The sequence below is a fragment of the Neomonachus schauinslandi genome, chromosome 5 (assembly GCF_002201575.2).
Source record: "Neomonachus schauinslandi chromosome 5, ASM220157v2, whole genome shotgun sequence".
Taxonomy (NCBI): Eukaryota; Metazoa; Chordata; class Mammalia; order Carnivora; family Phocidae; genus Neomonachus; species Neomonachus schauinslandi.
This window is the reverse complement of record NC_058407.1, coordinates 138878105-138949366: the sequence shown is the minus strand read 5'-3', so window position 1 is coordinate 138949366 and position 71262 is coordinate 138878105. Positions and strand designations below refer to the sequence as shown.

Below are 71262 nucleotides of genomic sequence, written 5' to 3'. Positions count from 1 at the left end.
GAAAACAGCCCTGTGACCTGAAGGAGATGAGATCCCTGGACGGGGCCTTCTGGGATTCTCTGCCGGAGAGCAGGACAAAATCCCTCTCCAACATCTGTCCCACCAGCAGGGCACGTGGCCAGCTCTCCTCAGCTGTCCCACCGAAGCAAATTCCCCGAGGTCCTCAGTGGTTGAGTCACTGTGTATCCCAGGGCCCTGCCTCCTCTCAAGGAGCAATCAGGCTTCAGGAAAAGGCCTCTCCCGTGGGTCCCCAGGTTGCGGGGGAAACAGAGGCATCCTGGCGGGTGGCCGTGAGGTCCCTGCCCCCCCTTTTTGGACAATTTGACATCTCCCAGCAGAGGAGTGACAGGTGCCACGGGAGCTGGCTGGACCAGGCAGATGGCCCACCAATGCCGCACCGCAGTGCTTGCATGCCTTTCGGCCGGCAGAGCACCAGCCTCACAATGCAGGCCGGTGAATGGGTCCGGGCAGCGTTGCCCGGATTTCCTCACATTCACAGGAGGTAGAAGAGTCCCCATCCTCTGTAATCTTTAGCCCCTGCCCTCGCTCACCTCACGGCCCAAGAGAGTATGGGAAGGAACGCACTTTGGAGGAGAAAATTCTGAGGTCGCATAGTGATGCTCTGTGGTTCTCCATGAAATAAAGGGACAGGAGTCAGAAGTTGTTCTGGGTTCGGGTCTAGTTCGGGAAGAATGTGTGGTGGATGCATGGAGAAACAAGGTCTGGGTGTTGGGGCAACCCCGGAAATTCTGGAGGGTTCCATCGCATGGGAAGTCAGTAGAGCCTGTGTGGCCAGGACCCGGAGACGTCTGGGGCCCCCCGCAAACGGCGGGCCATCATGGGAGGCCGGCAGAAGCAGGGAGTTTGCACCAGTATCCGTTTCTACGCTTTGCAGAGTTCAGAGCAAATCAGCCAGGGAGGAGAGCAGAGCTGCCCCCGGGGTCTCAGTCAGGACTCAAAGGAACCTCTGTTTCCCCTGCTCCCTGTTCCCCAGGGTGTGGCTAGTCCCCGGGAAAGACTACCCCTGGGCACAGCATAGGATGGTCTCCCGAGATTTGGCGTGGCTGTCTGCGCAGGTGTGGCCGGAGCACCCGTTCACCACGCAGGCCCTCTTGAGTCTGCGTGGTGGGAAGTCTCCGCCTGGAATCTCAGATTGGCCTTCAGATGCCTCTGTTTCCGGAGGCGTCAAAACCAAGCCCAAGAAGCTCTCTGCCCCAGAGCACCTACAAATTTGGGGGAAATTGCTCGCTCCTCAAGGTCTGCCAAATTTCCTGATTTCCTGGGCCGCCCAGAGTGCCCTTCCTTCCCCCTCTAAGGCCTGGTCCCAGGGCTGCTTCCCTGGAAGGGCTTAGTGGCCATGGATTTATAACAAAAAGCAACTTTTCTTCCTTGAAGTGGCTGGTCCTACCTGATTCAGTGAACCCTCCAGGGCAGCCCTGGACATGCAGTGAACATGTCCAGTTGCATCCTGGTGAAAAGTAAAACAGATGCTTATTGAACCCATGCAATTCAATATTCTGCCGTGAGAAGTAAGAGTTTCTGGATTCTCCAGGCTCAGTGAAAATCATATCATTTTAAATGTTTAACTTCATCTTCTGAAAGTAGTTTTACTAAATTGCTATGGACTACAGATGACCTCACAAGAGAGGGGGCTTCCTTGTGTATCCAGAACATAGAACATTAGCAAGACATCAACCATACCCCAGACAAACGTCTACAATAACCTCCCCCACCAAGTCCTGTTAGTCCTAAGTGAAGGGTTCTGTTTCGCTGGACCTTGGCTCTGAACGCTGTCTGAGCTCAGAAGTCTGTTCCCAACGGTTTCTTCTGTGAAGTGTCAAGGATCTGAAGAGCTTCTAGGCCTTTTCCTGGGGGCTGAGGCTGTGGGAGGCGTGCGGGCCCGGGGCTCAGAGATGGCCCAGTGGTAGAAACGGCCGTCTGTGCCCGCCACGTCTTAGCAGTTCTGGTGACTTTATTACTGAGTTTTCAGATCTGAACAGCCTGATGAGAGCTCATAATCAGAACAAGGTAACTTCCCAGGAAATCTGATTGTCTCCAGGGCACACAAAACAAGGTAATAAAACCATTCCAAAAATTTGTGTAGACAAAATGTCTCTAGGGCTAATGATTAAGCTTATCTTGAGGCACTGAATATTACATCTGATTTATAACTGTGGATAGATATAATTTTTTTTTTAAAGATTTTATTTATTTATTTGACAGAGACAGAGATAGCGAGAGCAGGAACACAAGCCGGGGGAGTGGGAGAGGAGAAGCAGGCTTCCCCCAGAGCAGGGAGCCCGATGTGGGACTCGATCCCAGGACCCTGGGATCATGACCTGAGCCGAAGGCAGACGCTTAACGACTGAGCCACCCAGGCGCCCCTAGACATAATTTTTATAAAGGAAAAAAATCTCAAGATAGAATATATAATTATTCTGAGACATAATCTTTTTTTAAAATTTTATTTATTTTTATTTTTTTTTAACCAATAACATCAAGTAGAGAGATTCGGTAAGTCTGGGGTAGACATCTCTATTCTTATAAAATTTTATGGGTAGCTCTGATGTACATCTCCCATTGAGAATCTCTGGCCTAGAGAATGTTCGAATTAGACAAGTAAGTTTGAGGCCCACTAAACATTCTGAGACTGTGGCTGGTGACTTGATTCCCTTGGCAAACAGAGGCACAGTGCTCCCAGGGTACAAAGAAATACAGGAAGCAGGATGGAGTTATTTCATAAAGGGGTTTGATCAGTATGTTCACCTCTGTTCACAACTATTATGGAAAGCCAGGGCATTAAAGAGGATCCAGGGAAGGGGCACCTGGATGGCTCAGTCCGTGGAGCATCTGACTCCTGGTTTTGGCTCAGGTCATGATCTCAGGGTCATGGGATCGAGCCCCGAGTCGGGCTCTGCACTCAGCGGGGAGTCTGCTTAGGATTCTCTCTTTCCCTTTGCACCCCCCTGCTCCCTCATGCTCTCTCTCTCAAATAAAATATTTATAAAAAAATAAAAAATAAAGAGGATCCAGGGGAGACTCCCAGGTAGCCCAGCATTTCTGAGATACTTCTGTTGATGACAGTTACATCACAGGTCCTGACCTGTGACGGGGGTGGGCTGAGAGCCTCCTCTGACCCCGTTACTCTTTCCTACAAGCACAAACCTGTGTCTAGCACTAATTTTTATAAGGCAAGAGAACAAACCTGTGTGGCTTTTGGAGGGATCTGCTGGGAAAATCATAGAGACGGTGTTTCGTGAAAAAGATATTCTGATGGTTTTATTTCTGCATTTAGGACCCAATTTTAGGAAAGCAAAAATAAAAAAGTTCTCAGCAGAGATTCAGATACTTGATTAAGATAGGATCAGGAGTACCTGGGAACCAATCTTTGGTTACCTATTTAATCAAGGTGGAAATAAAATTTTGAATAATAAACATAGAAGGCAACGTGCTGATAAAGAACCTTAGCTCTTTGATAGATGAAGCACCTTTGGGTTTTGTTTGTCCCCTTAAATAATCAATAAAGATGACTTTGAGCACAGACATTTATTCTGCTAAGACCCAGAATCTCTGCTAGTCAGGCAACGTCAAGAATAATTTTCATGTTTTGAGAGGGGCATTAATCACTAAGCTAAGAAGGAAGCCCAGCAAATTTGAGCAAACCTCGCTAAAATTTTATCACGTTTCATAGCTTCTTTCCAGACCCAAGTATTATGAACCAAAGGCAAATAAAAATCATGTTTCAAGTTTTGTCCTTTATTATGCTCTTTCATATTCTGGAGCAAACTGTCATTTTAGGACAACATTTCTGTCTCAGGGGATCGGAGAGGTCAACACAAATTTCATGATCACACTAAGACATGATGTATGTGAACACATCAATGCTATCTTCGGTTCAATCAATACGTATTTTAGAAATGTCATTTGGCCCGGGCGCCTGGGTGGCTCAGTTGGTTAAGCGACTGCCTTCGGCTCAGGTCATGATCCTGGAGTCCCGGGATCGAGTCCCGCATCGGGCTCCCTGCTCAGCAGGGGGTCTGCTTCTCCCTCTGCCCTCTTCCCTCTCGTGCTCTCTGTCTGTCATTCTCTCTCTCTCAAATAAATAAATAAAATCTTAAAAAAAAAAAAAAAAAGAAATGTCATTTGGCCCAAGAATGTCCTTTATAGCCTTCTTTCCCAGTCCATGGTCTCATATTGCATGGAGTTGTCGTGTCTCTTTGATTCCTTTTAATTTCCAGCAGCTCCTCTGCTTTGTCTGTCTTCTGTGACATTGACATTTTCATGGACTACAGGCCCACCCCCACGAGAAGAAATAGAATGTTTCTCATTGAGGGGTTTCTGATATTTCCTCATGGTTAGGTTCAGTTACTCGCCCCCAGTCGGAATTCCATGTAAGTGGCCTTTACAGGGTGTTACGTGTAGAGGTCCACAACTCCAGCTGCCCCTAGCTGGAGATGTGATTCCAACCACAGGACGGAATTTTTCCCTTGTGACTGATAAGCAATCTGTGGGCAGATGCCACGCAAATATCCTCCTCCTCATGCAGTTACCCTGCTAGATTTGACATCCATTAATGATTCTTGCCTTTACCAACCTCTCTATGGTGGTTGTAGTATGTCATTTTCCAAATCAGCATCCCTCCACCCATACCAGTTGGCACTTGGCATCCTACTGTGAGCAACAACCCTCCTTTCTCCCCCATTTATTTATTTATGCATTTATTTTTGGTGTGGACTCCTGATTTTTTAGAAGTGAGTTCACTACAATTTTTTTTAAGGATTTTATTTATTTATTTGAGAGAGAGAATGAGATAGAGAGAGCATGAGAGGGGGGAGGGTCAGAGGGAGAAGCAGACTCCCTGCTGAGCAGGGAGCCCGATGCGGGACTCGATCCCGGGACTCCAGGATCATGACCTGAGCCGAAGGCAGTCGCTTAACCAACTGAGCCACCCAGGCGCCTGAGTTCACTACAATTTCTTAATTGTCTCTGTGTTCAAATTATCCCAAGCGTGATCAGTGGGAGCCCTGTCAAACTGACTCTTGGGTCCCTTACACCCACCCCCATCATCTTTTTTGGAATACTTCCTTGCTTTCTGGTAGATGGAGGTATTTCAGGCTCATCTTGGCCTTTTCTGCCCCAGTCCTGGAAAAATCAGTCATTTTTCCTGGGAGCCTTGGTTTCTGTTAGTGAGGAAGGATGTTAGGGGCCAAGATCTGGGTGTTGAGTGTGCTCATGCTTGCTGGGGTGTCTTTGCTTTGAGACTCTTTCAGCGGACAGAGCTGGAAAATAAACACGTGTGTGCACACACACACACACACATCCATGTACGCACAGATACATACCAGCACACAAATGCTGGCATTCACACACGAGCCTGTCTTGGAGGCCATGTGTCCATTCTGATATCTCCTCTTCCCACCCGTCCTCCGTGACGTATTTTTACTCTTCTCCCAACACCATCAATACCTTTATTTATTTGCTCAGTCCTATCATAGACCTAAAATAGCTTCAGAACTGCTCCACAATTTCTCCTACAACAAACAACAGGTCTGGTAAAGAATTTGGGACTTGTTTGTAGTTTTCTTGCTGTGCTGCGCACCCCACCCCCCGCCGCCCCTCCCCGGCCAAGATGGGGTGCACAGGTAGTGAAATCCTGTATTCGTGAATGCTTGGGGTTCAGTGGGGCAATGACAGCCATTCACAGGGCAGCTGGGTTACTTTGTTTTCGTTTTGTTTAGTTTTAGGGTTTTAATCTTCCCATCCTCGTTCAAGTGTGCAGAAGGTGCTTCAAAAACTTGAAACTCTCTGAACAGGTGAGAAGTGCCACTGTTGCCCACATCCCTCCCCCCACCCCTGTCCCCCATCCCTTGTAGGTCCCCAACCTCATTGTTTTCTGGTTTATCTCCTTGCATTTCTCTTTGCAAAGAGAAACGGGCACACACATGTTTTCTTATCTCTTCTTCCTCAGGCAAAATGTAGCAGACTATATATGCTCTTTTGTACTTTGCTTTTATCACTTAATAATGTATCTTGGAAACGACCCCATATCTGTTCATAGCGAGCTTCTTCAGTGTTTTTTGCTGCTACAGCTTCGTACTCCATCGTGGAGGCCAACAATAGGTAATTCCACCAATCTCCTACCATCATCAGTAATCGATAACAATTTCATTTGCCCCTTCTCTGCCTTTAAAAAAATGGTGATAACATACACATAATGTAAAAATTACTATTCTGGGGGCGCCTGGGTGGTGCAGTTGGTTAAGCGTCTGACTCTTGGTTTTGGCTCAGGTCACGATCTCAGGGTTGTGGGATCGAGCCCCACATCGGGCTCTGTGCTCAGCGTGGAGCCTGCTTGGGACTCCCTCTCCCTCTCCCACTCCCACTCGTGCTTTCTCTCTAAAATAAATAAGTAAATCTTTAAAAAAAATTTCTATTCTGACCATTTTCAGTGCACAGTCCAGTGGCAGGAAGCACACTCACACTGTTGTGCAGCCGTCCCCACCCTCGGTCCCAGAACTCTTGTCCTCTTCCCCAACTGAAACTCTGCCCTGGGACACAGTAGCTGTCCCCCTGACCCCCAGCCCGGTACCCACCACCTACTTTCTGTCTCTGTGAATTAGAGGATTCTAGGGACCTCATATAAGTGGAATCATACACTATTTGTCCTTTCATGATGAGCTTATTTCCCTGAGCGTCATGTCCTCAAAGTTCATCCATGCTGGAGTGGATGTCAGAATCTCCTTCCTTCCTATGGCTGAATCATATTCCATCTTCTGACCCTTTTTGTTTATTTATTTATTAAAGATTTATTTATTTTAGATAGAGAGTGTGAGTGGGGGGAGGGACAGAGGGAGAGAGAGAATCCTCAAGCAGACTATCTGCTGAGTGCAGAGCCTGACATGGGGCTCGATCCCACAACCCTGAGATCATGACCTGAGCCAAAACCAAGAGTTGACTGCTTAACCGACTGGGCCACCCAGGTGCCCCTTCTGACCCTTTTAAAATGAACTTTTTACCTCTTCAAATTGGGTTGAACAGTAAGAAATGCAACTGGGTAACAACTGCATGAGCTGTGTGGTCTGCCGTCTCCGCCAGGGGTAACTATCCTAATTACGTGGGGACGGGCTCCAGTGTGTACACCCCTTACCCAACCAAATGCTGAAAGAAGAAATACTCATGGATGCGCCCCTCCCGGGAGATGGGGGCAGGTCCCACCCTCACTCCAAAATAAGGAGTCTGGCGCGGGGGCGCCTGGGTGGCCCAGTCTGTTGAGCGTCTGACTCTGTATTTCAGCTCAGGCCGTGATCTCAGGGTCATGAGATTGAGCCTCGCGTCGGGCTCTGTGCTCAGTACGGAGTCTGCTTGAGATTCTCTCCCTCCCTCTCCCTCTGCCCCTCCCCCTGCTCACACACTCTAAATAAATAAATCTTAAAAAAAAAAAAAAGAGTCTGGGGAGGGAAAAACAAACTTTACAGCTGAGAAAACTGGCAGATTCACCTTGACCTGGTGATCAAGGTGAATGAGCGGGATGGACATCAGGAGCCCCTGCTATGATGTGGTAAGAGGGCGCCTCACCTTGATGCGGTTATTCCCCAAAACCCATAACCCCGGTGTGATCACAGGGAAACACGAGACAAACCCAGATTGGGGGACATTCGACACGACACCCAACCAATCCTTCCCTAGACTGTCAGGGTCAAGAAACACAGGGAGGGACTGGAGGCCAGAGGAGGCCAGGGGGCCTGACCACCGAGTGCAGTGTGGTCCCTGGGGGGCTCCAGGGACACAAGGAGGACATTAACAGGAAAGCTGGTGAAATCGAGTCAAGCCTGGAATTTGGTTACTAGTGACAGGCCACTACTGGGCTCTCCGTGGTGACAAAGACACTGCGGTTATGGAAGACGTCTGCGAGGGGGAGGCCGGGGGAGGGGTATTTGGGGCTCACTGTACTATCTTTGCAACTTCTCTGTAAAACTGAACTGATTCCAAAATAGAAAGTTTATTTTGGAAAACTGCTGCGACACCGTCTCTCAGCATATTGAAAATGCAAACATCAGTTAAATAACGGTGAGTAGCAGGAACATTTTGATCAGAAATGTCTAACATAGGAAATATTATCTTAAAAAGTCATTCTCACTGGGCTTTTAGACAAGAGTCAAGTCCTCCATCTACTTGTCATACGTTTCTGACAAAAGCCTCTGCATCTTTTCAGTGAGGAAGTCAAACACCAAAGGGTGTCCAACAAGGGACAAATCCTTCACCCATGTGATGCTGCTGTCGGCTGAGACGTCCTCATCCTTTAGCTCTTGACCTTCTGGCAAGATGGACACGTGACCTCTTTGCTCATGGTAATCATCCAGGTGCGGTACCTGAACGGTAACTTCCTCCGGACATAGGGGTACAAGAGGCAGTCTCAGGGGAAATGAACTCTGAATTTTCCAAGGTACATTCGAGAAGTAACACTATTCCAGGCTAGTGTTCGATTTTCTCCAGGACTGCGCAGTTTGGTGGCGCAACTGCTGGTCATTTAAGGATCTGCATGGTGGACGGGACAGGTCCAGGCATGAGAATGGTTTATGACTCTTCAGGTGGCTGAGGAGGTAGTGGGTGAGGTGGGAGGGACATGGAACAAGGGTTGACTGTACCACACTGGGATCTGCATGCTCCTACCGTGGTATGGGTGCCAGATTTTATTGTATTTTATTTATTTATTTTTTAAAGATTTTATTTATTCATTTGACAGAGAGAGAGAGAGAGACATAGCGAGAGAGGGAACACAAGCCGGGGGAATGGGAGAGGGAGAAGCAGGCTTCCCGCTGAGCAGGGAGCCCGATGCGGGGCTCGATCCCAGGACCCTGGGACCATGACCCGAGCCGAAGGCAGTCGCTTAACCAACTGAGCCACCCAGGCGCCCAAAGATTTTATTTATTTATCTGACAGAGAGAGACACAGCGAGAGAGGGAACACAAGCAGGGGGAGTGGGAGAGGGAGAAGCAGGCTTCCCGCTGAGCAGGGAGCCCGATATGCGGGGCTCGATCCCAGGACCCTGGGACCATGACCCGAGCCGAAGGCAGACGCTTAACGACTGAGCCACCCAGGCGCCCCTGGGCGCCAGATTTTAAAGGCTCTTCAGCCGAAGTTGAATTCTATCCAAGCACGTTTGTTTTGCTAATAATTTCATGCTGAAGTGTTTATTTATTTTGTTTTTGAAAGATTTATTTATTTATTTTAGAGAGAGAGGGAGCAAGTAGGGGGAGGGGCAAAGGGAGAAGCAGACTCCTCCCTGATGAGCGTGGAGCCTGACTCCGGGCTCGATCCCAGGACCCTGAGATCATGACCTGAACTGGAATCTGGAGTCGGACGCTTTACCAACTGTGCCACCCAGGCACCCCTTATGGTGGTTTTTAAACGACACTGGCCTATTCATTGACCAATGAACACTTTTAAACTTCCACAGTGTGGACCCTTCATAGCTGGAGTTCTATATTTAGAGCATCGGAGAGGCAGGTCCTGGAGGAGACGGGACTCCCACCAACCTCAGGGGCTGTCCAGTTGGCAGCGGTCTGGGCAGTCTGGTGTGGCACCCAACCTGCCAGTGGTCAGGGGCGGGGCACCATGCTGTGGGCTTTCCGCGGCACCATCACTCTCCCTGGAGACTGCTGCCTTACCTCTCAATTGTGAGCACTAAACTTGGGCTTCAGAAGAGGGGTGTGTTATGTGACCCGGGTGTGGCCAAGGACAATATCGTGTTTCTCTGCGCACCGTGCTGGGTTCAAGAATGCAGAAACCATGCTGCACCTGTGTCAGATCCTCCTTCCGTTTTAAGGCTGAATGATATTTGGTGTGCTGAACTTCTGTATTGAATTTTACCGACAGGTTCGGAAAGCCAGTCAGATGCTATTGAAACTTTATAAATATTGGACGAAGCACACACCTGTGACCTGGTTCTTAAGTAAGGGATGTTGGGTCCCACCCATAGAAATTCCGGTTTGATCGGTCTGGGGTGTGGCCTGGGCATTAGGTGGTTTCAAATCTCCCAGGTGATTCTAAGTCTGCAGCCAAGGTTGAGAACCACTGCCCTGGGGCCTGCTCCTCAACCTCTGTTCCTGAGATTCCAGGGGGAGGGCAGGAAGCAGGCAGGCAGGGAAGGCTTCCTGGAGGAGGGGCCGTAAGCCTTGCAAGCAGAGAGGAGGGCCTGAGGAAAGAGGGCAGCACTGAGGGTGGGAAAGAACCAGCTGATGTCCCTGGATGTCGTAGTTGGGATCCTTTGGGTACAAGCGAGAGAAAATGCAGGTATGTGTACATTTCAACGCAAAGGGGGTTTCCTGCTGTCAGCACTGGCCTCAGTGGGGAGCTTGTGGGGAGTGCAGGACCTCAGCCTTCCCCCGGGGTGTCCTGAATCAGAGCCTTCCTGCTAACTAGACCCCTGGGGGAACTTGTCTGCACATTAAGGTTTCAGAAGCGTGGCTTTAGAAGGCGGAAAGTGAGAACCGAAATTTAACAGGATGGAATATTCCGGCTAGCCAGGGGTTTCCTGCCAGCTGGCAAAATAATTGTATCTGCAGATCTCGTCTCCTTGATTTTCGAGTCTGTGTGTGCAAGTCCAAGGAGCGTTACTTTACTGACCCACGCAAGGGGCATGCAGACCAGGCTGGTGCCCTGGGTCTCCCCAGCCTTATCCCTCCACGGGATCAATATCTTCCTCCTCTCGGCATGTGGTGCTGCATAAGCGTTTGACTCCTGGGAGGAGCTGGGCTAATCAGTACAAAAAGAAAATAAACTTTTAATAGATCATTAGGAATTGCTTATGTCCATCCTTGGCTCTGATACTGCCCTCTGTGCTCATTTCCTACACGATAAGAAGTGTAATGAACTACGCATCCTGTGTACGTTAAAAGACGCAGCCCATTCTCCTTACTCCCGTTGCTGAGCCGAGGAAGTCACCTTGAACCCTGAATTAGCAAACACTGAAGCGTCTCTCCCGGGGATACACAGGCTTAGATTCCCGTGAGCCCCTGATCACCGTATTTTCATCAGCTGATCAATATGTAACCTGTTTTCTGAGAGCCTCTGCTTAGAGACACATGATTTAATGCAGACAGTGGTTGCATGCACACTGAACTCACAGCCTGAGCAGCTGACGTAACAAGGTGCTTTCTCCAGAGCCCATCATACCTCCCTGCATGCAGGAGACGACCCAGCACTCCTGCGCGGGAATGCCATTTCATTTTTTTTTAAAAGATTTTATTTATTCATTTGAGACAGAAAAATACAGAGAGAGAGCATGAGCAGGGGGAGAGGCAGAGGGAGAGGGAGAAACAGACTCCCCGCAGAGCAGGGAGCCTGATGTGGGGCTTGATCCCAGGACCCTGAGATCATGACCTGAGCCAAAGGCAGATGCTTAACTGACTGAGCCACCCAGGTGCCCCTGGGACTGCCATTTCAAATGGCAGAATCATCCACAAATACACACAAACGAGAGAAAAGGTGGCACTCAACACACCTCTTTGCTGGGGGGAGGACAGAGACAAGAAGGCGGAGCCTCCACATGTTTGCCGCTCTGCACGCGCATCTGAGAATGCCTGTGAAAGTGTCTGGTACTCTTTTGGGGTTACGGATCAATTTTATCAAGCAGGCGATTTCACAAATACAGAATCTGGGAATGATGAGAACTGACTGACTGTACCTGGGAAAAGAAGCATTTTTATTGAGAGTGAGTCTGGAATTCGAATGCTAAATAATTTTAGAAGGTTGATTCTTTTTTTAAAAAAAAAAAACTGGATGATTAGGGAAAGTAAGTGTGGCAAATTGGGAACGGTGCCAGGCAAGCCCTGTTTTTGCTCTGTTGCTGTCGTTGCTCCCTAACCAGAAGCGAGGACTTCGGCTCGGCCGGCGCCCCCCTCCCACGCTGTCCAGAGTCCCTTGAAGATCAGGACAGGGCCCGCAGGTGGGAAGGCTCCCAAAGCATGTGACACATGAGTGAGTTTATGAATGTGTGCAGGTAACCTGTCTGCACGGGTGTCAGTTTTCCTGCTAATGGAAAATACTCCGACAAAAGAGTTTTCTCAAAGACAGGGGGAAAGGGAGGAGGGAAAAATCTGCCGGCCACTTGGCTTGTCGTCAGAACCCTTAGAGTAGAATGGAGTGCATTGAGTTTCCCGAGCCATTTCTCTGAAATCCAGTGTCTGAGGGAGCGGAAGGTCGATTATCCTAAAATGTGATAAGAGTCTAGTGTTCAGAACGGCCCAGTTTTGTGCACAGCCTCAAAGGGAGACACAGGCCAGGTACTCCCAAGACGTGCCGGGGTTGTTTTGTGATCGAGGGGAGACGCTAATGTTTTTGAAGAGTGATGGCATGAAGCAGCTGAAGAGGCTCTGTCATTCAGATGTTTATTCATGATCACTCCCAGGCTCAGCCATCCCCTTCCTCCTCCAAAGCCATCGGCATCAAGACCGCGGATAAATGCAGACTCTTAATCGGGCTCTTTCGGAACCCAGGACACATGCGGGGATGCTGCAGGCGGACCGAGGGTGGCCGTGGCGCTGCAGTGAGTGAGCGGGGTGAGCTCTCCACACGCGGGGCCATTGGCGTGAGCAGCCTCCAAGGCTGTGTGGAGCTTGTCCTCAGGAAGTCAGCTCCAGCCACCTGCGACAGAAAACTGAATTTATGTTTCAGAAAGACGCAGCAAGATCTCTTTCTAGCAAAGACCTATAAAATCTGGGTCATTAAAAAGGGTCTTCGTAGGTCAACTATACTTCAATAATAAAAAAAACAGCAATAATGCTGATACAAAATAATTTAATGAACAAAGGGAAGCTATTATTTTTAAAAAGACTCTACAGCAGATGTTTTTATTACCAGTGATGAAGTCAAACGGCACGAGAGATTCCTAGGTAGCAGCATCTAGGAGAAAAACATTCCTTAGACGACAGACCATCAAAACTCCCATGATACCTGTCTACCAGGTGTTACTAAGTGGGCGAACTACCCATTTTGAAGGTGGAAGTTCTCAGAGGGTCTGGGGTGTGTGCAGGTGTGTGCACGTGCAGGTGTTTGTGCAAGTGCGTGTGAGTGCACGTGTGAGTGTGTACAGGTGTGTGAGTGCATGTGTGTACATATGGCAATGCATGTGTGCATATACAGGTATTTATGTGAGTGCATGCGTGGCGTGTACAGGTGTTTGTGTGTGTGCATGCGTGTGCATGTGTGTGTACAGGTGTGCGAGTGCATGCGTTTATGTGTGCGCATGTGTGTGCATACAGGTGTTTATGGGAATGCATATGTGTACAGGTGTTTGTGTGCATGTGTTTGTGTGCATGCGTGTGCATGCAAATGTGGGGCATTTTTTCTGGAGTCAGCACCATTCTCCGTTCTTCTCATTCTGGCCCCTTTGCATCTCTTCTGTAGATCCTGGTAAGGAGCAGGATGCTGGATCTATGAGAGAGGGTACATGAGGGAAAAAAAGAGCTATTTAAAGGAAATAATAGGTAGTATTTATAAAAGTCTGAGACCAAATTCAGTCTGTGCAGCTTATGCAAATTATATATAAATTGTGTGCCACTACACTTTGCCATCTCCAGCCTTTTACATCTGTAGATTGCCCTTGGGAATTTCGGATTCAAAGCCCACTGGGCAGCTCTGATTTGGCAGATCACCGGCCGTTCTTCCTCACTGTGCAGCCTGGCCCGGTGGTGTATGCACACACGGTGCTTTGACCTTCACACAACAAAGGTAAATTCTCTCGCAACGAAGCCGTCTCAGACAGAACCTATGTTACTCTACAGAGATTTCAATGTGGGTGATGGAAGAAAGTTTTTTTTTTTTTTTAAAGCTAAGAAGGCAGCTGAAATTTCAGCCTTCAGCAAACAGGAGGCTCCCAGGAATAGCCTGCTTAGGTCTCTCCTACGGTGGATTCATGTTGGAAAGTTCTGGGTGTCTTGGAAAATATGATTAGAACATAATTTAATTTTAAGAATGCAATAGAGGGGCGCCCGGGTGGCTCAGTCAGTTAAGCATCTGCCTTTGGCTCAGGTCATGATCCCGGGGTCCTGGGATCGAGCCCCAATGCAGGGAGCCTACTTCTCTCTCTGCCCCTCCCCCCTGCTCATGTGCTCTCTCTCTAAAATTAAAATTAAAAAAAAAAAAGAATGCAATAGAACCTAATACATCTCACAAATGGTTAACACAATCCAGGGGCCTGTAGACAAAGCATGGCCCCCACTTGATTGGACCAGAATTAGAAGGAATAAGTCCTGTACCTCCGAGGCAGGGACACTTTCAGAGATCTGAACTCTGGGGAAGGCCACCACACAGGGCGTGCCAGGGTCCTGGGGTCCTTCCCTCGACCTTGGGCCCAGCTCTGCCAGGGTCCTGGCAGCACTGCCACGAGCTTAGGGCAGCTGGACTGCTCCAGAGTATGGACGGGCATGCGATCCCCATGGCGGCAATACCAAAGTGTTGGCACCTGAATCTGAGCCTTCCTTCATCCTTTGCTAGAGGACTGGGAGGAAATGACAGCCTCCCGAGCCTCTGGATCCTTGCTGTAAATGAAGAGCTAACACTTGCGGTGTCTGTCCCGAGGTCCTTCTGCGGCTCCAATGAGGACTGTCGTTGGAAGGCTTTGTTTTAATGATCTGGGGAGAAGCATCTGCTGGCGAATTAGGTTAAAAGCTCTAATGAAAATACCAGTGTACGGGGTTGCATGCGTCCCACCACAAAATTCATGTCCAACAAGCCCCTCAAAATGTGACCTTATGTGGGAATGGGGGCTTTGCCGGTGTAATTTACACGAGGTCGCACTGGATTAGGGTGGGCTGTCAGCCCAGTGGCTGGTGTCCTTACCAGAAGGCCACGTGAAGATGCAGTCACACGCAGAGGGAGAGCGCCACGTGACCGTGGGAACACACTGGAAGGACGCGGTGGCCACCCAAGGAATGTCACGGATGGCCAGTAGCACCCCAAAGCTGGCAGAAGCGAGAGGACTCTGCCCTAGAGCCTCTGGAGGGAATGTGGTTTGCAGACAACCTGACTGAGGACTCCCGGCCTCCGCAACTCTGGAGAATAAATTTCTGCTGTTTGTGGCCTCCCAGTTTGGGGTGCTTTGTGACCGTGGCCCCAGGACACGGACTAGGTGCCCAAAGGGGCTAGAGGAGCTCCACCAAGCAGGTGATAGAGACCCCACGTCCCTGGGGACTCACCTTTGTCCCTGCCTGCTGCACAAGCCAACGCTTCGAGTGACAGCAGATGGAACCAGGGCCAAGCACAGACCTTCAGGCCCATTTTCACAAGAAGCAGGGACTTTATCGATGGCACCTGCAACAGTGCCTGGCACACAGTCAGAACTGTGTGTTTCTTGAATGAACACATGAAAGACTGAGTATGGAGAACAAGATAAATCAGTGTTGCTGCTATCCAGATGGGGGGCAACAGGCTAAATGAATAATACATAAATAAAAGAAATAAAAAGTCAACAAACACAATGATGACGAATGGAACGAATGCTATGAAGGCCTCTTTAAGGTGAGACTCATTGGTGAGGATGAGAAGGAGCCAGGCATAGGGAGAAGGAGGGTTCCAGGAACATAGCAGGTCCAGTGCAAAGGCCCTGGGGCAGGAAAGAGCTTAAATTGTTCCCAGCACTAGAACCACACCCCTCCTGGTGTTGAGGGCTTGGGGAGTTGGAGACAAAGTGGGAAGAAGCTAGGGGTGAAAGGGGTGCAGGGCCGGGTCACCCCAAGCCTTGTCGATAAAATACAGGACACAGAAGTTTTTAGTATAAGTATGCCACATGCGATATTTGGGACACATAAAAAAAATGATTCATTGTTTATCTGAAATTTAACAGACGTCCAGTATTTTTATTTGCTAAATCCGGCAACTCTAGCTCTGAGAACTAAAAGAATTATGGTGTCTTCCCACCAAATGACTCCAAGTTTAAAATAATCTAAATGGTATTTTATGTGTAGGGAAATGTTCCCCCCTCTGCCCCCCCCACCATGACGTCCACTCAGAAGACTTTTAATCTCAAATTCTTGCATGCCCACTTCCCCTCTCTTCTCCTGAGCTCCTGTCTAGCAGGTGTGTGCAGACTGCCCATTTGTTGGGGGGAGATGTAGGGGGTTTGGATTTGCTTCGGGAAGCCTCTGGAGGATTTGATGCAGGAAAGATACATGTCCCAGGTTATTTTTTTTCCAGCAAGGATTTCTCTTTATTTTTTTTTTTTTTTTTTTTAAATATTTTTATTTATTTATTTGAGACAGAGAGAATGAGAGAGAGAGAGCACATGAGAGGGGGGAGGGTCAGAGGGAGAAGCAGGCTCCCTGCTGAGCAGGGAGCCCGATGTGGGACTCGATCCCGGGACTCCAGGATCATGACCTGAGCCGAAGGCAGTCGCTTAACCAACTGAGCCACCCAGGCGCCCAGGATTTCTCTTTATTGATGTGGAATTCATGTAGCGTGCAAGTAACCATTTTAATGTGAATGACACAGTGACATTCAGTGTTAGGCCGTGAGGAAACCAGTCAGCAGAGATCATTCCCCTCCCCTGTCCCCACGGGTCCCCAGCTGGTCCTCTAAAGATCTCCCACGGGTCCCCCTGCAGTCCCTCCCTGCTGCCCAGGCCCTACCTCACGCTGTCCCCATTCCCCTCCCTGGAGCTGGTCTGTTTGCTTTCACACCCACATGGAACACTAATAAAAGTATTCATGAGCCACTAATGAGAACTGATCGCAGCGTTAGATGCTGGGAACTCGCTTGTTTGCTCTTCAGAAGCACTCTGTGACTAGGTTCTGTTTTTAATCCCCTTTTTATAGTGGAGCAAACTAAGGCACAGAGAAGTTAAGCAACTTGCCCAAGGGCACACAGCCATCTTATATCTCCTGGACCCTCCATGCAAATAAAATCAAGGCCAAATTCTTAAACTAAAATCACTTTGGTTTGAGAGATTATTGAGGTTGAAACGGGGGTGGGGGGGGGAGCTGACCTTCGATTACCAGGGTTCTGGATTAGTAAATTATCCATTATTTTCTTTGTTAAATGTGTGCTTGGATCTTTAGAAAGGCGTTCTAATACCTCAGTAAGGAACACAGTTACGAATCCTAAACCAGAAGCCAGCAGAATCACTCATCACCCTCACTCACTCATTGCGCTCCCAGCCCTGTTGCTGCTGGCGGCAAAAAAAAAAAAACCCAAAACAAAAAAACCCAACCAACACCTTGACAGAATCTTGCTCTTGCTTTTCTTGTCACTGGTCTGACCGGGGAAAATGAACTTGCTCACGGGTGCTCTCATTTCACTTCTCGCTCTCCTCCTATCTGAGGTATAAATATTATATGATTTCCTCAGGAGTAACAGCACATGGTACAAATACAACTTCATATTTTGTGCCTTGCAGTGTGGTTCTGATCCACCTGGTAGGTTAAGATTTTCCCCGGGAAACTTTCTTAAATAATTGTAATGGATTTTTTTTTTTAAAGATCTTCTTTATTTGACAGAGAGAAACACAGCGAAAGAGGGAACACAAGCAGAGGGAGTGGGAGAGGGAGAAGCAGGCTTCCCGCTGAGCAGGGAACCCGATGCGGGGCTCAATCCCAGGACCCTGGGATCATGACCTGAGCTGAAGGCAGATGCTTAACTGACTGAGCCACCCAGGCGCCCCCCCCCTTTTTTTAAGAAGCAGAATAACAAGGGGATAAAATTCTTGTCTACACTGCATACATTATGGGTAAAAGCAATATGAGCGCCCATAGGAAATGGTGTTAATCTTGAACAAATTACTTTGTGAATTATGAGATGCTACTGGGACTCCCCCTCCCCCCCAGTTTGTGTTATCAGCAAAATTTGAATTGATTCTTCCCAGGAACATTAACCACAGTGAAATGTGCTGGACAGGGGTATTAGTAAAATCTCTTTATTAATTAAAAAAGGAAAAAGGCAATTTATAGTCTCTGTCAGGTCCCTTAAATCATTTTCTACCTGCGAATTCTTGAAGCTGCTTGAGACTTGCTCAGATCTTTAAGTGAGCTGGGTGAGGAGAAACAAGCATGAGCTCTTAGAACGCACCTAAGTGTGTCCTCCTGGGAGACAGAATTGCCAGCCTCCCGTCAAGACTCAGTGTGCTTAGTTGGCTGGAGGAAACGTGCAGGTCATCTTTGGGGGGGGAGGTGTGTGTGCCAGATTTAGCAAATAAAACTACAGGTCACCTGGTTAAATTTGAATCTCAGGTAAGCAACGAATAATTTTTTAGTATAAGTATGACCCAAATGTTACATGGGCCATACTGGGCATCCTGTATTTTCTCTGGCAGCGCTGAGGGGAAAGGTCGTGGCTTGGGGGAAATTGGACGCTAAACTGAGCCCCCTGATGAAGCCAGAGCAGGCGCTGATTGGGGAACAACGAGAGGATTAGGGGCAAGCTCCAGAAGAGACTTGAGTTCCACCCGGCTCTGAGTTCCCGAGCGAACACCAAATGCAGTGACACGTTTGTGAAGGAAATGCACGAGCTGGAAGGTGTGTTTCCCTTTTTCGATAGTTGGGAAAGATAATCTAGCTTTATGACATTATGAAAAACACTACTACTAAAATATTTACTTCTTTTTCTATACTTTTTAGCTAATTTGTACACAGAAGTGAATTGGCTTTACTAATTTTTATTCTTCAGGTCTAGACTACTTTAAAAAAGATGACAGTTATTGGAAAGTAGCTTTGAGTGTCATTTTTCCTTTTAAAAATAAAAATCCATGGGCGCCTGGGTGGCTCAGTTGGTTAAGCGACTGCCTTCGGCTCAGGTCATGATCCTGGAGTCCCGGGATCGAGTCCCGCATCGGGCTCCCTGCTCAGCAGGGAGTCTGCTTCTCCCTCTGACCCTCCTCCCTCTCATGCTCTCTGTCTCTCATTCTCTGTCTCTCAAATAAATAAATAAAATCTTAAATAAATAAATAAATAAAATAAAAATCCATGCTTATGGTACAAGAAAAATAAAGCCGTATACAGTAAGGGGCGCCTGGGGGGCTCAGTCAGTTGAGCATCTGACTCTTGATTTCAGCTCAGGTTGTGATCTCAGGGTCCTGAGATTGAGTCCCACATGGGTTCCATACTCGGGGGAGGAGGGCAGCTGCTGGAGATTCTCTCTTTCCTTCTCCCCCCACTGTGCACATGCCCTCTCTCTTTCTCTCTCAGATAGATAGATAGATCTTAAAAAAAAAAAAAAGAAGAAGAGTATACAATAAAACCTGAAAGACTGAGTTTTCACTGTCTCCAGTCCCCAAGTCTTACTTCTGGAGGCGATCACTAGCAACAATTCCTAACAAATTATTCTGTGTTCTATCAGAAATTTTCTATAGGTAATCAAGCAAGTAAATACGCATGTCCTCGCATAGGGCACAGCTTCTGAGATGGCTCCCATCACTGCTGGCTTCAGGGGTCCATGCCCTGTCTCCTCTAGAGTACAGGGGAGACTAGCGGGAGGGGCGTCGCTTCCAGGACTGGATTGTGGACAGGCCTGTGTCTTGCTAGCCGACCCCATTCTCTCTCAGCTTGCCAGCTCTGATGAAGCAAGCTGCCAGGATGGGGAGTCCCATGGCCCGCAGCTGAGGCCCTCAATCTAACGGACCCCAAATGATCAAGTTCTGCCGGCAGCCACACAAGCCTAGAAGGACATTCTTTTCAGCTGAGCCTTCCGATGAGACCCCAGCCCGAGACAGCCTGTGGGAGACCCCGCACAGAGGACTCAGCGGAGCCATGCCCACATTCCTGACCCACAGAAATGGTGATGATTAATGGGCATGTTCTAGGCTAGGTCTTGTGGTGGTTTGTTACATAGCAATAGGGAACTCAGATGCCTTCCCTTTTCACAAACAGGGTCGACTCTTACACCGTTGTGTGTGTTCTAAGAAATCAGATGCCAGAGTTGATCAAGAAGGAGAAACACCGGGAAAAGGACTAAGGAGTAACCTGCATGGTTTCTCAATGGCGAAGCAGGACAGCCCGCCGTGGTACTGTGGATGGGGCACACGGCAGTGCGTCTGTTTCATGAAAACAATCTAAAGGTGTGAGAGGTGAAGTAGGCATCAAGTCATGCCCAATGTTTAAGAAAACATGCAGAAAGGCAATTAAAATCAGAGAAGAGCCCAGCTCAAGAGCTTTCAGCACGGAGTCAGAGACCTGGGAATGATAGTGTTGTGAGCCTCACGCTTTGTGGGTCCCTCGGAATTTAACAGGTAAATCTGTGCCTTTCTCAAATATTAACCTGTCCCACCAACCAGCTATGTGTCTCTAAAATGCACTTGCTGCCCACGGATCCCCTCAAGGGCAGTTCACCTTCACTTCATATAACGGATGCACTGCAGTCGCGTCGACCATAAGGCAATTCCTACACAGACACCACTGATGTCTAGGATCCAACCATAAAAGTAATCTCAGGAAAAGATTCCCTGGCAGGGCAAATTGTACTCTTTTTTTTTTTTAAAGATTTTATTTATTTATTTGAGAGAGAGAATGAGATAGAGAGAGCATGAGAGCGGGGAGGGTCAGGGGGAGAAGCAGACTCCCTGCTGAGCAGGGAGCCCGATGTGGGACTCGATCCCAGGACTCCAGGATCATGACCTGAGCAGAAGGCAGTCGCTTAACCAACTGAGCCACCCAGGCGCCCAAATTGTACTCTTTGATGGCCGATTTTTGCTCACTGAGCTACACCGGTGTTTTTAACACTCACGTCTAAGTAAGATTTTCACATGACACAAGCCACCTTGCTCAACCCCACCTCCCACAAGAATCTCTTTATGTCTAGAGAGTATTGAGAAGAGAGGTCAACACATTTTTTTCTATAAAAAGCCAGAGAGTAAATATTTGAGGTTTAGTGGGGCATGTGATCTCTGTTGAAAACATCTGACTCTGCCATTGCTGCATAAAAGCAGTTCTAGATTCTGGGAGCGCCAGTGGGTGTGGTGGGCACCCCATTAAAGCTTTATGGACACTTAAATTCGAATTTCATGTCATTCCCACATGTCGTGAAATATTCTTCTTTCGATTTCTTCAACCATTAAAAAAAAATGTAAAAACCATCGTATGGCTCGCCACTCATACAACAGGTGGCAGCCAGATTTAGTCTACAAGCCCTTGTTTGCTAAACCCCGATCGAGAGAGTACATTTCATTCTCCAGCTCCAAAAACTCTTCCTTCCGGGTCTGGATATTTTCAATGCCTGTCAGAGTTGAATTGCACAATTCCATATTTGCAGAAGGTGCAAATATCTAACGATCACATTTATCTGTTCGTTTATGTGGCCTGAAAAAATGCCACCTGCCAATCTTTGTGGTTTTTTTTTTTTTTTTAAAAAGGTGAATTTGGGCGCACCTTGGCTCAGTCCTTAAGCGTCTGCCTTCGGCTCAGGTCATGATCCCAGGGTCCTGGGATTGAGCCCCATGTTGGGTTCTCTGCTCCGCGGGAGGCCTGCTTCTCCCTCTCCCACTCCCCCTGCTTGTGTTCCTTCTCGCTGTCTCTCTCTCTGTCAAATAAATAAATAAAATCTTTAACAAAAAAAAAGGTGAATTTGGTCCGTTTGCAATAATTGTCATTATTGACATGCTTGGACCTGTTCCTACTATCATTTCAGTTTATCCCATTTTTTCTGTTTCCTTTTAATCATTTTCTTATTTGAAAAAAATTGATATGTATATTTCCCCTATAATGACATAAGAATTTAACATCCTCTCATCTCCTGGTCCTCCCATTCCATTATGTTGGTAACTTTTAGTTCTGTCTTACTATGGATATATTTTCTCTTATCTGGTCTTAAAAATTTCTTAAGGACAATAATTATGTTTTTCAAGGAATTTTAGCACCTTTACTTCCTATATCTCTTGTAGCTTCTCCTCATATTTAAATACTTCATCTCAAACAGTTTTGCATGGGTCTTGTGTCTCGAAGTTTCTTTCTTTTTTTTTTTTTTTAAAGATTTTATTTATTTATTTGACAGAGAGATAGACAGAAGAGCACAAGCAGAGGGAGTGGCAGAGGGAGAGGGAGAAGCAGGCTCTGCACTGAGCAGGGAACCCGATGCGGGACTCGATCCCAGGACCCTGAGATCATGACCTGAGCCGAAGGCAGACGCTTAACCATCTGAGCCACCCAGGCGCCCTCGAAGTTTCTTTCTTAAAAATATTTTTTTATCATGCTCTCATATTTGAAAGCAGTTTGACTGGATATAAAATTCTGCGTTTGAAATTGTTTTCCTTTAATATTTTGAATATATTATTCAATTGTCTTCTTTTTTTTCTTCTTAGCTTGTAGTTTCACTATTGAGATGTTTGTTAACACGGTCCTGCAGTTGGTTTTTTAAAATTATTATTCTTGAGATACAATTCATATACTATATAAAATTCACTCTTTTAAGGTGTACGTATAGTTCAGTTTCTAGAATATTCACAAAGTTGCGCAACCATCTCCACACCCTAACTAGAGAGCATTTCTATTGTGCAAAAAATAATCCCTGTGCGTATTAGCAGCCACTCCCTGTTTCCTCCCACCTCCAGCTGCTGGCAACCTATGATCTAATTTCTGCCTCTACAGATTTGCCCATGCTGGCCATTCCGTGTCAATGGAGAAAACCAAGCTTAACTCTTCACCCCATTCCACAACCCTTCCCATCAGGTCTTTACCATCGCCTCCTCTTATGGGTTGTATTGTGTCTCCAAAATATATGTCTCAGTCCTAACACCCAGGACCTCAGAATGTGACCTTTACGGGGTTAAGATGAGGTCATTGGGGTAGCCCCTCATCCAATATGACTGGTGTTCTTATACAAAGGGGAAATTTGGACATAGGCAAGTAGTTGATGTTAAGCTACAGGGATAGGATACAAGAAGTCTACAAGCCCAGAAATACCAAAGATTGTCAGCAAACACAAAAAGCTGGGAGGAGTAAGACGGATCCTCCCTAGAGCCTGCAGAGGGCTCCATGCCCCGCCTCCCTCCCTGCACGCCAGCACCCTGGCCATTCCTCAGTTCCTTGAACACAGACAGGACATCTTGGACCATGAGGATGGGGCCACACTCGAGGGGTTGGCAGAGCAGTGAGCTGGAAAAAGCCTGGGTCTCTGATAGTTTTGCCAAGTAATCTTGGAATGCCTGCCTTTGGACTTATGCATGAGAAAGAAACAAACTTCTCTCTTATTTATGTTTCTGTTATTTGTTGTCTGTTATTTGCAGTCAGGGTCAGCTTCATGGGTGTGCATCTTGTGTGGTGGGCCAGAGTGCCCCACTTAGAAGGGCCCCACACTTGGTTTACTATCTGCTGTCACCACCTTGAAATTCTTTTTTTTTTTTTGAGATTTTATTTATTAATTTGACAGAGAGAGACACAGTGAGAGAGGGGGAGTGGGAGAGGGAGAAGCAGGCTTTCCGCTGAGCAGGGAGCTCGATGTGGGACTCCATCCCAGGACCCTGAGATCATGACCTGAGCCAAAGGCAAATGCTTAATGACTGAGCCACCCAGGCGCCCTGCCACCTTAAAATTCTTACTAATATTTGAACAAGGAGCTCTGTGTTTTCACTGTGAACTGGGCCCCCAGAATCATGGTTCTGTTTGCAGCTGGATCTAATCCCAAATGATACACTGTGTGACTCTGATGCTCGCATTCTTCCTACTTCCTGGACAGCCATTCTCTGAGTGATCTACTTCCAAGATCAACCTTTTGTGCCTGAAGTGTAAGGGACATGGGTTATTTTTGCCTCCTGGTGTCCATTGGCCTTTCTGTTAGAAGGACAGCAAATTTCCGTTAAATTCAGGAGTTTGGTCGGGGGTGCGGGGTGACCCCACCCCAGCTCCAGGGTTGGGCATTTGAAATAGGCCCAAGATAATCAATGCTTTCCATCCCCTGGTCATAGGGATTGATTCAGGATGGGGACAGTGACCCACTTCCAGCCAATGACACTCAGACCCAGAATTTGTATTTCGTCTGTAGGGAAAATGAGCTCCACGGGGATGCAGAGAAACTAGGACTTGAAGGCATGGTTTCAGCCTCTGGACTACCCTGACTTTTCAGTTACTAGAGCCAATAAAATCCACCACCAGCACCACCATCTTTTTCTTTAAAGCTGGTTGAATTGTATTTTCTGTCCCTTGCAATGGCAAAAGCCCTAATTAATCCATACAATTTTCTCAAACAAAGGGATACCTTCACAGGGTTATCTTAATGAAACTATTCAGGACCATTTTCTTTGCAGGGTTTTGATGTTTGGTTGTTGCTTTTGCTGTTTGGGAACCACTTTAACACAGCAAATCATATTTGGTGAACTGACCAAGATGCCGGGGCAGCTTCTATAACGCAGGGTCAGAAAGAATCTGTTTAGCTATAGTACGCTTGTAGGTCTGGAAGAAGTACACTCAGAGATACACAGGGTGAGAGATAAATGCAGTGAACAGCATAAACAGTCTTCATCAAGACTTTAGTAAGCAACCATCTGCCATCCTTGAAAGTGTAGGAAACTGGAAAACACTATGATTTTGGCTTCTCTAAAATGTGTAACCTCAAGTTGGTGTAATTCGTAGGGCTGGTACGATTCAATCTTTTTTGGGGGGGGGGTCTGTGGTTAAAGACACATAGTATCATATTTACCATTTTAAGCACTTTTCAGTGTACAATTCAGCGACATTAAATACACTCACCGTGACCTCTTTCCAGGACTTTTTCATCATCCCAAACAGAATTCAATCTTTTATACTCTAATATTTAAAAATTACAACAGGGGTGCCTGGGTGGCTGTTAGTTAAGCATCTGACTCTTAATTTCGGCTCAGGTCATGTTCTCAGGGTCGTGAGATTGAGCCCTGCACCAGGCTCCACGCTCAGTGTAGAGTCTACTTAAGATTCTCTCTCCCTCTGCCCCTCCCTCCTCCACTTGAGTGCACGCACTCTTTCTCAATTAATTAATAAATCATAACAAAGAACACTGACACAAAGATAAATTTGATCCAGTTGGGAAACTTTTCATCTTCGGAGGCCGATTCCTTCCCTATCCCTGTAATGGCAAATATACACTCATGCCAGGACTCTGGAAGCATTGAAAGAGGTAGGGAAAGGATTTTCAGATGTTGATCACCTAGGATGCATCTGGGAACTAGAATTCACATCTGTCATTCCTTATTTCTAACTCCCCGTAACACTTTACTATTTTAAAGCTCAATGGATTCTAAATTAAAAATTGGATCAAAACTTATAAAGGCAAGTTACCTGAATTGACATCTTCTCCCATAAATTAATTATTTAAAAGTGGATCTATATAGAATCGTTGTTGTAAACTTGAACATATTTTCTCTATAGTTATAGTTCAAAGAACATCATTTTTTTTCCAAAATGTTTTCAAGGTTTCCACTTACATATATAGAGACTGATATAATAAATACATCCTACTTATTTGAGAGCCTAGCAAAATATAAATGAAAAGGTGTGATATGCAAAGTCTTTTTTTTTTCTCTATTGATTCGTGGCGGAAAGCCTTTGAAATAATTTGATCAGTGGTTGGTATTGTGTGAAATGGTGACCCCCAAACAGTCTGTCAGTTCCCTGGCATGCCGTTTTTCAACAGCATGGTGTAATTAGAATGGACTCTATTGACATAATAAATATGGGAGCACAGGTGGTATCCATTTCCAGTTGTTTAATTGGAGAAACGAAAGATCTTGTAATATGGAGTTGACATGGAGAATTTGTCCAGCCACAATAAAATTTTGAAATAGCTGTGATCTTGGGATCATAAAATGACTGATCAAGAGGAAAAAATTTTTATGATATAGAAGTGATTATATTGACTTATTTTATTCTTGGCTATAGTGTCAACAGAGAGAATGAACTGCTTCCCACTGCTTCTGTTCTAAACCCAAGTGGAAAAATTGATACAAGTATTGTCTGAAATCATAAGCTACCATTAAATAATAAAACATAGTCAACTGTTATTTTTAAGAATACGGACCTAGGGGTGCCTGGGTGGCTCAGTTGGTTAAGTATCAGACTCTTGGTTTCAGCTCAGGTCCTGATCTCAGGGTTGTGAGATGGAGCCTCACCTTAGATTCTATGCTCAGTACAGTGTCTGATTGAGATTCTCTCTCCCTCCCTGTCTGCCCCACGCTCTTCCTGGCTCTCTCTCTCTTTCTCTCTCTCTCTTTTTGTAAAGATTTTATTTATGTATTTGACAGAGCGAGAGACATAGCGAGAGAGGGAACACAAGCAGGGGGAGTGAGAGAGGGAGAAGCAGGCTTCACACTGAGCAGGGAGCCCGATGTGGGGCTCAATCCCAGGACCCTTGGATCATGACCTGAGCCGAAGGCAGACGCTTAAGGACTGAGCCACCCAGGCGCCCCAGTCTCTCTCTCTTTCTCAAAATAAATAAATAAAATCTTAAAAAAAAAAAAAAAGAATACTAGCCAAAAAAACAGTGAAGGGTCCTGGAATTCAACCATATAGATTTTTGAAGCTAAAGTCAACATGTGTACACATTAAAACGTGAGGAAAAAACGTTGGTAATTTTGTTCAGAGCAGTAAATGAGGCCACATGACATATCCTCTTCTCTTGTACAACTCGAATAACACTTCATTTAGGGGTCAAACAACACGAATCCCAGTTACTGTACCATGCCGCCCGTTTTCCTGCCTCATCTCCCCCTCCCTCACCTCCCGGGGATGACTACCCCAACTAGGACCCTTAAGGGGTGTGAAAACCAGGCAGGGGAGGGTCATATTCACTTATGTTTTAAACAGAGCCAAGTAACTCTTCTAAGGTCATAGAGCAAATTCAGTCTCAGGCTAGACCCAGAAGCAGCCCTGTAATTGCAAACCTGCTGGTCTCCCTGTCCTCGCTCACCGAAGCCTGCCTGCAGCCCAATAACCAGAGGGCCATCTCCTTTTTGCCGCTTTGCCACAGACCAGAGGCTGATACTAATCACAACTATCAAGGATCTAGGGTCTCACTCAAGCACGCACCAGCTAAGTGCAAGGCCCGGCATGAACAGTGGGGGCATCCTGAGATGAACAAGATTTCGGGAAGCTTTGGTGCGAGATATACACAGATAACTCCCCTGCATTTCCCTCCCAGGGTTTGTACCTTCTTGCTCATCTCCGTCCTACCGGACCTGTCCAAACCTTTTATCTTACAGATAAGGAAAACAAAGCTCAGAAAGTCTTGACCGACACAGCTAACTAGTGGCAAAGCTCAAATTTGACCGGACAGCTTGACTTTTAGTGTCCATGATTCATGCTAGCCGCCCCCCCAACTCCATGTGTTTTCTCATCTTAGACAAGCGTGCGATAAATCTGCTCAGAAAGAGAGCACTGATGAATGCGTATTGAAACTCAGCACGTTGAGAAATGGTCCTTTTCTCAGAGTGATAATTTTTTTTTTTTTAATAAGGGAAGCTTTTTTTTTTTTTTAAAGATTTTATTTATTTATTTGACAGAGACAGAGATAGCGAGAGCAGGAACACAAGCAGGGGGAGTGGGAGAGGGAGAAGCAGGCTTCCCGCCGAGCAGGGAGCCCGATGTGGGACTCGATCCCAGGACCCTGGGACCATGACCTGAGCCGAAGGCAGACGCTTAACGACTGAGCCACCCAGGCACCCCAGAGTGATAATTTTAAAATGTAAGATGTCTTCCGTCATCGGGGTTTTCTGTTGCTTCCTTTAGTGTGTGCCAAAATGGTGAACACTACAGATAAACTTTTGTGCTCTGAGCAAATTACTGGACGTGTAAACAAACCCAACAAAGAACACAGCCTGGGGTCCGGACCTGGAGGGAAGGCGGCTTGGCGCCACACACAGGCATCTCTGCCTTTCTCAGAGCCTGTGTTCTACCTTGGAGTCGTTGTGGACGCTAAGCTAAGCAAATTGAGTAGCCGCTGTCATTCAAAGTGGTATAGTGGTTTCCGTCGAGGAAGCCCTTGCAAACGTTTTCTAGGAGTAATAATGGAAGTGATGAGTGTCATGGATAATGAAATGGAGGAGATGGAAATAAACACATTGCTGTCACAGGGTCACCAGCTGTTACAGATCTTTAAAAACATTTGTACACTTTAGAAATCTAAACATAGATGAATGACTTACATAAAAGTCTTGGGGAAGTGGGCATTTTTTAAGAGACATGGTGGGAAGGAGGGCGAGAGTTTTAAATTGAGTCCAAATTCCATAAAGTGATGAATGCCAAAGTAAGGAATTGTGACTTTAATCCAGGGGTCTGTGAACGATGGCCCACTGCCTGTTTTGTAAATAAAGTTTTATTGGGACACAGACATGCCCATTTGTTCAGGTATTGTCTGTGTGTGTTTTTTTTCACTTGAAGGGTAGAGTTGAGTCATTTCAACAGAGACCCTATGGCCCACAGAGCCCTTTAAACGTATACTCCCTTACAGAAAAATGTGGGTGCACTCTATGATAGGCAGTATTGAAGGTTCCAGACCAGGGGAACGCTGTGATGGAAGCCATGAGAATCTCAATCTGGCAGGAGGGTGCAGGATGGGCTGGAGCGCGGAGAGGTAAACATCATCAGATATAATGCCACCAGAGCTCAAATGAAGGTGGTCTCAATAAATACGGGGAGACAGAGACAAGTTCAAGAGATATGCCAAAGAAAAACAGAACCTGAAACCTGGTTAGATAAAAGTAGAACAGAAATGTGGATTCAAGCCTCCCTTTGAGGTTCTGTGCTCAGGTTACAAGCTGCGTGGTTATGACAACTGGGAGATGAGCAGCCAGCCTTGGGTGAGCGGCTGACTTTAGTTTTACATATACCTGCTCCCTCAAGTGCGTGAATTGCCTGCAGATGGTTGGTGATGTGCAGCCGGAACTCAAGAGGTCACTGGTAAAGGTATGTTGAATAATCTAGGAAGGTTTGAACACGTTCTATACGTCTAATATAAATTGTGATGAAAAGTGGCCCATGACAGCCCTCCAAAGAGGCAGGCCCTTCCTAATGTCACATGAGTAACTTTCTGGTGGGGTCGGCTGGGAGGAAGCCAGTCGGCTCCAAGGACCACAGGTGTCTTATGTGACCTTCTCCTCTGCTGTCCCCTCCCTCAGCACAATCTCTTCAGCGCAGTGGACTCCAGGCATGTGGAGCAGACGTGTCCCTGTTCATGGACTACAGATGCTACGGGGTTCCAAGCCCACTCATTGCTCACTTTGGCTTACCATAGATCATCGCCTACCTCGGGTTCTTGTAGACTCTCCAGTTTCACTTGGAATTCCAGCCTCAATTCCCAACCAACTGAGCCACCCAGGCACCCCCAGCCTCAATTCCCACCGCTTCCGGCTGGTGCCAATATTTCTGTTCCTCCTCTCTTTGCTGGTGCAACAAGTCAAGTTCTTTCTAGCTTGGGCCACCCAGACTTGAGAAGGGACCTGTTTTTCCCACAGCCCCCTGGATTCTGACTCAGCAGTTTGCATGGATTCTCCCCAGAACTTTCCAGAACATTCCTGGGCTCCTGGTGCTCAGGACACTCCACAGTTGCAACTGCTTTGTTTTTTTCATGAACTCTCTCCTTTCTGATGCTTCTTCAAACTTTCCCGAATCCAGCTCCCCCCAAATGTGCTTTCACTCTCTTCTGTCTCCCCCTCTTGTTTGCCCTGATAGTCCCTAATCACTTTGTATCACCCCTGAACCCCATCTAGTTCTTCCTGCCCCACTCATGGGTTACCTCACTCCTCTCCTCCAGAAAAACTGGTGCAAAAATGTACACAAATAATCTGTAAATGGTAGCACATCTACAATCTATTTAAATGTTGGCTGGTCCCCTGGGCGGAGGGAGTGGGGAGTGACACTAGTAATTGATCAATCAGTATTTCCACTCCTGGGAGCGAGACTGTAATCACATGATTGACTTCAGAAAAGTTGTTTTGTTGTTAAATAAATAAGAGGTGGTCTTGTATTTCTTTAAAATAATTGTCAATCTTTTCCTCCCGATTAGTAAGTGTAAAGTTGATTACTATATATTTTTCCTGTCACTCCTTTGTGACATGCTCTTAGATGGCTTGACAGCTGGCATGCTCTGAGGAGGTGACAGGCACAGCCTCATACCATTTCTTTAGCCAGACATGCAAGCTATTTTACCTCTGACCTTTGTTCACTCACCCTTGCCTTCTTCATCTAGTGGCAAGCCTAGGCTTTCCTGCCCTTGCTTCTGTTCACATCCATCCAAAATGTACTGACAAGTCAATTCTATTGTTAAGAACAAACCAAGTTCACAGAATTGCTATAAAAAATGGAAGAAATGAATTATTTTCGCAACAAGAGGGTCCCAATCTCGTTGACATCAAGCAATCCCACTCTTTCAGGCTTGCGTTTCCAAGCTGCGTCTTAGGAAAAGCCTTTTGTGTCTTAGGCTGACTGTGCTTGCTTAATCTTCCATAGCTTTCAGCGAAAATTAATTTACTAAAGTATGAAAAAATACAAACAAAAATTTAAAATATTACTCCCCTACAGAGGCGCAAATGAAAAATGCATGCAAACTATTTTTATACCTTCCCCCCCCCCTTTAAAATTGACTTAAAATGTCAGCTCATTCCTTTGGAAAGATCAAGATATGTTCTTTTAAAGACAAAGACTGGAAAGGAATACAGAAAATTTTATTTTATTTTATTTTTAAAGATTTTTATTTATTTATTTGACAGAGGGAAACAGCGAGAGAGGGAACACAAGCAGGGGGAGTGGGAAAGGGAGAAGCAGGCTTCCTGCAGAGCAGAGCGGGGAGATCCCAGGACCCTGTGATCATGACCTGAGCAGAAGGCAGACGCTTAACGACTGAGTCACCCAGGTGCCCCAGGACTACGGAAAATTTTAAAAAGCTTTCTCTATTAAATTTGAAGTGGTGGGAATGCAGGTGGTTTATTTGGCTTTCGATTATTATTTGGGAATAAAAAAACTAACAGAAGAGGAAAAGTAAGAACTTTGTTGGGACGAGAACATAAAACTTGCCTCTGATGTACTTTTCTTTTTTAATATATGGCTGTATACTAAATACCAAAGTTGTTTCTCCTTCTAAAGGGAGAAGCTCACTAACTTAATGCTACATGTGGACAGCAGTTGGGGACAAATGTAATGGATTTAGTTGCTGGATCTTGATTCATCTGCCCCTGATTAGACTCTAGTAACACAAATTAGTTTCTAAGTCCTTAGACTAAAAGGATTTCCCAGTGGCGGTAATGAGACACACGAAGAGTCGGCACAGGTCACTGTCTCCGTCCGCACCGGGAACCACGGGGACAGCGCCCGGACGCTTCGGCGGCCGGCCGCGCCACGGGCCAGCGGGGTCTGCGGCACTCCCTCTCGGGGGGCCTCGCTCCCCGAGCCGCAGGCAGTCACAGGACCGCGCCCCGCGCCAGACCCTGTAGACCCGGCCCACGCGCCCCGCCGCGCACCTCGCAGACCCCGGCCCAGCTCGCTGCCCCGGACCGCCGAGGGTCTGGGCCGCAGGCTCGGGCCCGCGAGAAAGGGAAGAGCCGGGGACCACTCGCGCTTGGGCCTCCCCAAGTCTCGCCGCTCAGGAGCGGGACCACAGAGATACCTCGGGGGCGGAGCCAGAGGGAGGGGAGGGGTGACGGGCGGGAGAGGGCGGAGTCAGAGAGGGGCTGGGCAAGGCGAGAGCAAGGCCGGAGTGTGGGGCGGGTCGAAAAGTGGGGCGAGGACTTAGCCGGGGTGAAGGGCGGGGCGAGGGTGGGGGCCAAGGGTGGGGCTACTAGGGCGGAGTCGGAGTGTAAGGCGGGGCTGTGGGCGGGGCTTGCGCTAACGGTCGCGCGGCGCGCTGCGGGCGGAACGCACTGTGGAGAGGCTGTGGAGCGCCGGGCCTGGCGGGCGCGAGGAGCGGCGGCTGAGGTGAAGGCCTGGCCCGGGCGGCGCGTTCTGTGAGGCGCGGGCGCGCGAGGGGGCCTGCGGCGCTGCGCGGTGTGGACCGAGTTGGGGCGCCAGTCACGCGGCTGTCCTTTCCTTTGCTGCCGTTTCGGGGCGCGGCGTCCCGAAGTGGGGTTCGTCCCCGGGACGCGGGGGCGCCCGGTTCCGTGAGGGCGGACCACGAAGGGCGTGGCTGGCGGGGCCCGGTGTGCGGCCGCCGGCTGGGATCGCCCTGGTGCGAGCGGACCGAGGCGGCGTGGCTGCCGGCTCCCGTCAGAGCGGGGACGCCCGGCGGGTCCTCTCCTCGGGAAGCAGCGGAGGGAGGCTGGGCGCGCTGCTGGTGCAGAGCAGCCCGCGCGAGGGGAGACCCGCGGGAGGGGCCGGCGGGGGCGGTGTCCGTGCCGAGAGCGCGCTCGGCCGTGTGGCGGAGACGCGCAGGCGGCGCGGCGCCCGGGAACACAGTCGGCGGACGTGGCGGCGGACGCCATTGCGGACCCGCGCTCGGCCTCCGTCCGCTCGCTCATTCGGCCGGCTGAGAACTGGAGCCCTGGTTTGCACTGCGGGTCCGGCTGACTGCGCTCCTCGGCAGTGTCAGAGCCAGCCCCGACGAGCGTGCCTGCCTCCCCCGGCTCCAAGGCCCCAGCGCCAGGTCTCCGCCCCCTCGGGGCCCTCCAGCCGGGCCGCGGAAGGCAGGCCCTGGGCCACACTCGAAGCTGCCCTTTATTATGATGATTTTTAATGATTTTATTTTTAGAAATCATCATTCTTTCATCGACAGAGTTTGCTTTAAAAAAAAAATTTTTTTTAAGTAATCTCTACACCCAGTGTGGAGTTGGAACTCACAACCCGGAGACCGAGAGTCGTGTGTTCTACCCACGGAGCCAGCCAGACGCCCCAGGGGGTTGCCCTTCAAAAGTGGGAGGAGGGCTCCGAGCCCAGGAAGGGGGATTCCGAGATCCGGACCCGAGGTGAGGGGCTGTCCGAGATGGTCATGATGTACCCAGTGTCTGTAGTGTGGCGCCAGCCCAGAGCTGCGACGGTGCCACCACTTGACCTTAAACTGGACTGGGTATCTGCACCATTGCCAAGGGTCTGGAGCAGTGAGGCCTTGAGGCACTACACAGCTGCTCCTACCTCCCACGCTCTGTTTGCCTTGCTCCTCTCTGCGGTTCCTGGGTGAGGCACCAACTCCCAGCCCTACCCCTGTCCTGATTCAGGGCCTGGCACAAATCAGACACTCAACCGACACGTGCTGCATGAATAACCGAAATTGAGTAAATCTACTGGTTTGGTGTAGCTGACCAATGTTATTACATTGAAGCCCTTTACAGTGATGATATTGAGGACCAGCCACCATTTTATATTTTAATATCACTCATTTGATACTGAGTGCTTTTTATGCACGAGATAGCGTTGAGATACACTCATGAAATCTCTTAAGGCCCCACCTCTGCTCTCATCTAGATATGAGGTTAAAATCCTACCATCCCCACACACAGTGTAACCAGGTTAGAGGTATTTGCAATAGAGTTTTGCTGTATTTTTTTTAGATTTTATTTATTTATTATTTATTATTGACAGGGAGCACAAGCAGGGGGAACAGCACCCAGAGGGAAAGGAGAAGCGGGCTCCCCACTGAGTAGGGAGCCGGATGCAGGCCCCATCCCAGGACGCCGGGATCATGACCTGAGCCAAAGGCAGACGCTTAACCATCTGAGCTGCCCAGGCACCCCTGTATTTCTTTTCTTTTTTCTCCCCCCCTTTTTTTTTTTAAAGATTTATTTATTTATTTATTTGACAGAGATAGCAAGAGCAGGAACACAAGCAGTGGGAGTGGGAGAGAGAGAAGCAGGCTTCCCCAGGAGGAGGGAGCCCGATGTGGGACTTGATCCCAGGACTCTGGGATCATGACCTGAGCTGAAGGCAGACGCTTAACAACTGAGCCACCAGGCGCCCCTCTTTTTTCTTTTCAATTTATTCACCCATTTGAGAGAGAGACAGAGTACACATGTGCTCCAGCAGGGGGAGGGAAAGAGAGAACCCCAAGCGGACGCCCCCTGAGCACAGACCCCCTCTGCCCCAGGCTCTATGCCACAACACTCAACCAAGCCACCCCGGGCCCTGAATTTTGCTGTATTTCTAAAAGTAGGCTCTATGCTAATAAATATTTAAATCTGCAAATGTCCCATTGAATCATCTTTCATCTGAAACTAAATTTACAGGGTGCACAAAAATTGCTAAATTAGTGAGGCGCCTGGGTGGCGCGGTCCGTTAAGTGTCCAACTCTTGGTTTCTGGCTCTGGTCATGATCTCAGGGTCATGAGATGGCTCCATGCTGGTGGTGGAGCCTGCTTAAGATTCTACCTCTTCCTCTACCCCTCCCTCCCAATAAATAAATCTTTTAAAAAAACTCATGTTCTCTGGTTTACTGAAACTAACATGCCATCACACATAAGATGCCTCTTACATTCAGAAATACTAAAATGTAAAAAGAATTGCTAAATTATACATTCTTATCAGTTTAAATTATACATTCTTTGGAAAGTGAAAGTTAAAAATTGAAACCTAACTATATCATTCAAAACTGTAAAAGGACATTTTGAAACATGTTTTTTGCAGATTTGATCTGTACTTACATTTCACTGTTATAATAAAAAACTTTTCCCAAAGAGCGAGTAATATATTCAATGCTTTCCTAGATAATTTTTTTTTTTTTTTATTTGAGACAGAATGAGAGACAGAGAGCATGAGAGGGAGGAGGGTCAGAGGGAGAAGCAGACTCCCTGCCGAGCAGGGAGCCCGATGCGGGACTCGATCCCGGGACTCCAGGATCATGACCTGAGCCGAAGGCAGTCGCTTAACCAACTGAGCCACCCAGGCGCCCCCTAGATGATTTTTTAAAGATTTTATTTTTTACTTATTTGAGAGAGAGTGCGTGCATGCGTGCACGGGGGGAGGGGCAGAGGGAGAGGGAGAAAGAGTCACAAGCAGACTCTGCACTCTGCGAGAAACCCCTACAGGGCTTGACCTCACAGCCCTGAGATCATGACCTCGGCCAAAACCAAGAGTCAACCGACTGTGCCACTCAGGCACCCCCCAGATGACTTTTTTTAATCTTGGAATTTTTCATGGGTTATTTCAGTTATTTAATTTTCATCAACTTATATTTTCTAAAATATAGATAAAAGAATGGCAAATTCCTTTGCATCAAAGACCTTCACCGCACTTTCAGATCTGCATCCAAATTTGGCTAATCTGGTAGGTTTTAATGATATAGTGGTTTGGTTGTTCTCTAATGAAACTTTAGGTGGTAATATTATATTATAGCAACATTATTGGTTCATTTGACACATGCTTATATAATTGACAAGTATATAGCTACTCATTCCATCAGTACAATTGTTGATATTATAGATACCCCTAAGCTTCTTTGATTTTATGCCAGCTAAATGAAAATTAGTTTCTCTTTTGTCTAGAGTAGGACATTGTAGATATGGCTAGCAATGTTCAAAATGATCAAAAGTTTAATTGTATTACTTTCATTAAATATTTAATAACAGCTCAAATTTAGCATTGTAAAATTAGAACATTTTTGTTTGGCAATATCTATTCTCTAATCAAACTGTACTTAAGGTATAGACTTAAATACTTGGCACTATGCTCCTTTTATGACATAAAAGAATACAAAAGCTGTATTTGTGAAATATGTAAAAATCCATTTTTTACTGAAGGGTTGTTGGGGAATTCAATCATTTCAAATATGCCAAGACTGTTTTTAGTCAAAACAAAATCTAGGTGGAATCATCTTATGAGGTGAAGAACTGCCCTGAGCAGTCCGTTGTTTACATTTGGCATTTACAAATCAGATTTCTTAAAATGGGATACATTTATATGTACCCGTAATGTGCAGTTAAAGTTTATTAATGTTAAAAATAGGGGGCCCAAGTCCTTCTGAATGGAGGACCAGAAAAAGAAAGAAAGAAAGAAAGGTAAGTGATTTGTTAATTTCCTCTTCAGTTAGAAAGCTTTGCCAATATTTCCATTAGTTATATTTTTCCAACACAATTTGGTGAGATCAACATGCATATGGAATTTAAGAAATAACAGCAGTGTGTCTAAATGTAGTAAGATTAGTTAATAGCTCAGCTAGGATGTGGTAGTCTTAACAGCTTGAACATATTTTAAATGTAACAGATTATTGCAAGGTTAAAATCAGTTGCTAGAATTAGTGTAAGTTTAGGTTTATCCTTTCAGGAAAAGGTAGTTATTTTTGTTTCCTTTTTTTTTTTTTTAAGATTTTATTTATTTACTTGAGAGAGAGAGATACAGCAAGAGAGGGAACACAGGCAGGGGGAGTGGGAGAGGGAGAGGGAGAGGGAGAAGCAGGCTTCTCGCTGAGCAGAGAGCCCAGTGTAGGGCTCGATCCCAGGACCTTGGGATCATGACCTGAGCTGAAGGCAGACACTTAACAACTGAGCCACCCAGGTGCCCTTTATATTTGTTTCTTAAAGTACTTTTTAAATATTCAGTTTTTATCTGGTAGTCGCCAAAGAGACATTAAAATGCTTAAGGAGATGTTAATATCTTTAAGGTTTAAGATCTAGGACTTTAGAGCTTAGATTTATTAGCAGCAATGTATAAGTTTTGTTACAGTCTAACTTATATTACTGTTTAGGATGTTTGGATTAAGAAGCTAGGCAATTTTATGTGGATTGTTAGAAAATCCTATATTAGGGCGCCTGGGTGGCTCAGTCGGTTAAGCGGCTGCCTTCGGCTCAGGTCATGATCCCAGGGTTCTGGGATCGAGCCCCATGTCAGGCTCCCTGCTTGGTGGGAGCCTGCTTCTCCCTTTCCTCCCTGCTCGCGCTTTCTCTCGCTATCTCTGTCACTATCTGTCTCTCTCTCTCAAATAAATAAAATCTTTTAAAAAATCCTATATTAAAGAAAGCTTTGAAGACCGTGGCAAATTAAATTGTGTATACATGTGCTTTGAATGAATTCAGTGAGAACTGATAGCACAGGGCAGCTACTGTGCTCCAACTAGTGACTAAAAATAAAGTAGAAACATGCTAAGTATTAAGTGATTATATTTGTAATAGCAGTTAACTGTCCTGTTACTTTGTACTATTCCTTGTGGAATTGAACATTTATGAAGTTCTTTAGATGTTTTTCTGGAGTAAATATATTTAAATGGCTCCTAGTCAAAAATGTTTGTTAGAGCCAGTAAAATATAACAAGTCCATGAAATTAAATTTACCATCTACGTCTGTGTTTAATATTTGTCTTCTATAACCCTTTTGTTTTTCAGAAAATAATTGGTATAGTTATTGGGAAAACAGATGTCAGAGGCTTTCCAGACAGAAAAAGCTGAGTTCTATTTAACTTTTTACTTCATTTTTCATCAAGTGTGGCTTTTGACTACAACAAAGTGTATTTAAGTGATTACATTTCTCATGCCTGTTTAACTCCTTAAGAGCAGTGGCCATTGTATGGTAAAGTACTCAATTTAAGGCCATATGTGTGAGGACATTAAAACCATTTTTAATGACATGTAATGCTGTGTGGCTCCATGTTAGTGATCACTTTCAGCCTAAGAGATACAAATACACAGGAAAATCTAAGACAGAAAATGTTAAGGAACAGGATTTTCGAGCAGAGATGTGTCTTGATAGAGGACCATGGAGGGAGAGAAGTATGGCAGCAGTATTAACCAGACAATCCAGTGAATAAAATTAATCTTTCACATGTGGAAAATACAGTTAACTCTGGCTGTAGTGGCTCTTATTGAGTTGCTTGAACTGTATAAAAGTTTTAGGACTATGGAAACAATCCAAGACTAAAATTAGATTTTTTATTTTTATTTTTAAAAAAGATTTTATTTATTTATTTGACAGAGACATAGTGAGAGAGGGAACACAAGCAGGGGGAGTGGGAGAGGGAGAATCAGGCTTCCCGCCGAGCAGGGAGCCCGATGCGGGGCTCGATCCCAGGACCCTGGGATCATGACCTGAGCTGAAGGCAGACACTTAACAACTGAGCCACCCAGGCACTCCTAAAATTAGATTTTTTAAATCAAGTTTAAAATCAAGTTTTCAAACTTCTGTAGTTGACACTCAATGATAAGATATAAAATGCCAGGGGCGCCTGGGTGGCTCAGTCGTTAAGCGTCTGCCTTCGGCTCAGGTCATGATCCCAGGGTCCTGGGATCGAGCCCCGCATCGAGCCCCGCATCGGGCTCCCTGCTCCGCGGGAAGCCTGCTTCTCCCTCTCCCACTCCCTCTGCTTGTATTCCCTCTCTCGTTGTGTCTCTCTCTGTCAAATAAATAAATAAAATCTTTTTAAAAAAAAGATATAAAATGCCAAAACTAGCACGGTTTATGTCAGCACTGCTTATGAAAGGTTACAGTATAAACACTTCTGTGTGGCTTAAGGGTGTCAGCTCTAGTCAGCCAGGCAGTGATTTTGGCAGAAGACATTAATTTTGTTTGAATCACCTGAATAACTGTGGCTGTTTTTTGGCTCATGGTGTAGTGACGGTTCCTTTATTTTAATTTCATGTTATATTCTATTATCATGTTTGATGTAAATATTTGCTTATGTCTTCACTTCATCATGATTAGATCAGAATTACCATTTGAATTGTATGAGAAAGTCTATGTATCTGTTTTCTAAGCTCTAAAAGGAATAACTTAAAACATGTGAATTAGGAAAATGTCAGTATTTAAAGTATTTGCTGAAATCACAACAATGAAATACAATTTTCACCTCACAGACTGTGCAGGTAGTGATTCCCGTAGTGTTGGAGTACTTTATGATTATATGTACAGAACTCCTTTTTTGGAGAAGACATGTTTACTGACTTAAAAAAAAAACATTACACACATGTTACATATCTATTTTCACAAAACATTTAAGCACTACAGAAGGTCATGGAATAGAAAAATGAAATTCTTAATTCAACCCCCAGCTCTTTCCAGCCTAGTCTCCTCCCCAAAGGTAAATGCTAATAACAGTTTAGTAGATATCTATAATTTATGTATATATGTTAGGTTGTGTTACTTTTTTAATTAGCAAAAAACAGCAGGGCCATTTTATTTGGGAAAAAATGTACCTGCTGACCCCTAGTGGCACCATTTACTAGCACACATTTATTTGTTTTGAAATAATTTAGATCGGGGCGCCTGGGTGGCTCAGTCGTTAAGCGTCTGCCTTTGGCTCAGGTCATGATCCCAGGGTCCTGGGATCGAGCCCCGCATCGGGCTCCCTGCTCGGCGGGAAGCCTGCTTCTCCCTCTCCCACTCCCCCTGCTTGTGTTCCCTCTCTCACTATGTCTCTGTCAAATAAATAAATAAAATCGTTAAAAAAAAAAAAGAAATAATTTGGATCTGAATCATGACTTAGGTTGGAACTATAACAGTAAGAGGGAAATGGAGAATCTAAGCTAAAATCTGTATGGTTCCAGCTGACGTATCATTTCCCTCCAAGTACACAGATAACTGGGGAAAGGGAACAGAGAGATCAATAGTGAGGTGAGTTATCTACTCTGACAGCTTTGAGATTCGTTAAAGCCTAACTTATCTTAGAATTGATATCTGCAATATTATTTTTACCATGTGTTTGAGTATGCTTATTATCATAATAATTATATTTGTTCAAACGTAAGATAAAAGTTTTCATTTAAAACATGAAAGCCTTGGTTTCCCTTAGATATTGGATCAGAGAGGTACACTTTCAGTTTTACCATTCGGGACTCACCAACCCATTTTGTAAATGCAACGTCCTGGGGCAGCGAAGGTTACATCAGGTCGCTTTCTGACAGCTTTAGGGTTGGCGAGTGCGGTAAGTTGGCATTGGTTCTGGGACTGTTTCTATTATAGTATTATTCCTGTGATATATTTGTGGGAACTACACTGAGGGAGTCAAAGTAAGACACAATTTATAATTCTTTTTTTTTTTATTAAAAGATTTTATTTATTTATTTGAGAGAGAGAATGAGAGAGAGCACATGAGAGGGGGGAGGGTCAGAGGGAGAAGCAGACTCCCCGCCGAGCAGGGAGCCTGATGCGGGACTCGATCCAGGGACTCCAGGATCATGACCTGAGCCGAAGGCAGTCACTTAACCAACTGAGCCACCCAGGCGCCCGACACAATTTATAATTCTTAAGAAAGTTATCAGAAAAAAGTCAGGCATTGAGAGAATAACACAAACATTCAGCATTTTATTGCTTGAAACATATAAATGTGATTGTTACATATTTTTACTAGGTAGCTTTACGATCTTTGGTTTTTTTCGTATTTCAGTTTGCATCAATTCTTGTTGCTATCACCATTTATCTTTCAGTAAACATAATAAGGCTGCTAAATAGCTTTTGATAAAAGAAAATATTTGAATTTTTAGTAGGAGTTTAAGAAGCTTTACTTTCAAAATACCAAATCTTTGGCATCCTTTACCCATCCCAGGATCCTTCTGATGGTACAGTGTCGTATAAAAAAACCAGGGCTTTGAAAACGGATAGAACAGATTCAGATCCTACTTCCAATATTTGTTTACATCATGGCTTTGAGAAAAGTGCTTAACCTTGTTGAGCCTCAACTATGAATGAGTACCCTATAGATTTTGTGGGTGTCAAAGGAGGTAGTATGCCTGGTATGAAGTGTAGAAAGTTTTCATTCCGTGGATGGCAGTACTAGCCTCATACTGGAAACAAGAAAGCACGATACCAGCTCTCTTTCGTGGTAGAAAAAAGAAGGGCAAGAGTAATGCACATAATTAAACCACTCTCCAAAACTGCACAATTAGGCAGGTTATTACCTGTCCCTGTCACTTAGCACCTACTCATACATTTAATGCCTCATATTATGAACTTGCAGGGTTGTGTGTTGTTTCTCTCTAACTGAATAATAAGGTACTTGAACATATGGACTGTGAAGGCAGAAAACTTTGTAAACTTCACAGGGCCCAGTACTACTAGAAACATTCTTTGGATGAATGCCAGTGTGATAGTTATATGGAGCTAAAGATATATTTTGGTATTAAACTATAGGTTGATGGTTGTGAGGATGAATGAGGTAAGGGATCTTAAAAGCACAAAGTTGGCAATAATTTTAAATCTAAATAGGATCTTAGTGTGGAGGTGTGTAAAGATTACAGATTTTTGATTCAGAACAACTATAAGTCTAGCCCTACTAGTTTCTAGATACAAGACCTCCAGCAAGTTATTTAACCTCTGTGAACTTCAATTTCTTCATTTGTAAAAAGGGGTAATCATGGAATAGTTATGTGAGGAATCAGCAAAACAGACATAAAAAGGTCTAACAAGACCATAAGGAAACAGAACCCTTAAAATGTTTAGCCATAAGCCGATAAGTTGTGGAGCTGGAATCTGGAGCCAGATTGTGCATGGCTCTTTCTGCCCCATGGCTGTTGTTTCCAAAGGCAACCGTGAATTGGGTGAAGTTCATTTAAAGTATATGTTTTATGGAAGGGCAGGTCGTAACCAGATCACATGTTCAGTGTAACTAATCAATTAAACAATATTAATGCAGGTCATATGTTGGGATTTAAACACAAACATTTAACACAAACATTTAAACACAAAACATAAGAAATGTCATCTGGGATCAAATTGATGGTCAGACCCAAGGATTCTGAGGATTCCGTGTCTCAGTGACACAAGGAGAGGACTGGGAAGGATATGCTACGCTGACTCAGAAATTAGAAATAACATTGTAATGTTCGTCGTGATGTATAGTTGTTTTTACGTATCTAGTTACTTTTTGTAATAGCATCATACTTTTCCTTCTGTTGCAGTGATAATTGAAAATCCCCTGATTCAAAGAAAGGAATTAGAAAGAGAAGAAAAATTCAGCCCTGCAACTCCTGGGTAAATAATCCAGCACAGAGCCAACAGCCTTTGTTGTGTCTGTGTGTCAGATTAGCGGAGAATTTACTGAGGGTATATGCTTCAATTTGAAAAATAGGAGTTTAATTCTTCCTCACAGTATTTACCTTTGATTATGAAATAATTTATGTTGATATAGGATTACGTGAAAACATGGCTGTTTTTAGTACTTTTATTCTCAGATTTAGAAAAAAAAAATTTTTTTTAAAGATTTTATTTATTTGAGAGAGAGGATGAGAGGAGAGAGAGAGCACATGAGAGAGGGGAGGGTCAGAGGGAGAAGCAGACTCCCTGCTGAGCAGGGAGCCCGATGCGGGACTCGATCCAGGGACTCCAGGATCATGACCTGAGCCGAAGGCAGTCACTTAACCAACTGAGCCACCCAGGCGCCCTAGAAAAATTTGCCTCTAGTCACATTAAAGTTGAGCAATGAGAAAGATAAATCTTGGAAGTCCTATAGATGTATCATGTCAAAGTAAAACTCTGCCTACATGCCTTCCTGTCTTAGTTCAGGTTCACTGGAGGCAGAGCTGAGAGGAGGATTTTTGTGTAAGTGGTTTGTTGAGGGAGAGCTCTCTGGAACAGCCTGTAAGGATAAGATCAGGGGACAGCAGAGAGGCAGGTTCAGCGGGAGCCCAGCTCAGCCCGCCTGGCCCCAGGGCGAGCTCTGGAGCATGAGTGGCACCATGCCACTGAAGGTGAGGGGACTGGGCTTTTGTGGCCTGGATTCACAAGTTATTGGCTACGTCCACTCCCCACCACTGGCATTTCTGCCTGAGGGCAACTCTCCAGAGCAAGGTGACACTGGTAAAGGGCTCTGAGTGGGGCACAGCAGTCTCCCATTTCGACCCCTTCCCACCTACTGTTCTGACCTCATAGCAGACCCCAAGTTTCATTTCTGTGCTGCCACACAGATTCCTCTCTATCCTGTGAACACCCTGGGCTCATTCTGCACTGTCGGCTTTTGCACACTCACTTCCCTCTGCACAGAACAGTCTTCTCCCATCTGCTTTGTTTGCTCCTTCTCCTCATTGATGTGTCACTTTGTATGAAACCTCCTCAGGCCTTCTCCATTTACTCTGTGTGTAGTGGCCCTTCCAGTCCGTCACTAGGACTTTGCCCTGTGCTGTTATCGTCATAACCCACTGTCTGAGATTATTTGATTAATTGTTGTCTGTTTCCCTCTCACACATGTGAACTCCATGACAGCAAAGGTCTTGTCCGTCTTCTTCACCACTGTATTCCCTGTGCCTAGACTAGGTTCTGGCACATACTAGCTCTTGGTAGATATTGATGGAATGAATGGATAAATGGATGGAGAGAGGGAGGAAGGGTGGGGGCGAAGAGCGTTCTTGGCAGAGGGAACAAATATGAAACCTCCTGGCCTTTTCCAGAACAGTTAACAGTAGGTTGAACCATGTGAAACTGTTGACATTTGACTATTTTTGGTCTAAAACTGTCAGTTTCATAGTCTAGTAGTCTGATCTGGCTGGGCTTTAGGGCAAGGGCAGGGGAGCAGTGGAAGGAAAAGCTTGAGAGAGAAGCAGAGACGCTTCCCAGACAGCTTTGCCTGGCATACCAACTTCATTCTTTGCCGGTGGCTAGCCCAGAAGGTCTTTGAGCTGGGAAATAGTATGTCCATATTTGTGGTTTAGGACAATCATTTCAGCAACCTGAGTGGGGAGGGAAGCTTAGGAGACAAGATAGTAGTTCAGGTGAGAAGTGATGAGGGGGAAACACCTAACGAAGTAGCAGGGGGAGGCGCGGGAGGAAGGCCTGGGTTAGAGGGCTGGAAAGAGGCTCCATGAGGGGACTTGGGAGTTGATTGGCTGGAGGGGGAAGAACACCTTGATTGGAGTTCAGTGTGTAGATATTGGGCATCTACTGCACAGAGAGCATCACAGGAGGAAGTCAAGCACTGTCCTGATGCAGGCAGGGCAGTCAGTGTCACAGGGGCAGAAATGACGGGATACCCCCACTGACATATTAGAGGGCTTTTATTTATTTAATTATTTATTTTTAAGACTTTATTTATTTATTTGACAGAGAGAGACACAGCGAGAGAGGGAACACAAGCAGGGGGAGCGGGAGAGGGAGAAGCAGGCTTCCCGCTGAGCAGGGAGCCCGATGCGGGGCTCCATCCCAGGACCCTGGGATCATGACCTGAGTCGAAGGCAGACGCTTAACGACTGAGCCACCCAGGCACCCCTAGAGGGCTTTTATACTCCTGTTTTACAGAGAAGAAAACTGAAGCTCAGAGTTCAGGGCATGGTCAGAAACTAGTAAGCTTAGAACTCAGGCACAAATTGGTCCTCAAAACATTTTCTTAATGAAAATACATTTTTTTTTTACTTATTTATTTTTTAAAGATTTTATTTATTTATTTGACAGAGAGACAGCGAGAGAGGGAACACAAGCAGGGGGAGTGGGAGAGGGAGAACTGGGGGAGTGGGAGAGGGAGAAGCAGGCTTCCCACTGAGCAGGAGCCCGATGTGGGGCTCGATCCCAGGACCCTGGGATCATGACCTGAGCCGAAGGCAGACGCTTAACTGACTGAGCCACCCAGGTGCCCTGAAAATACATTTTATTATTTTATTATTTTTATTTTATTTTATTTTTCTTTTTAGATTTTATTTATTTATTTGACAAAGAGAGAGAGAGAGCAAAAGTGGGGGGGCAGAGGGAGAAGCAGGCTCCCCACTGAGCAGGGAGCCCGATGCGATGCGGGGCTCAATGGACCATAGGGTCATGACCTGAGATCATGACCTGATCATGACCTGAGCTGAAGGCAGCCGCTTAACCGACTGAGCCACCCAGGCACCCCTGAAAATACATTTTAGACCAAAAAAAAGTATTTCACAACAGTTTTCAATGTTTCTCAGAGTAAAAAATATAAATTTTCTTAATATAGTCTAAATCACAACCAAAAAGATAATTTAATGTGAATCTGGAAGTATTTTTCTATTAGAAAGTCACTTGATATTAATTGTTTTTGTATGTTTTTGCAATTTAGCAACTATAAACTATTGCTCAGTGAGAATCACTCCACGGTAAAAATTTGTTCCAGTTACCAAGTGGACACCAAGCTCCTTGCTTTGATATACTTACCTGTTAAAGAGTCTCGTGATTTTTATTCATTGGGTGACATTGTTGCAAATGGATGCAGTCTGGATGGGAGGATTATTAACGTGCTTGCGGCGGTGAGGTCGGTAAGTTAAAGCCTCAACAAAGCCACCCTCTGTTTGGTGGGCAGTCCTATCACTTCCCTTCTGTTTGGAAAGTCATAACCAGCTGGAGTCAATTTTCTTGATCCATAGTAACTTGAATTAAGAAAATGGTGGCACTTCTCATCAATGTCAAAGGAGCAGTTTATCTGGGAATGAATAGCAAAATAAAATTGAATTTGAATGTTAAATGCAGCACACTCCTAAATGATCTACTAACTGTGAGAGCTTTGCATACTTCGGTGAAACAAAGACACAAGTGGAAAGGGTAAATTCATGGACTTGAAGATTTGCATGGAGTTTCTCGAGGGGATGTAAGTTGGAGGACTCATGGAGTCCACTCATGTGTGTGCTCAGAGGTGTCCTGAGATGGGGGTGGGCATACCCATCGTGTGGCTGGCGTGACCTCGTGCAGGCATCATGGGGCCCTGGGGAGCCTCTCAACAACCCGTACACCATCACCTCCCTCTTACGCAGTTGCTGCAGTGAGTTTCAAACTTTGTTGGACAGACTGGTCACTTGGTAGACATTCAGAGGTAGATCTCAAAAGTACAGTTTCACAGACACAAAAAAGTACATGGAGAAAATTAAAGGGGCAGGACCAATTCCTCAACGTGGGGAGTGAGGATAGTCAGAGACCACATACAAAAGCGTGAAATGTTGTAAGTAATTGCTCATTGCTTTTCTGTATTAAATGACAGTGTCGACTCTCCCTGTTGACAGGCCTATGACGGTGGAGGCCACGACTGCTTTATTGTCCACCCTAGCCCCAGCCTAGCCCAGTGCCCAGCACAGTGAGCATTCAATGTAATTCAGGACGGAGGAATGAATTCCCTCTGTGACAGTCTTGAACAATACGAGAAATCACTTTCTAGGCAATTTAGCTTCAATCTTACATAAAAGCAGGATATTATCTCGATTTCCCTGCAGTTCTATACAATACCATTATATTACAATGTAGTTAGAATTTTCTCAAACTCAGTATAAGCAAAAGCCTGCGACAGCATTTTCCACTTCCCCGGCCATGAGTCTGGCACGCTCTTTTGTAGGAGGACATGACTTCTTGTGTGTATGTCTTTCTTCTACCATTTTGCTTCCATCCCTCTTACATTTCCTTTTCTTCACATTTTTGTTTAGCCCTTTCTCTCTTCCTTCTCACCTTCTCTCTCTCTTCACGTTAGAATCCTTTTCATAGAATTCTCTTGTGTGCTGGGATATGTCAGACCTCTGTCATACTCTGGCTGTCCTTTCCTCTGACTTTCTTTCTAGATCCTGCTTTTGTGCAGGCAGCTGCAAGTCTTCCTTCAGCTCCTTCCCCTGGAGCTCAGCTGTGAAGGAATGCAGTGGTGACAGCAGTGTAAGGGGGCAGCCAGCTGACCAGGCTTGGGCCACTGTTACGCAGCTGGCAGAGGGGCCTGCTCTTCCCTTTGAGAACTCGCTGTGGGGACAGAAGGACCTCTGAGTTTACTCCACTTCCATGATCCTCTTACCCCCATGTGGGTCAAGCCAGACGGTGTGTCAAGGTGGCCTCCCATACGTCCCTCATTTGGTCTTCACCACCTTATTCCCATGGAGGCAGCAAAGAAGGCATTGGATCCTACCTGTGCCAGCAAGCTGAGGATGCTGAGGTGTAGGAAGACTGAGTTCTTCCAGTCACATATACTCCATGCCAGGCTCTGCGCTAAGCCATGGGCATCACAGATGTTGAAAATATATTTTCCATCCTTAGTGAGTCCACCTAGATGCCATACAGGGGCTTGTCATGGAGCATTGTTTTTGACATGTTGAAAAGACCCCACAGTCTTAAAGCACATATTTTTGTCTCTCCCTTCAATCAAAGTGTGTAACTTATAAATTCAGCTAAAGACACCTAATTTAGAAATAGATGCTTTTAAAACCTTCAAATATATATTAGTGATTCTTGCTATTTTGATTTTTTAATTTGCTGTTTAAAAGGTAAACATTTGAATGTTTCCACCAATAAACATTTATGTACCTCTACAACTGTAGGTGAAGAATAATGATTTCCTTCGATTTCTAAGGTTGGAGAGCCAAAATGCTTTACAACTTCAGACCGGAGAAAAGGCCAGAGGTGTGAGGTGAAGCTCTATGATGAGACAGAGTCTTCTTTTGCAATGATATGGTAACTTCCTACATCTGTTCCAAACCGTGAAATCCCTGCTGTTAGCACCAAGACAGAATATTTTTATTTTATGAAAAAGATGATGGATTTCATAGTAGGAGAGGAATAATGATGGAAGAGAAATCATTATTAAAAAGGAAACCTTGCTCTTGTACACTGAGCGTTACAGTCTGTGCTGTAAGATTACCTTAAAATGAGCTCTTTGGACAGCACAGGATTATTTGGATGGACTCCACGGTGACTGGTTCATTCCTGTCCTCTGCTTTATAACAGTGTGATTCATTAGGTCCCATTGGTAATGAACCAGCCAGATTCTCTGTGATTGCTGGGGTAATGCCCTGGAGTCAGGCCACAGGAATATGGTGGAAAAATATCCTGAAGCACCGCAGGGTAGAACATGGCATTGTTCAGACTCCAGATTTGAAGTGAATTTGAAACAGGCCTTCAACCCATCAAGTCCCCTGAACAGTTTATCCAATTCAGGGCCCTCTCTTAGTGGTCTGACAGAGTGGTTGTAAAGGCTTTGGATTTGTAGTCACTTGGTTCTAACTAGCCTGGAGCAACCTAAGTAGTGGGGAAAGAAGGAACTGATGAGGCAGAAGTTGTCAAAGATGAATAGTGTCTAAGGAATGACTTATCACATGGACGTGAAATGCCCTGTGAAATAGACAGTGAATCCTGCAAAACACAGGAGAAGCCAACATCCTTCACTTGTGCCTTTGACAACTTGGGCAATTGTTAACTCCAGCCATTAAGACATTCTTTTTTTGACAAATAATGTGGTCACTGCCATTTTTTTCTAACGTATTCACTTTTTTACTTCTTTTTTAAAATATGCAGTTGGGATAATGAATCTATCCTGGTTGCACAGAGCTGGGTGCCACGAGACACAGGTATGATACTGCAATGATTGTGTTCACTGTTTATCATTTTTTAAACCCCCTTCCACATAAAAGTTGTAAAATGTCTTTTTTCCCCCTAAACAGTAATATTTGCCTCAGACGTAAAAATAAGTTTTGACAAATTTCGGAACTGCATGACAGCAACTGTAATCTCAAAAACCATTATTACGACTAATCCAGGTAAAAGGCCATCTGAAATGTTGTGTCCCTTTGGAAATGACTATGTCACACATTTCAGTGTTTGTACAATGTATTTAAGAATGAAACCAAGGGGTGCCTGGGTAGCTCAGTTGGTTGGGCGTCTGACTCTTCTTCTTCTTTTTTTTTTTTTTTAAAGATTTTATCTATTTGACAGAGAGAGAACAGCGAGAGAGAGAACACAAGCAGGGGGAGTGGGAGAGGGAGAAGCAGGCTCCCCGCCAAGCAGGGAGCCCAATGCGGGGCTCCATCCCAGGACCCTGGGACCATGACCCGAGCTGAAGGCAGACGCTTAATGACTGAGCCACCCAGGCACCCGGGCATCTGACTCTTCTTTTTGGCTCGGGTCATGGTCTCTGAGTTGTGGGATTGGCCCCAGTCGGGCCCAGAGTCTACTTAGGATTCTCCCCCTCTCCCTCTGCCCCTCTCTCCTCACTCACACATGCATGTGTGCACACTTTTTTGCTAAAAAAAAAAAAAAAAAGACAAAGCTTGGATTTCATTTGAATTAAAAGTGAAAGTTGCTTTATATGCTTTACATTTATATTTCTTTTTTTTCTTTTTAAATATTTATTTATTTGACAGAGAGAGACACAGTGAGAGAGGGAACACAAGCAGGGGAAGGGGAGAAACAGGCTTCCCGCGGAGCAGGGAGCCCGATGTGGGGCTCGATCCCAGGACCCTGGGACCATGATCTGAGCCGAAGGCAGACGCCTAACGACTGAGCCACCCAGGCGCCCCTATATTTCTTTTTTTTTTTAGATTTTATTTATTTATCTGCCAGAGAGCGCGCACAAGCAGGGGAGCGGCAGGCAGAGGGAGAAGCAGGCTCCTTACTGAGCAGGGAGCCTAATGCAGGACTTGATCCCAGGACTCTGGGATCCTGACCTGAGCTGAAGGCAGACGTGTAACTGAATGAGCCACCCAGGTGTCCCTTTACATTTATATTTCTTAAACTTACAGTGAGCTATATCTTTGATGTCCTTACTAAAGAAAAGAAATGTGAAAAACCAGACTCATTTTTATTTTATTTTATTTTTAAAAATTTTTATTTATTTATTTGAAAGAGAGAGAGAGAAATAGCAAGCATGAGCAGGGGAGAGGGGCAGAGGCAGAGAGAGAAGCCGACTCCCACTGAGCAGAAAACCCAACTCAGGACTCGATCCCAGGACCCTGGGATTATGGCCTGAGCTGAAGGCAAATGCTTAAGCCACCCAGGCACCCCCAGACTCATTTTTAAAGCATCATCCCTTGTGATGATTCTGGTGAGATCAATGTAATTGATTGGATCACCTAAATTATTGACTATTTTATTTATTTATTTTTAAAAAGATTTTATTTATTTATTTATTTGACAGAGAGAGACAGCAAGAGCAGGAACACAAGCAGGGGAGTGGGAGAGGGAGAAGAGGCATCCAACTGAGCGGGGAGCCCGACGCGGGGCTTGATCCTAGGACCCTGGGACCATGATCTGAGCTGAAGGCAGACGCTTAATGACTGAGCCACCCAGGCGCCCAATTACTATTTTAAAAATAAGTACAGTTTTACTGTATTCAAATAACTTAGTACTGGAACACGGAGAACATACATGTCACATCATTAGTTTATATCGTAACAAAATGCCCAGAAGGCCCACCAGAGTGGTTATTGAAAGGAATTATAGCTTATTCCAACATGCAGTCTGGGGAACAGGGTCTGGGGAGACATGAGGGGTTGTGACCTTAAATATCCTCACAGTCCTCTGTACTGCAGATAGAGAGATGAGTTCAGCACCGTGGAAGAATGCAGAATTCCCGTGGTCCTTCCCAACCTCAGGAAGATGGAATTGTAATAGTGGGTCATTTCTGACAATAGCTCCCTCTGCTGGTCTCTAACAAAGCATCAACAGTGACTGATTTTTATTTTATTATTTTTTTAAGATTTTATTGGACAGAGAGAGTGAGCAAATGAGCACGACCAGGGGAGAGGGGCAGAGGGAGAGGGAGAAGCAAGCTCCCGGCTGAGCAAGGAGCCCGACATGGGATTCGATCCCAGGACCTGAGATCATGACCTGAGCCGAAGGCAGACGCTTCACCGACTGAGCCAGCCAGGTGCCCCTACAGTGACTGAGAATTACAAAGCAATTTTATGTCTTTGGCCAAACCATTATCAGAATTTTTTAAAATAGCATTGCTATGAGATATGACATAAAATGACAAAACTCTGTACTACATAAGTGCACTAGACCTTGTGCATCCACCGAACACCATGTCCCTGAAAGTGGCATCATGGAAGGTGATGTGACATGCACATGCTGTGTGCAGGGCATCGTCCTGGGGGCTAGTGACAAAACACAAATTTCTCTGCCCACATGAAGCTCACATTCTAGCAGGAGAGACACAGATGATAAACGATAAAGATAACACATCTGTGAATTATGAAATATTGAAGAAGAAAAAGAGGAACAGGGTCAGGAGAGTCCAGGGTGACATGGTGTATAGGGCAGGTTGCACTTTACAGAGGGTAGTCAGGTAGGCCTCCTTGGGAAGGTGACATTTGAGCAAAGACGTGATGAGGCAGTGGGGGGTTAACCCGGGAAAGAGCACCAGGCCCTTAGTACTGAAACAGCCAGTGCAAAGGCCCAGAGGTTGGCATGTGCCTGTGTGAGGGCAGAACAGCAAGGAGGCCAGTGTGGCTGGAGCTCATGGAGCACAGGCAGGAGGAGGAGTCAAGGTCAGAGGAGAAGGGTAGGTGTCAAGAAGGCCTTATAGGCTAATGAAAGAATGTTGGCTTTTACTCTGTAGCAAAGGGTTTGGAACAGAGCAGTGGACATTTTCTAAGTACTGAAAGGATCACTCTAGCTGCTTTGTTGTAAATTGAAGGTGACACAACCACAATCTATTCTCAACATTTGGGACAAGAGTGCCACTCTTCAATTCCTTTTTTTTTTTTTTTTGAGGGGCGTACTATGGTTATTATTTTTAATAACTCATTAATATTAATAGTTTTGTTAGTATTATATAGAGTAATGTCAATGATTTTATTTTATTTTTTTTTAAAGATTTTATTTATTTGACAGAGAGACAAAGCGAGAGAGGGAACACAAGCAGGGGGAGTGGGAGAGGGAGAAGCAGGCTTCCTGCCAAGCAGGAAGCCCGATGCGGGGCTCTATCCCAGGACCCTGGGACCATGACCTGAGCCAAAGGCAGACGCTTAACGACTGAGCCACCCAGGTGCCCCAGGCCTGGGAAAATTTCTAAAAGACAATTGGATTTGTCTGTTGGAAAAGGTTATCAAGCTTGATAGGACACTTGTATCAATAACTCAAGGCTAAGTTAATGAAACACATATTCAGTGGATGTTATCTGTTTGATTCTGAACACAGCCTGAAAGGGGAAATGCCAACGGCATTAGAATAAATGCCTGTTTCTCAAAGAGACAAAGGAGAGTACTTACAAGGGTGCGTGAATTTTAATGTGCTTCTTTAAATCAGCCTTGTTTGTAACTTCCTGGGCTACACCCACCAAGTACAAACTAAAAACCTCCAATGGCTTAAGCTTTCATCCTAGCTTTCGTTTTGGCTTTCTCTGCCCCGAAGAGTGTCCATCAGACAGTCCCGGATAACCTTGTCGTCAGGAGGGATCTTTACAGCAGTGCCTGCAGGAAGCCCCGGGGTTTTATTTCCGCAGCCTCACTCCAGCACCTGCTCCTGTCTGGTGTGCAGCACTTCTGTCAGGGGTTCAAAAACATCCACTCATTCACTCATTAAGTTACAGATATCTCTTGAATGCCTTTTATTTGCCAAGTACTGAGATAACATAAGTCCTTTCTGGAACAAGGCAGGACACGATAGGTAGATGGCCAGATGAGTAGGACAGTTGCTATATTAGGTACTGGAACTACAGAGCTAAAGAGGCAGACCCCTGCTCACAAGGGGCTTCAGTCTAGTTATGTGAAAGAACAGTGGTTAGACGCAGGGTTGGATGGGAGAGAGGAAGAAGCCCCTGCCTCTGCCCCAGGGGTCAGGGGGCCAGGGGTAAAAGCACCAGCACGTTTGCAGAATGTCAGAGTGGGTGAGGGAAGGCTGAAAGGCCATCAAGTGTTGGAGGCTGGGGGGCTTGAGGTTGAAGGGTGTCAAGAGTCACATGGGAGCCCTTTTTCAAAATCACATTCTTGCCTTTGGCCACACCATCTGACTATTCCTGAGAATACTTGTGTCCCAAGTCAAGCAGCAAGGCTTTCAAATACACTTAAATTTTTTTTTCTGCTTAGAAAAGAAATACATACAAAATTCAGAAAATAGGGGCGCCTGGGTGGCTCAGTCGTTAAGCGTCTGCCTTCGGCTCAGGTCATGATTCCAGGTCCTGGGATCGAGCCCCGCGTCGGGCTCCCTGCTCCGCAGGAAGCCTGCTTCTCCCTCTCCCTCTCCCCCTGCTTGTGTTCCTTCTCTCACTGTGTCTCTCTCTGTCAAATAAATAAATAAAATCTTTAAAAAAAAAAAATTCAGAAAATACATAATAGTAAAAAGGGAAAACAATGAGCACCTATAATCTTACCATCTTATAAGAGAATCATTTCTTTTTTTTTTTTTTAAAGATTTTATTTATTTATTTGAGAGAGAGAGAATGAGAGACAGAGAGCATGAGAGGGAGGAGGGTCAGAGGGAGAAGCAGACTCCCTGCCAAGCAGGGAGCCCGATGCGGGACTCGATCCCGGGACTCCAGGATCATGACCTGAGCCGAAGGCAGTCGCTTAACCAACTGAGCCACCCAGGCGCCGAGAATCATTTCTTTGGTATATACTCTTCCAGATAATTTTGCATACCTATGTATATATATGTTTTTTTTAATTGAGAGGAAATTGCACCAGGTCGTTCTATAAGCTGCTCTTTAACAATATCTGGTGTATGTCTCTTCATTTAGTAGACTACCACATCACATGGCTAATTGGCTGCATAATAGTCTATTTGACTATGTTTATATATGTCTTCACTTTTACCATTAAAAATAATATTGGATCATTCACAGCTATTTAAAAAGTAATCAGGGTCGCCTGGCTGGCTCAGTGGTTAAGTGTCTGACTCTTGATTTCGGCCCAGGTCTTGATCTTAGGTCATGAGATCAAGCCCCGCCTCTGGCTCCATGCTTAGCATGGAGTCTGCTTGAGATTCTTACGTAAGTAAGTAAGTAAATAAATAAAATCAATCTTGGGGTGGCTGGGTGGTTTAGTCAGTTGAGCAGCTGACTCTTGATTTCAGCTCAGGTCATGATCTCAGGGTCCTCAGATGGAGCCCCATGTTGGGCTCTGCACTTAGTGGGGAATCTGCTTGGGACTCCCTCTCCCTCTCCCTCTGCCCCTCCCCCCTGCTTACCTGTGTGCTCTTTCTCAAAGAAATTGTTTAAAAAAATAAAAAGTTATCAGTTGCTTTTCACTTATTATGCATCTTTTATTTAAGATACCCCAGAAGCTAACATCCTATTGAATTTTATAAGAGAAAATAAAGAAACAAATCCTCTGGATGATGAGATTGACAGTTACTTGAAAGAATCTGTAAATTGTAAGTGACCTTTAAATCTTATTTTTGTTTTACATGGTAAAAGATACCATATTCTTATCCTGTAACTGCTATATTTCCACTTTTTAAAAGGTTGTTTAAAACTTTTAGAGGTTTTGGGGCACCTGGGTGGCTCAGTCAGTTGGGCGTTGACTCTTGGTTTTGGCTTGGGTCGTGATCTTGGGGTTGTGGGATCAGGCTGCATGTGGGGCTCTGCACTCAGTGCGGAGTCTGCTTAGGATTCTCTGCCTTTCCCTTTCCCTCTGCTCCTCCCTCTGCCCCCACACACTCTCACTCTCTCTGGAATAAATAAATAAACAAATAATCTTTAAACTTTTAGAGGCTTCTATAACCTTTTGCCAATCTGATGGAAGTTAAAATTGAGCTGATTGCCTTTTACTTATTAATTTTTTTAGATATATATATATTTTAAACATTTTATTTATTTATTTGACAGAGAGAGACACAGCGGAAGAAGGAACACAAGCAGGGGGAGTGGGAGAGGGAAAAGCAGGCTCCCTGACGAGCAGGGAGCCTGATGTGGGGCTCAATCCCAGGACTCCGGGATCATGACCTGAGCCGAAGACAGACGTTTAATGACTGAACCACCCAGGCGACCCTCTTATTAATTTTTAAGAATTATTTATATATTCTGGATATGAGTCCTTTGTCTCCTTTAAAGATTGCTAGCATCTCCCACGCTGATGGTTGCCTTCCCACTCTTTTAATGGCATCTTCCAATGACCACAAAGTCTTTATTGACATAAAATGAGTTAAATTTCTCATTCTTTTCCCTTTTTTGCTTATTTTTGCTGTTATGTCCATTTACACAATCAGTTTCAATATAGCAAATGTAATAATTTTTCTGTTACTCAACTGAAGCTATTACGTGTTCTCATTTGAACTTTATAGCTTTTTCTATTTGGATATAATCCTTTGGCATTCTTAGAATATATAGAGAGCTGTAATAACTACTTTTTATTTTTAGTAAATACAATAGTTGATGTCTATACAGTTGAGCAATTAAAGGTAAAAGCTTCGAAGAACGAAGGGAAGGCTGACCCTTTCTACGGCATTCTTTATGCTTATATTTCTACGCTGAACATTGATGATGACAGCACAATAGTAGTTCGACATCGATGGTAAGCAGCCTGTATTGTCAGCAAATTCATTCTTGTAAGAAATAAAGACCAACTATTGTTAATAAATTTTAAGCTCTATTAAAGTTAAAGCTATTCTTTGACATAATAGTTGTTATGTATTTTAAAGAAATGTATAAATAAATAACCCACACTGAAGTTTCCAAGGCACACTATGTAGATTCAAAGGTTATAATTACCTTTTAAAGTAAAATTTGATTTGCTGTGTTTCTGCAATCCTAAAATATAAAGACAGAATGCTGCCAGAAACTTTTTTTTTCTTTAAAGATTTTATTTATTTATTTGAGACAGAGAGAATGAGAGAGACATAGAGCACATGAGAGGGGGGAGGGTCAGAGGGAGAAGCAGGCTCCCTGCTGAGCAGGGAGCCCGATGCGGGACTCGATCCCGGGACTCCAGGATCATGACCTGAGCCGAAGGCAGTCGCCTAACCAACTGAGCCACCCAGGCGCCCTGCCAGAAACTTTTTAAAGATTTTATTTATTTGAGAGAAAGAGAGAGCATGAACAGGGGGGAGGGGCAGAGGGAGAAGCAGACTCCCCACTGAGCAGGGAGCCCGATGTGGGACTTGATCCCAGGACCCTGGAATCATGACCTGAGCTGAAGGCAGGTGCTTCACCGACTAGGCCACCCAGGCGCCCCTGCTGCCAGAAACTTTTAACTGTGATGACAAACTGTTGTTTTATATTAGAATATTATTTTGGTTGCCATGTCCTATAGCAATGCAAGGGACAGCATTTAAAAAAAAATTATTTTCAGCCACATGGTGAATATGATTTACAGCCTTTCCTAGGTCAAAGTTAGTATCTACTTTTTTATAAAGGAAACCCCAGGGATTTAATAATATTAGCTGAAAGATGCTTGGCAAGAAACATCTAAAATGTTACTGTGAAATTCTACGAATTTTTGTAATTGAAAATTTTACTGAGGGGCACCTGGGTGGCTCAGTCAGTTAAGCATCTGACTCTTGAATTCAGGTCTTAACCTCAGGGTTGTGAGTTCAAGCCCCATGTTGGGCTCTGTGTTGGGCATGGAGCCTACTTAAAAAAAAAGAAAAAACTTATTGAGATAGTTCTAGATTCACATGGAGTTGTAAAAAATAATACAGAGAGGGGCACCTGGGTGGCTCAGTCAGTTGGGCCTCTGCCTTTGCCGCAGTCATGATCCTGGGGTCCTGGGATTGAGCCTGATGTCAGGCTCAAGGAGCCTGCTTCTCCCTCTCCCTCTGCCATTTCCCCAGCTTGTGCTCTCTGGCTCTATCTCTTGCTCAAATAAATAAATAAAAATCTTAAAAAATAGAGAGAACCCACATACACTTTATCCATTTTCTCCCAATGGTAACATTTTATGAAACTATAGTATTACATCATAGCCAGGATACTGACATTATTTCAATTTGGTGATTTTATTGAAATTTCACCACATTGACATGCAGTCGTGTGTGTCTGTGTGTGTGTGAAGTTCTATATGGTTTTATCACATATGCAGGTTTGTGTATCTACCACCAAAGTCAAGATATTGACATATAGATTTTGAAAACATTTTATGATTTGGTATTAAAATTGGAAAAACCAATGTGGAGGCTGCTGTGTAAGTCAAGTGTTTATTTTTTGAAAAACATTTTTCAAAAACTTTTGGAAAATTTTATTGTCTCCCTAATTTTTTCCTATATCTTTAATATTGATATCTGAGGAAAAGCATCTGAAATTTACCTTAAAAGTGATCTGTGCCCAGACAGGAAAGCACTATTTCAGATCACACCCTCTACTTGAGAAATTTAAGTTAGTCTTTCTGTCCAAATTGGCTAATGTAAGATCTGCCTCAAAATATGGAATAGCATGTAATCACCCCTTAGAGGGAGAAGTGTGTGTCACTAGCAGTACTAAGAGCATTTTGGGTGTGAACCTGACCAACCCTAGGATTCTTCTGTCAGTGTGCCGAGGCCTAGCACAGAAGCATCAAGCGAGCATTCATGGACCTTAGGCTTTCTAGGCACACGACAGGACTCTTCCCTCGGAACCCTGAGCCGGGGAGACTAGGTGGACATACCTGCAGTAGCGAGGAATAGGATGGGACAGGGCAGAGGTGGGGCTAAGGCATCAGTTCTGTGGCTGTTGGGAGCCGGGAAGGGGTGAAGGAAAGGAGTCCTAGCAGGGGTAGGGTAGGAGGCAGGGCGGTATAAATGGGATTAATTGCATGTTGTGTTGTTCCTCATTTCGTATGTCTGTCTGGCATCCTACACCACGCTGAGCACTCTGAAGTTACTCTGATTTAGACTAGGGATCAGGTTGGTCATTTATGGCCTTCACATTTTATCCTTGTCTTTGTTTCTTTTCAGCTCCGGCTGTGGTTACCTTGTAAAGGAAGCATCCAGCACTTGTACTGCTTGCAACAAAGATTCTTTGGAATTTAAATCTGTTTTTCTCAGCTTCCACTTGCTAATTGACCTCACTGACCACACAGGTACCCTCCATGCCTGCAGTCTTACAGGAGGGGTTGCTGAGGAGACTTTAGGCTGCACGGTAAATAACAGAAAGGAAAATGTGTTTAGAAATAATTCCAAAATGAATTTTCTTCCCCCCAAGTATAGGTTATTTCAGTGAACAGTTGGTAGAAATTAATTCATTAATAAAGAGGTCTGGGGGAAAAAATCAAGCTTGATTTAAACATGCATTGTTTTAATGAACAAATAATTGCATGTTGTGTATTCAAATCACAGCTGATTCTGCTGTTGGGTCCAGCGGCAGAGGCTCTTGACCGCCGGAGAGAAAGAAGGCACTTTCTTTTTTAAGATTTTATTTATTTATTTGACAGAGAGAGACACAGCGAGAGCAGGAACACAAGCAGGGGGAGTGGGAGAGGGAGAATCAGGCCTCCCGCCGAGCAGGGAGCCTGATGCGGGCTCAGTCCCAGGACCCTGGGATCATGACCTGAGCCGAAGACAGATGCTTAAGGACTGAGCCACCCAGGTGCCCCCAAGAAGACACTTTCAATAGTCGAGTAACAGTGGGTGGAACAGCACATTGGAGATGTTGATAGGTTAAGGCAGAAGGAGGGTGTGGTGATATTTCACCAACCAGCTGAAGGAAGTCGCCACATACAGAGTCAGAACACACACAGCTCCCTCCTCCTTCAGGAGGGCAGCAGATACTTAGTAGCGTGTGCTTTGACGGGCACTTGGTTTTTCTTGTTAAAGACAGCTCCTGCAGTTTGCTATTAGCCCCTAGCCCTACTCTGTCTTTAGTTCGTTAAGGGGAGTTCTCTGGGTTGAACCACCTGACTGGTTTCAGAGATTCAGTTCGGAGCCTTTCTGACCTTATCTCCTCCATTAAGAGAATTGAGCTGTAATTACTATAAATAAAATTCCATTCTAGTGTGCAAAGCCAAGTTTCACATTGTTAAGATGAGTTATTTATATGGACTTTGGAAATATTTGATTGTTTTAACCAGGTAAATGAGTTTCTTGCAATGACGGATGAACAGAAAACAGCACTGAAGTGGCAATTTCTTCTGGAAAGAAGCAAAATTTATTTAAAAGTTAGTGTATTTTACAGTACTATATCATTCTATATATTCAAGTAATAAGAAAATCCTAGAGTATGACCTAATAAATTAGGGAATTTGTTATTTTTAATAATGTCCAGTTCCCAAATATGCAGAAGAATTTGGCTAACATGGAAACAATGCAAGTAATCAGGGTTTGTTTTGTTTTGTTTTGTTTTTTTGTATAGTATAAAGGGATTCCTCATGACACCAAAGGAATAGACCAACATGGGTGTCTGGTTGACTCAGTCAGTAGAGCATGTGACTCTTTTTTTAAAAAATATTTTTAAAGTTTAAAATCAATTAATTAACATATAACATATTATTTGTTTCAGGGGTACAGGTCTGTGATTCATCAGTCTTACATAATACCCAGTGCTCATTACAACACATACCCTCCCCAATGTCCATCACCCAGTTACCCCATCCCTCCACCCCCCTCCCCTCCAGCAACCCTCAGCATGTGACTCTTGATCTTGAGGTTGTGAGTTTGAGCCCCACGTCCGGTGTAGAGATTACTTAAAAATAAAATCTTGGGGAAAAAAAAAAAGAAATAGACCAACAAAGACAATATCTGTTATGTTTAGTCCAAGGAGGGCCCTGGGCTGTAGAGTCAAAGCTGGTCCCCCACCCCTGTCCCACCCCCATCCCGCCAGTGTAGCAGTGCTCCTCACTTCAGTGAGAAGTATCAGGTGGCACAGTCACACAGGGGAGAGATGGACTGGGTTTGAACCCCAACTCCGCCACTCCTCAGCCTCTTTGACCCTCTAGAGCTCTGTGATCCTGCATCTCTAGTTGGAGCAGCACTAGCAATGCTTCAGTGTGAGAGGATCATAGAATCTTAGTATTAAAGGTATAAAGAGGGAGTGAGACAAACTCCTTTTGTTTTGCAAATGCAGAAGGTGGGACCCAGAAATGTTGCTACCTGTGCCAGGTCACAGGTGAGATGGGTTACAGCCTACGCTGTCTCTCCTATCAGTCTCAAATGCTTTCTTCTCCTTTACACTCTTAAAAAAGTTTTCAAGCTTTTGTTTAAGAGAGTTGTATCTGTCGGTATTTACTGCACTAGAACATGACATTGAGAATAATTTAAAACCTGTCCAGGAGCCCACATTCCATTAACAGTCAGCAATGATATCATCTCATGTCCCACAGCCTCTAGAAAACCACAGTGTGTTCTGCCCAAGAGTGAGAGTGAGAAAGGCAAATGGCGTCTTAGTATAATCTGAAAATAGTTGTGATCTCATGGGTACTCTGAAAAGTCTTGGGGAACACTGCACCTGCTCCAGCTAAGCCTCAGAAACAGGTGTGCCCATTTCCCATGCACCCAGGCACCCAACAATGTCAATTATTTTAAATCAGTTAAAACAGAACATGTAATTTAAAAAGTAAGAACTCATGTATTTCTGCTAATATGACAAAAAACCAAGTATTGCTATAGAGATGGGCCATTTTGTATATTTATCATATTTATCATATTTCAATTAAAAGCAATGGCTATCGGGGGCGCCTGGGTGGCTCAGTCGGTTGTGTCTGCCTTCTGCTCGGTCATGATCTAGGGTCCTGGGATCAAGCTCAGCAGGGAGTCTGCTTGTCCCTCTGCCTCTGCTCATGCTTTCTCTCTCTCAAGTAAATAAATCTTTAAAAAACAAACAAAAAACAATGGCTACTTAAAATGGTGCAGTTGGAGGGATTTCAAAGCAAGGTATTTTAATATCTTTTTAAAAAGATTTATTTATTAGAGCATGAATGGGGGGAGGAACTGAGGGAGAGAGAGATTCTCAAGCCAACTCTCTGCTGAGTGGAGTCCGACATGAGGCTTGATTTCAGGACTGTGAGATCATGACCTGAGCCAAAACCAAGAGTCTGACGCTCAACCAACTGAGCTACCCAGGCGCCCCAGTATTTAAATGTTTTAAAACACATGGGGATATGAACACAAGTCCTTGTAAGTCTGATATTAGTGTCAAAGAATGATTTCCAAAAAGGGTAAATCCATGACTCTTATACAAAAATAAAATGAACATGTCAAAGATTTAATTCATTAATCAGTGAAGAAACTAGGAAGGGGTTCTTAAAAAATGAATTCAAAGAAGAATTAGAAGAGTAGACACAGAGGCCAACAGTCAGCAGTGCTGAACTGGGGTTATGTGTAGATGACAAAACCCGCCTCTTCCGCAGGGCAGCGCCGACTACATCTTCACACAGACAGGATGCCTTTGGATTTCCCGAATAGGACTGCTATTTGCATCATTATCTGTTTTCTACAACATGCTGTTGAAAATAGCTCAGCCATGGCCACGAAAGGGGCCAAGCCCTACAGAATGAGGCCACCCAGACCGTGGGAGGAGCGCTCCAGTGAAAGACGCCCAGTTATCCTCATTGCCCACCTTGGCCTTTCACAGTGCTTCCTGACGTTAGTCTGTTCTGCATCATCACATCCCAGAGCCTAACAGACTTGGGTTACTACCACAGGTTAATGCCTGTCACAGCTGCTAGTTTGAACACACTTTATTTTTGCATATTATTTCTTCTTTTTTTTTTTTTGCATATTATTTCTTTATTTAAGTCATCTCTACACCCAGCGTGGGGCTCGAACTCACAACCGGGAGATTGAGAGTGGCATGCTCTTCCAATGGAGCCAGGCCAGTGCCCCTTGAACACACTTTAAACCCTTCTTTTGTAGGTGTTGGATTTGAAACTCCAACTTTCCTACCAAAGGAGATATGTCATGAGAAAAGTAATATAGATTTTTTTAAAGATTTTTTTTTTTATTGGGCGCCTGGGTGGCTCGGTTGGTTAAGCGACTGCCTTCGGCTCAGGTCATGATCCTGGAGTCCCTGGATCGAGTCCCGCATCAGGCTCACTGCTCGGCACGGAGTCTGCTTCGTCCTCTGACCCTATCCCCTCTCATGTGTTCTCTCTCTCTCAAATAAATAAATAAAATCTTAAAAAAAAAAAAAAGATTTTTTTAAAAGTTTATTTACTTGACAGATAGAGAGCACAAGTAGGCAGAGTGGCAGGCAGAGGGAGAGGGAGAAGCAGGCTCTTCATGGAGCAGGGAGCCGGATGTGGGGCTCGATCCCAGGACCCTGGGATCATGACCTGAGCCGAAGGCAGCCGCTTAACTGACTGAGCCACCCAGGTGCCCCAATAACATAGATTTTTACAAAATTACCATCGAGAGCCAGATCTGTAATTTCTCTCCGAACTCCTCCCGATGTGAATTCTCCATCGTCTTACAGCTGTCACTAGAATTTATGCTCACACCTACAAAACAGCTCATTGTGGTTCTCTATTGCATTCTCTGTTGTGGTCACTGGTTTTCAACTTTATATACATAGCGATTTTTTAAAATTAACTCCTTGTCTCTCTCTTTTCTCCCTACAGTTTTTTTTATCACACAGAGCAAGGGGTGGATTGAGAATTAGTGTGCTCTCATGTAAGCTCGCAGACCCTATTGAGGCAAGTAGGAATTTGTCTGGACAAGGAAATATTTAAAACAAGATACTTTAAACTCTGGACAAGAATATGAGTTTCAACTCTCTTGAAAGTGGAAAATGAGTTTGAAAATTATGGATAAAATTGTATTTTCAAAGGTGGTAAAAATGTTTCTATAAATTGTTATTATGTTTCCTTCTGGAGTTGGTTAGGGGGTAAGTCTTAAAATCTCTCATTCACCCCAGCTCCTTTCTTAGATGGCTTTTTCTACTGACTTTGCCCTCTCTCCCCAAGTTGGGAAATGTTTGCGTGAATTAATAAACAAATTTAATCTTCCCCACAGATACCAATGATTTCTTTTCTTAAGCCCCTTTCTTCTTTGTCTTGTTTCCCTGGAGAAAGATCAGAACCTCCAAAAATGACCTCTCTGGAGCTTGGCGGTGGCTGAGACTGCTCTCCAGGAGCTGGTGGGTCACAGGTGAGGGCTTCTCGGTGGTGTAGGGTGGGAACAGCGGAAGCCTGCGGGCAGTGCTGGGCAGCAGCTTTGAACACTGAAGAGCTTCTCTGATCCTTGCCCTCTCTGATGACATATGGGGCCATCCAGCCCTTGTGAAGGCTGGCTGACTCAGGGGTGATATGTGTGAGTCTGAATCACCTGGGAGGAGACCACCCTCAAAAGTTCTAGGAGTGGTGCCAGTCTGGGACCTGGAAGGGCAGGGCTGCTTGGACAGGACGCCGGCCCCCATACCACCCACTGCACTGGTCCTAGCCAAAGCCCCAGAGCGCCATGCTCAGCCCCACACCATTCCGAGTCACGTGCTGCAGGGCACAGGCCTACCAGCATGGTCAGTGCTGGCCCATAGTCTGGGAGGTTTGGCATTTCCGGAACCCACCACAGGAGTGAAAAACAAAAAGTAAGTATCTGAAACTCTTACAAAGCTGGTGTTGGGAGATAAACTTGTCAGTAGTGTTGTCTCTGGCTTTTACAATAGGCAGCCATGGCCGAAGGGCATGAGCGGACCCTAGTGTGTCCGAATTGTGGTAATAAACGAGGCAATGGAGGCCTTGACCTAGTGTGTGGACAGGGAGTGTGCCCGATAAAGAGCTTCCTTCCTCACTCCCCTGGGGCAGGGTATGGGTGTGTTAAGCAAGGTGACTCCAGAAGGCAGACAGAGAAAGAAGGTGGGAGAGTGGTGGAGGGGGAGGGTTCAGGCTTGGGAGGAGAGAGAAGTGAGGGTGCCCACCTGGTGGACACATTCACACTCTCTGTTGATTAAGCAACAGTGGGTGTCCAAGAGCACAGGAGACCAGGAAGGACACCTGGCCCGGGTGGTATGTCAGGAATGGCTATGCCAGGCCTCCTGGTGCCCTGATTTCTGGCAGCAGGTCCCAAAGCACCGATGCCTGGACCACAGGTGCAGGTACCAGCTTTGTGGGCTCCTACTGTCCAGGGGCTTCAGTTGCCCACTGGCCTCAATAGCATAATACAGATGCCTAATATAGGCATTCTCAAATTAGGCTTATATGTCATACCCAGTGTTCCCCAGCCACAGTGGTGGGCCCTAGCAGGGCAGTGGAGGGATCTGAACCGCCTCTTCACTGCTACCTTGGTGACCTCTCAGTCCACCAGCATTTAACCACGGAAATCCCATGCCCGTCCCTGGAGGGGTCCCCAATTGCTGATTTCATCTGACGCCATAGGAATCTACAGGGCTAGGTGTCAGCCACACCGAATCAAAGGGGCTTGCCAAAGTTTAACCTACACATCTGTGAAATGAAGATGACAAATTGGTTGATATCTAAAATTTGGTTGTAGAATAGCCAGAATTCACGCACTCAAAGGCATAAAGGAAGAAGCATCCCGTTCCATCACTACAAAATACATGAGTCCCTGTCCAGCACCTCCACTAGCCACTCCTCTCCAGGAGCTGCTTTCCTTGGTCCTGGCATCTTCCCATCCACAGGTTTGCTTTGCTTTATGTAAATAGTGTGGTGACTCTAGGATTTTTCCTAATCTACTAGTGGTTGCTTTCAATAAGATTCTCCTTTCCTGATTCTGCTGTGCACATGGCAGAATATGTGATATACATCACATAAAATTGACCATTTTAACCATTTTTAGGTGTAGAATTGAATGGCCTTAAATACATTCACAGTGTTGTGTAACTATCACCACATCCATCTCCGGAACTTTTTCATCTTCCCAAACTGACACTCTGTCCCTGTTAGACGATCGCTCTCCATTTCCACCTCTCCAGCCCCTAGTAACCTCTGATCCGCTTCATGTCCATGCGCTTGACAACTCTGGGTACTTCATATGATATGTGACTTTTTGTGTCTGGCTTCTTTCTCTGAGCACGATGTGTTTGAGGCTCACCCATGTCTCATCAGCCATCAGTGCTTCCCTCCTTCTTGCGGTTGAGGAGTTTCCCACTGTATGGATGGACATTTTGTTCACCCATTCATCTGTCTGTGGACATCTGGGCTGTTTCCGCCTTTTGGCTCTTATGATCAGCCAATCACAGCTGCTGTCAGCATATGCTTACAAGCATCTTCATGTTTGTGTGTCTTTCCTGTCATATGTATTCATCTGTCTTTGTTAGAACATATGGTTTGCAAGTACAGGTTACTCTATAATCTGTGTTTACACTTAATACTTTGTAATAAAACTTTTTACCTTATTCAATATTTGACCTAACTTTAATGGCTGTACATCTTTTCATTATATGAATGTAGGGTAATGAATGTAATTAATCCAATACTGTTAGACATTTAAGATGTTCCCCATTTGTTGCTATTGGAAATGACAGCTGTAGCTGAATTTTTGTCCGCATTCTTAATTATTTCCTTGGGATAAGTTTCTGGACATTAAATTGCTACAATAATATTAACAGCTAACATTATTGAGTGCTTTCAATGCGACAGACACTATAATAAACACTAATAGAATGCAATTATTATTTTTTTTTGAAGATTTTATTTATTTATTTGACAGAGAGTGAGCACAAGCAGGGGGAGGGGCAGAGGGAGAGGGAGAAGCAGACTCCCCACTGAGCAACGAGCCTGACCTAGGGTTCGATCTCAGGACCCTGGGATCATGACCCAAGCGGAAGGCAGGTGCTTACCCAATTGAGCCACTCAGGCGCCCCTAGAACTCAATTTATACAAGGACTGTTAGTTTGCCCATTTTACAGATGGGACCTGAAGGCCCAGCTGCATGGAGATGGTTGTGTGGGCAGGCTCTGTTACTGCAGGCTCATACTCTATGTGCTGCTTCCAGGATGGTCTCTGGCTCTGAGCTTCTCCATCTCTGGTTCTCCTTTTGTAAACAGGGATAACGATACCAACTTCTCTTGGTGACTGTCAAGACTGAGTACATCCATATATGTCAGGTGCTTGGACTCACACAACCCAGTGCATGATCAGGGAGTATGTTATTACAAATGTTGAAGGAGAGCAGTTTCACTGTCACTCATATTTGGCAATGTTTTTGTTGTGTGAATCCTATTCTGCTTTTATAGTTTGATTTTTTTTTTTTTTTTAAGTAGGCTCCACGCCCAAGCTGCGGCTTGAACTCATGACCCTGAGATAAAGAGTTGTGTGCTCGGGGTGCCTGGGTGGCTCCGTTGGTTGAGCATCCAACTCTTGGTTTTGGCTCAGGTCATGATCTCAGGATCTTGAGATCAAGCCCTGCGTTGGGCTCAGTGCTCAGCACAGAGTCTGCTTGAGATTCTCTCTCTCTCTCTCCCTCTGCCCCTCCCCCCATGCTCTCTCTCTCTCAAATAAATAAATAAGTCTTAAAAAAAAAAAAGAGTCGTGTGCTCTACCAACTGGGCCAGCCAGGCATCCCTATAGTTGAATTATTATACTTACTTTATTCTTTCTCTTTAAAATTTTTTTTTTTAAGATTTTATTTATTTATTTATTGGAGAGCGAGCGAGAGAGAAACAGCATGAGAGAGGAGAGGGTCAGAGGGAGAAGCAGGCTCCCCGCTGAGCCGGGAGCCCAATGTGGGACTCGATCCCAGGACCCTGGGATCATGACCTGAGCCGAAGGCAGTCGCTTAACCAACTGAGCCACCCAGGCACCCAATACATGAAGGTTTTTAAGCATATTTGAATTAATCATATTGAAAAGAAATCTAAAATTTACCTGAAACCAAAGATACTACACCAACATTAATACCACAGATGTGCCCAATAGTCTCATTAAAACAATAACTATAAAAATATGAAAAGATGTTAATCAACGAAATGCAAATTAAAATGACCATAGCCATAGGGAAGCCTGGGTGGCTCAGTTGGTTTAAGCGTCTGATTCTTGGTTTTGGCTCAAGTCCTGATCTCAGAGTTGTGATCTCAGGGTCTGAGACCGAGCCCCGTCTGGCTCCTGGCTCAGCAGGGAGTCTGCTTGAGGTTCTCTCTCTCCCCCCGCCTGCCCCTTCCTGCCCCCATGCTCGCTCTCTTTCTCTCTAAAAATAAATATTTTTAAAAAATGATCACAGCCATGATACCCAGCATTAGCTAGGGTGTGCATAAAAAGGTATTCTTAAACACGTCAAGTACAAATTTGTGTGTTATTTTCCCATGGCAATTTGGCAAATACATAATTTAAAGTGCAAACCATCTAACTGATTTCACATCTATGCCTTTCCCTAGGGAAATAAACATATGCTCCCAGTGGAGGATGTTCCTCACATCACTGTTTCTAATAGCAAAACATTTGAAACCTAGCAGCCGGTAAGGGAATGTTGGGCCCCACCCAGACCCCCTGGACCCTCAGGCACACACCTATCTCTCAGCTTCTCTGAGAGGTGGAGAATTACCTGGGGGAAGTTATGGGAGGGGTGGGGAGCAGATTCCGACAGTGACTTCCCCTTGGGACGGTCAGTGGACTGAAGCTCATCTCTAGCTCTGAGACCAGCACATTCTTTCTTAGTTTGCTCTCTGCCCTTTCTGCTTCCTCTGTACTTTTCTCCTAAGAGTGCTCCTTCAGTAAACCGTATGAACAAGAACCCCACCTTAGCTTGGCCTCTGGGGTACTCAATCTAATGCACAGCATTAAAAGGGATTATGAAAACCTATATTCGCTGACCTGGAAAGATGTTCACAGTATATTAAGCAGATGTAAAATACTCACTTTTCATAAAATCTCAATGAAAAAGCGCAGAAGAACACATGTGAAGCCATACATTCTACATGAACTAATATACTGTGGAATTTTTTTCTTAAGTGTGGTAATGGCATTGTATCTATATAAGAGAAGGTCCTTATTCTTAGGAGATGCATACCGGAAGGGTAGAGTTTTTCTGCAACTCATTTCCAGTTTTCCAGCCTAAGTTGTTCAGGCATGCATATATGCGGAGAGAGACGGAGTATGGAGAGACGCAGAGAGAACAAACATAACCAATATTAACAATTACTGAATCGAATGAAGGGTGTGTAGAGTTCACTGTATTAGTCTTTCAACTTTTTAGTAGGTTTAAATTTATTCAAAAAGTTGGGGGGAAATGTGCCTCCTGGGTGCTAGGACTACTGTGATTTTAGCAAGATCAGCAATTGTGGAAATTGGTGTCTCTGTTTTTTATTCTTGAAGCCAAGGACTTTGTGTGCTACACCTGCAATTCTGTTGTCAGCTGTTTGTGACAAAGCTCATGCCACAGTGATGAACACTGACCTCTCTGGGTGCTATTTGTGCCGCCCACGGGGGCTGCTGTGAACCTGTTCCTGCCTCACACCTTTTGGTTTGCTTTGAAGTCTGTCAGCTTGGTGGGCTTGTCTCAGCTGAACCTCATGTCTGCTGGTTAGACTAATACACGTTCAATATGAGCACACCCTTGAACCAGCTCTTCTGCCTATGGGAACCTAGCCCAATGAAGTAACCACAAATGTGCTCATTCTACTAGCAAATGATTAGAAACCATTTCAATTGCCAACAATGGAGGACTGATTTCAGAATCTTTTTTTTTTTTTTTTAAAGATTTTACTTATTTATTTGAGAGAGAGAGAGATCATGAGAGGCGAGAGGGTCAGAGGGAGAAGCAGACTCCCTGCTGAGCGGGTAGCCCAATGTGGGACTCCATCCTGGGACTCCAGGATCATGACCTGAGCCGAAGGCAGTCACTTAACCAGCTGAGCCACCCAGGCGCCCCCTGATTTCAGAATCTTACACAGTCACTAAAAACAGTGCTGCAGAAATGTGCTGCCCGACAGAGAGTCACAACACACTGTGAGGAAAGCAGGTTAGGAAATTTGAGTTATGGGCAAATCTTATTTTAAGAATTGCAATCAGGGGTGCCTGGGTGGCTCAGTCGTTAAGCGTCTGCCTTTGGCTCAGGTCATGATCCCAGGGTCCTGGGATTGAGCCCCGCATCGGGCTCCCTGCTTGGCGGGAAGCCTGCTTCTCCTTCTCTCACTCCTCCTGCTTGTGTTCCTGCTGTTGCTGTCTCTGTCTGTCAAATAAATAAATAAAATCTTTAAAAAAAAAAAATGAATTGCAATCACATCCACAGATTTGGAAGAAGGTACACTAAATGCTTCACTCGGCTGTCTCTGGGTGAATGGAATTTTGGGTATTCTTGAACTCATCTGTAATAAACACCTATTGCTTGAGCAATTAAAATAAGAAACTTGATTAGAAGATAAAACAAGATAGTATGACATTTAATAAGTCTAATCCTGGCACTTCTTCACAATAAATTATAAATTAAATGTGGGGGTTGCCTGGGTGGCTCAGTTGGTTAAGCGACTGCCTTCGGCTCAGGTCATGATCCTGGAGTCCCAGGATCGAGTCCCACATCGGGCTCCCTGCTCGGCAGGGAGTCTGCTTCTCCCTCTGACCCTCTCATGCTCTATCTCATTCTCTGTCTCAAATAAATAAATAAAATCTTAAAAAAAAAAAATGTGCGGGTTGCCTAATACCTACATGTTTGAATCTTCTTATATATCTACCTGCAAGATGAAGCCTGCATAGTGGTCAAGACTTCATGTTTTGGTCCTAGGAAAGCTAGGTTGTAACTTGGTTCTGTCCCTCAGCTGAGTGACCATAAAGCTAGGCTGGCTAGCCCCTAAATCTACATCTTCATGTTTAACAGGGATGGTAGTAATACCGATCTTACAGCTTTGTTGAGGGTTAAATAATACATGGAAAGCTCTTGACGCAGTGCCTGGCAGTACTAAGGGCTCAGTAAATGTGAGCTATTATTAAATTAGATGTCCTTAGCTTTCTGAGAGGGGCCTATAGATGTCTTGTTTCCATATCCAGCAGGAGCCCCTGCCTAAGCTTAAAGGGCACCACCGGGCACTGTGCATCTTGCCTAGACTTTTTCTCCACGGAGAGCAGGTAGGAACAAAAGTAGCTCTCCCGGGCTATTCAGCTTCCTCACCTTTGGTTGGAGGCAGAGGTGCTGATTAACTTTGTTAATAGAGCACAGTGCTCTAGAGGCCAAAGGTCAATGACCAAGGTCTGAAACCCCTTAATGAGCAAGTGTGCCTCCTAGCCACTAATGGAGTGATAAAAGTAAACTTTTAGGCCAAATAAAAGATAGCATTTTTATTTTATTTATTTTTAAAGATTTTATTTATTTGACAGAGAGAGACACAGCGAGAGAGGGAACATAAGCAGGGGGAGTGGGAGAGGGAGAAGCAGGCTTTCCGCGGAGCAGGGAGCCTGATGCGGGGTTCGATCCCAGGACTCTGGGATCATGACCTGAGCCGAAGGCAGACGCTTAATGACTGAGCCACTCAGGCGCCCCAAAAGATAGCATTTTTATTTGGAAAACAATTGTTTCAAAATTATCTCCCAAACTCGAATCTACAGGTCATGATGCAAATGACTGAAGTTGCCATTAATCGTTTTTAAATAATTTAAATTTAAATAATAAATTAAAAAACTTATTAAATACAATTATAAATTAACTATGTGGAGTAGTGTTTATCGACATTTCCATGATAAGAAGCACTTGGGAGTGCTGGAGATTAATTCTGCTAATTAATACAGTGGACCTGGTACAGGCCAGTAATGTGGAAATTATTTTTACAAATACCTCCAGGTAATTATCATGATCAAGGAAATTTAGAAAACATGATTTTCAAATTCCTTTGCATATTTTAAGTTTTGAATTACTGATCTCAGAATGCCCAATGAAAAGTCTTTTTTTTTTTTTTTTTTTAAAGATTTGTAGTTATTTGAGAGAGAGAAGGGACTAGCAGGAGGAGGGGCAGAGGAAGAAGTACACTCCCTGCTGAGCAGGGAGCTTGACCCAGGGCTCAATTCCAGGACCCCCAGATCCTGACCTGAGGCAAAGGCAGATGCTTAATGGACTGAGCCACCTAGGCACCCCCTAATGAAAAGTCTTATCCAGTCCAGTTTTAGGAAAGGAAAGGAAGTCTTCTGAACATTTGTTTTGATAAATTCTCCGCTTTGGAAGCTTCACAAAAACTTAATTTGGTTGTTTCCTAAAAGACAATCTTCTTTCCATTTCTGGCCCAGCTTTTCTAGATCACATTTTCCTTGAAGGGTCCATCTTCCTTAAGTCATAACAATCCAATTAAATCATATTTAAGAATTAGTTTCTTACCGCAAACAAAACAGTCTATTAAAGGATTGTCACATTTAACAACCTTTGCTTGCTTCTGTCCAGCTCCCTTCTCTCCTAAAACTTAGTAAGTCAATACTCTGGCTTTTCCACCTTAAATCTCATACTGACGACCCCGTGTATGCCAGCCTGGATCTCATCGTTTTCTTTAACGGGTCCGACTCCCTTCGGCGTCCCGGTCAAGATAATATCTCCTTCTTCCAAGGTCATTATCTGAGAAACGTAGCTAATAATGTAGGGGATGGAAAAGATCATGGAGGATGTCTCACCCTCCTGCCTGAGTTCGCCGTTGACCTTGAGCCAGAGCTTCAGGTTGTGAGGGTCCGGGATCTTCTCTTTGGGCACGAAAGCGCTGACCGGGCAAGAGGCGGTGAAGCTCTTGGCCAGCGTCCAGGGCAACCCCTTCTTCTTGCACTCGTCCTGCACGTCTCTGGCGGTCATGTCCAGACACAGGGCATAGCCGGCCACGTAGTCCATGGCCGCGGCCTCCGGGACGGCGCGGCCGCGCCTGCCCATCACTACGCCCAGCTCGAGCTCGTGGTGCAGGTTGCGGCTGTAGGCCGGCATGAGGATGGCCGAACCCTCGCGGACGTAGGCTGTGGACGGCTTCAGGAAGAGCACCGGCTCGCTCAGCACCACGCTCTGCATCTCCTTGACGTGGTCCGCGTAGTTCCTACCCACGCACACGATGTTCTTCCCCCACTCCCAGAAGCGGGACAGCGGCTTGGTGGCTGCCATGTCCTGGCCGGGTGCCC

The 71262-nt window shown here is 45.2% G+C and overlaps 2 protein-coding genes across 4 annotated transcripts in view; one reads left to right on the top strand and one right to left on the bottom strand.

Moving 5' to 3' along the window:
* The first annotated feature begins 31781 nt into the window (after positions 1-31781).
* Positions 31782-62245, top strand: MEIOB (meiosis specific with OB-fold). Of its 3 annotated transcripts, XM_021698169.2 has the most exons (15): positions 31782-31850; positions 35047-35123; positions 37174-37231; positions 39573-39704; positions 41677-41749; positions 44781-44976; positions 47034-47134; positions 47975-48027; positions 48121-48216; positions 53669-53770; positions 54756-54909; positions 57266-57390; positions 58378-58464; positions 59154-59155; positions 61861-61873. In XM_021698169.2, the coding sequence occupies exons 2-13, from the start codon at positions 35055-35057 to the stop codon at positions 58383-58385; spliced, it is 1167 nt and encodes a 388-aa protein (XP_021553844.1). In that variant the 5' UTR covers positions 31782-31850; positions 35047-35054; the 3' UTR covers positions 58386-58464; positions 59154-59155; positions 61861-61873. The 3 variants fall into 3 exon arrangements, with proteins under 3 accessions (XP_021553844.1, XP_021553843.1, XP_044771511.1); XM_021698168.1 differs by lacking the exon at positions 59154-59155 and having other exon boundaries at positions 57266-57449; positions 61861-62245; XM_044915576.1 differs by lacking the exons at positions 54756-54909; positions 58378-58464; positions 59154-59155; positions 61861-61873 and having other exon boundaries at positions 57266-57346.
* A 7958-nt stretch (positions 62246-70203) lies between these two features.
* The window catches only part of FAHD1 (fumarylacetoacetate hydrolase domain containing 1), a 1113-nt gene continuing 54 nt past the window's right edge, over positions 70204-71262 (bottom strand). The window contains exon 1 of the mRNA XM_021698197.1: positions 70204-71262. This exon is cut by the window's right edge and continues 54 nt beyond it. Coding sequence (XP_021553872.1) covers positions 70580-71245 — 666 coding nt within the window. The 5' untranslated portion in view covers positions 71246-71262 and the 3' untranslated portion in view covers positions 70204-70579.

Bases quoted from the DNA above. Each gene is read 5' to 3' on its own strand.
- MEIOB (XM_021698168.1), top strand. From the start codon at position 35,055: ATGGCAAATTCCTTTGCATCAAAGACCTTCACCGCACTTTCAGATCTG. The intron at 44,977-47,033 runs GTAAGTTAAAGC...TCGATTTCTAAG, and splicing joins TGCTTGCGGCGGTGAGGTCG to GTTGGAGAGCCAAAATGCTT. The intron at 54,910-57,265 runs GTAAGCAGCCTG...GTTTCTTTTCAG, and splicing joins ATAGTAGTTCGACATCGATG to CTCCGGCTGTGGTTACCTTG.